A 72,089-nucleotide genomic window follows, 5' to 3' on the forward strand; every position below is an offset into this window, starting at 1 on the left:
CCTTGATGAAACTGAGCCCTTTTGTGTGTCTGTGTTACTGAGCAGGTTCAATTCTTTCTAAGCTCCGATGGGGTTGATTCCCATCGTTTTGTGTGTCAGAAGGCTGGATGGTAAGTAGGGGATACATTTCTGGCTGACCCTCGGGTGCCCTGAAACTTTATCTGGTCTCATGAGGAATTCTTTCTCTTGTAGTTCTCTTGGTGGGAAGAATGGGGGAGACGTGCAGCTTCGTCCTCTTCACCATTGCTCTGGTAATGGGCAGGGAAAGCTGGGTAAGCCTCCTGTGCAGACTACTGTTAGTGCAACCCGCTTTTTTAACTTCCAGAAAGACTATTGCTAGCTTACCACTACTAAAACTATGGCAGACGGGATGTGGGAGTTCTATGGAAACATGGGGCCCATTGTAACATTTAAACACTTTAACACTAAGAATCAGGATCCACAAAAAATCAGTGAAAGGTTTCTAGGACTGGCCCTGTTATTTGCTTTTCCCATGATATCAGTCATTCAAGACTGGTATAGTTGTTATCAGTCTTGGGCCAATATTAAACATTATTGGCATATAAGACTAAGATTATTGGGAGGTGATTTCAATGCACTTGTGTCTCCACTTAAAAGTCCCAAAAAGACAAAAAGACTACCTTCTTCAAAGTTCTTAGAAAAATAAAATTTTTATTTAATTTTTAAAATTTCATTAGAACATTTACTTCATATATACATATGTATATGTACCCACAAATACTTAATTACAACCTTAAAATGTATTCGTATACTTTTATGCAAAAAATGCTTAAAAATTTGTACATTGATCTTTGTTTTTTAAAATAAAGTCTTTCAATAAAAAAAAGAACATTTACTTCATTTTATAAATTTTTTATTTTATGCTCCCTGGTTGAAATAGCATTCCGAAATAGGAGTGGGAGACAAAATTGCATCAAGGGTCATGTAGATTATTAGCAACATTTCTCTTGCAAGAACATGATATACACATTGCCTTGCAGGCCCTCGAGAGCAAGAACTGTTTGCAGGAGCAGGTGAGGCTCAGGGCTCAGGTGCACCAGCTTGAGACCCGGGTCAAACATCAACAGGCGGTGATTACACAGCTCTTGCATGAGAAGGAGGTCCAGTTCCTGGATAAAGGCCAGGAGAACAGTTTCATTGACCTTGGAAGCAAGAGGCAGTATGCAGGTCAGAACCGTTTTTTTCTTAAATGTTTCAATTCATTCATCTGTCATGATGATACTAAACATTCAGTGACTTGGGGCTTTTTCTTTGTTTGGTGTTGTTTTGTTTTGTTTTGAACTCAGGATCTCACTATATAGCTCAGGCTGGCCTGGTACTTAAGTGTCTTCCTGCCTCAGCTTCCTCAAGTACTGGTGTGGTGGTTTGAATATGCTTGGCCCAGGGTAAGGGTCATTTTTAGGAGGTGTGGCCTTGTTAGAGGAAGTGCGCCACTGTCGAGATGGGCTTGGAGCTTGGCTAGTGCTTAAATACAGAAGAGATCCTCCTCCTGGTCGCCTACTTCTCTTCTGGCTGCCTTGGGATTAAGATGTAGAACTCTCAGCTTCTTCTTCAGCACCATGTCTTCCTGCACACTGTCATGCTTCCCACCATGATAATAACTGACTAAATTACTGGAACTGTAAGCCAACCCCAATGAAATGTTTTTCTTTATAAGAGTTGCCTTGGTCATGGAGTCTTTCCAGAGCAATGAGACCCTAAGATAGCTGGGTGACCCTCCCCCAACTTTACATCTTGCTAGAAAGCTATGCTTATTCCATTTATAAGCAATGACTCACTTCATCAATTTAAAACGTCTTCTTTTATATTTTACCCTAATCTCTCTAGTATGTGCCATAGAGTATATGATATGAATAGTTAAGTGTCTGATAATTCCTGTATCTTAATAAGAAATAAGGACAACATATTATTAAATATTTACCTATAAATGACAGATTATAATAGAGAATATATTTAAACTTTGTTTTTATTTATGTTTTTTCTCCTTACATGTATGTAATTTTCCATTCTGATTATTTTGAACTAGGTCTCTCTGTGTTGTCTAGTCTAGTCGAGTCTTGAACTTCTGAGTAAAAGCAATCCTTCTACCTCAAGTTCCTGAGCAGCTTGGAGCACAGGTGTGTGCCACCATACCTGGTTCCCCCCACTGAAAACATAGTGAAAAATAAATTAATAGAATGAAAGAATGGGAAAAGAAAAAAAAAAAAACCTCATTTTTATAGAAAATAAAAGAGTAGGTTTTAAATATGTTATTTAATGGTTTGACATTTTTCCTTTTGATTAAGCCAAAATTTATCTCCTAGAAATGAAATGATATTGAACTCCGAGCACAGTATAAACTCCACGACCCACATCACTACTCCCTAGAGACAAATGTCCCTTTGATTTCCTGTACATGTGAATGGATTCTGTAAGAGTAAACAGTAATGGTTTGAAGCAAAGAGAAGACTGTCTAGAGCTCTTTGTTCAGTACCCTCTGTGCTGAACTACAATGATGTGTTTTAATTTCTCTGCCTATAAATATCAAGTCTAACTTGATCAATTAACCAGTCGCTGTGTGGGGTTTGGAAGGATATTCAATGCATTTATTACTATCTTATGTGTATGGATGTTTTGCTTGTATGGCTATACCTGTGAACTGTTTGCATGATTGCTGCTCATTGAGGCCAGAAGAGAGTCAAATACCCTAGAACTGGAGTTACAGACAATTGTGAGCTGCCACATTGGTGCTGGGTATTGTACCCAGGTCCTTTGAAGCAGCCAGAACTCTTAACTTCTGAAGCATCTCTCTAACCCCAGTCAATCAATTTTATCAACTATCAGCGTTTTGAAACACAGTTGCCTTTCATGTTTACTGATGGAAGTAATGGGAATAGATGAGCAAATAAAAATTGAGAAATTTGCCTGATTATAATCAAAGGTAGATGTCAGAGACATGCCGATCTTACAGAAATAAAACCTTCCCATTTTGGGGAGTACTTTTCATCACTGAGGAAAATGCCTTACTAGAAACAAGTTAAGGTAGAAGGGATTTATGTTGGTCTACAGTTTGAGGGGGTACATTCCATCATGACAGGGAAGGCATGGCAGCAGGATCATGACTGGCTGGTTGGTCACACAGCATCTGTAGCAGCAAGCAGAAAGTGAGGAGAAGTGGGGTGGGGCATTAAACCTCAAAACCATTCCTAATGACTACCCATTTTCTCCAGCAGAGCTCTACCTCCTGCAAGTTCCACAGTCTCCAAACACAAGGCCAGCATCAGAGGACCAAGTGTTTAACTGCATGGGTCTATTGAGACATTTTACATTTAAACCACATGTGGGGTTTAGAGTCATGAGAACTATAGAACAGAGGCATCAGGAGAAAGCACACCATCCCTACCTTTACCCAGATTCTAATCTTTCTCTGTGGGAACTACTTACCCTTGATACCTTACCTTCTGTTGCCCAACTGACTTTAGTTGAAAAAAAAAATTTTTTTTGTTTTAAGATTTATTTACTTATTTCATGTATGTGAGTACACTATTGCTGTCTTCAGACATACCAGAAGAGGGCATCAGATCCCATTACAGATGCTTGTGAGCCACCATGTGGTTGTTGGGAACTGAACTCAGGACCACTGGAAGAGTAGTCGGTGCTCTTAACCACTGAGCCATAACCACTGAACCAGCTCTCCAGCCCCTAGTTGAAAATGATATTGCCTTGGAAAGGAAAATCAACTTAGAGAGGAAAGGGCTATTTCATTTTAATAGTTTCTACATTACAGTAGTCTGTCACTGAAAGGCATGAGGGCAGGAACTCAAGCATGGCAGGAACCTGGAGGCAGGAGCTGAGGCAGAAGCCATGGAATACTACTGCTTCCTGGCTCACCCAGCATGCTTTGCTCACCCTGATTTTTTTTTTTTTTTCATACCACCCAGGACCACTTGCCTAGAGGTAGCACCACCCACAATAGGCTGGGTCCCCCCCCCCCACACACACACACATTAATCTTGAATGAAGGAAAAGAATCACAGGCTTGCCCATTGGCCAATCTGGTTGGGAATACTTTCTCAATTGAGGTTTCTTCTTTCCAAATGAATCTTGCTTATGTCGATTTGACATAAAAATAGCTATCACAGGAGTGTGTTGATATTTAGATATGCCCTGCTCCTTGCAATGTTTTCTCAGCTCCTCTTCAGAGATCAGAGATGGTCCAAGCCATTGTCTTGCAGTAGGAGAGACGTAGCACAAGGATACCTGGGGCTCCAGAACATGTAACAGAACTGAGGATATTTCAGGCTAAAGGGGCCTGGGAAACACGAAGGAGTAGTTTGAAGAAGTTCCATAGGCAAAAACACAGAAATTGCATTCTAAGAAGAAAACAACAAAGAATATTAAGTTAAGACAATAAATGGTCAGGCAACACCTACAGGGAATCAGACTAAATATTCTTAGAGGACAGTGGTTCTCTGCCATGGCCTCTCATTCAAAGTAGCTGGTGACGTTATAAAGTGCAGGTGCTTATCAAAAACTAGGAAAGGCCTGAGAATTCACTCTGTTTGCAAACTAACAAGCCTGCCTGCATGAATCTTGAAGAGAGCTACAACTAATGGGTCAGAGGTATAAGTTCTATGTTTGCATTAAAGATCCTTTTTCTCAAATCTCAAGGACTCATGTGAGCAGTTTATGGAGCTATGTCACAACCAGACATTCTAGGATGAAGAAACTCCAGTATTCTACAGTGGATTAGAGGTGTCTAACTTTTGCCTTCCAGGTAGATGTTACCTTTATTTTAGTGTGCAGCAAAGAGAGCAATGTCTGTCCAGAAGTAGATATTATCTCAATAAAAGTATGCTTTAAACATAGTTTAGAAAATGTGTACAAACGTAAGTGACCTATAGGATATTGTCTACAAACATTGCCACCATTCTATGACAGACAAATTAATGTAGCATTGCTGCAGGTCAGAAAATAATTCATACATTTCCTGTTGGATATGGCTGAAAATGTTTAAGAATCAGGTCAGACTTGGCACCGAATTTCTTTCCATGGCTGAGATGGGATAAAGAAAACGTGGGAAACTGAGGCACATAGGATCAAAATACACTACATAGGTGTATGAAATATGACAAATGATTATTTCATATATATGTGTATTTCATATATATGCATGGGTATGTATATCTATGTGTGTGTGTGTGTATGCATGTGTGTGTATGCATGTGTGTGTGTGTGTGCGTGCTAAAAAAAATCCAGTCTCAGTCTTGAGAGTGCTGGGGAGCAGATCTGAGAAGCTGTAGGTACTAAGGAATAAAGCAAGAAATCAGTTCCTGGAAAATAAAAATTAAAATGCAGAGGTCAGAGCAAGATTGACTGCGCATACAGGAATAAGGTTGATAAATTATATATGATAGGGTGTTTGTATGTGTGTGTGTGTTATGATGATAAGATGAATAATGGTTATTCTAGATGATTGTCTGGATATAACACCTAAAATAAATCTAGAAGACAGCATATTTGCATTTAATAGTCTTCATATGTGGTCCAAGCATGAAAGAGAAGAGGAAATAAAACCTGAAATATAGCTATGGTTTGAATATACTTTGGTTTTTATCATAGTTACACTAACTATAGCATAGTAAGACTAACATACAATCAATATATAATATACATTTTAATAAAAATGTAATATAGGGGCTAGAAAGATGGCTCAAGGATTCAAAGCACTTTCTTTCACAGAGGATGTGTGTTCAGTTCCCAGTATTCACATGGTGGGTCACATCACAATTCCAATTCTAGGGTCCAGGACCCTCCATGGGCACCAGGCATGCACATGGTACCCATACATACATAATACATACATACCCATACACATAGATCAAACTTTAAAAATTAATGAATTGGAAACAAACTTGAAATGTACTATAATATAACATTCTTTGGAACATATAAAATATCTGACATTGTGGTAACAACTAAGTTTATATTCTGGTGTCCTTAAATTTTAAAAAGTCTGTTCATGTATATGATTTGCATAAATTAGTTGTCTTTGTTTTTATTTATAAGACACTATACTGTTAGTAAATTAGTTATTTTTCCGAACTATAATTCATCACATGCTAGCAAACATCTAATTACATGCAACCTAGTAATTTTGGCAAATAATATATTAATCACATATGTTCATAGCATATAATTAGACTATCTTTTTTAAATGCATGGAGGCTAATGACTTATGAATTAAAAGTTACTGTATTAAATTCACATTCAGTGGTGACAATCACAACACATCTGTTTGGATAATAACTTGGGACGCTCTAAGATGGCTTCTACAGAAGCTTCTCGTTTCCATGACAGTTCCCTGAGGCAGTATGGGTAGTGGCTAAGGTGTACTCTTAGACACCCAGTTTAATGTCACTTTGGCTATCTGTGGCCCCATGACAAATTACTTAACCACCTCTGTGTTTCATGTTTCTCCTCATAAAATGGGAACAATAACCCTTTTTATTTGTTGTGAGAATTGAGTGAATTAAGATTTCTAATATAACATTTAGCCTAAAAAATAATATCACGTATTCTCTCTCTTGCTCTTAGAGGTAACATCCCACTCACTGTGTGTCACAAGAGCATTGCAGTCTCCTGTGAACCAGTATCTTTTTTCCTTCTTACCTTTCTTCTTCTGTCATCTGGGAATGAGGATAACTATGGTAAGGCTACTTCTGTCATGTCCCAGAATGCTTTGTAAACTAGTAGGTGACCCCTGTTGCTAATATTTGGAAAATTAAGAATGCCAGGTATTCTAGGAATGATGGTACATGTCTGTAATTCCAGTGCTAAGGAAACTAATGGAGATTGGGACGTTAAAGGTAACTGGACTAAGAAAAAAGGGGGGGGGGGTTTCCTAGAATATATAGTCATGCTCTCTCTCTCTCAAAAACAAAACAAAACAAACAAAACAAACAAGCAAAAACCCCAAAACATCAGCATGGTTGGGGGTGAGTGGCATCCTTTTCAGTCTTACGTTCTCAACCTTGAGCTTCATTTTGCAGCAATAAGAAAAAAAGAACAGATACTATTGCTGAGCTGGTATATTACTTTATGAAGCTTAAACACGGTCTTTCTTAAGTAGCTTGTTTTCTGCACATCTATACACAAAAACTATACACAGTAAGTGTAATGTGGTGTTTGTCAGAGAGAAGCTTACATGGGTTTTTTTCTCATAGCATCTGAGCTTTCAAAAACCATTACTTTCCTAAAGCCCTATAAAGAGCTGGGAAGATGGCTCAGTGCTTAAGAGAACATACTGTTCTTAGGCAGGACCTAAGTTTGGTTCCCAGCACCAATGTCAGACAACTCACAACAGCCTGTAACTCCAGCTCTGGGGGATCTGATAGCTTCTTCTGGCTTATACTCATTCATTCATGTGCGGTTGATGTCTTTGTGCAGGTGAGGGCAGGGACAAGATAAGGCAAGGCCTGTGATTGGACAGAGAAAAAGTAAGGTGGGCACAGAGTTTTTGAAAGTTAGGAGAGATAGGACAGAAGAAGAGAAGATGGAGGATGAGGATAACCCAGACCTGTGTGGCTTTAATTAGCCACAGGTAGCTATGACTATTGTATAAGGGGTAGATTATTACAGGACAGTTTCTCTTATCTAGATGGGCAGTTTATATCAATATCAATTGGTTTATTGTGTGGATGTTTTGTGGAGTGAGAATTTACTGATATAAATCTGATTGATAAATGACAAGCTTCTAAAGTTTTGATTTTGTTGGTTACTAGGAATTGTGATAATAACCACAGGGGGCGGATGCTAGGAATGTGAGCAGAATTTGAAGTAGAGAGAAGCAGGAGGGAGGTCACCTCTGGAGACAGAGAGTAGCAGTGGATAGCATGGCCTGGTTCATGGAACCATTGCCTTTGTTTAATATATACTCATGTACAGACCACCACCCCCAACAGATATACACATAATTTTATTTTATTTTTTTAATTGAACAACTTTATTTTAAAAAACAAAGATAAATGTACAGATTTTAAGCATTTTTGCATAAAAGTATATGAATATATTTTTGTCAGTACTTGGTTTTTTTAAGGTTTGATAGTGTGCATTAAGATCTTACTAGTTACAATGATCATAAAGTACATGTAAAACAAGATGTAACCTGGAATTAGTCAAAGTTTTCTTGGTTACACATGATTTTATAAACAGGTAAAATATTTTATAAGTGCTATTGATTCACTGCTTCTTCGATCTGCCTTGTCCCATGTGTGCCAGTGTATTGAGTGGGTTGACATGCTTCAAATATAATATCTAGTAGGTAGGTTTTTAAGTTGGCTTTTAAATTTGTAATTTATGTATGTGCATGTATATCTGCCATGTATGTGGATACCCCAGGAGAACAGAAGAGGGCATCTTACCCCAGGGAACTGGAGTTACAGAAGGTTGTGAGTCACCATGTGGGTGTTGGGAACTGAACCTGAGAGAGTAACAAGTACTCTTAACTGCTGAGCCCCTCGAATTGATATGCTAATCTCTCAGATCTCTCCAGCCCCTCGAATTGATATGCTAATTTCTAAGATGATCAAAACTTCTGGATTCTTGCTATCACAGTTTAAGCCTTGCCTCTCTCATGAAAAGCTCCTTAAACTGTTTGCTCTTTATACACGAAGAGCTTTTTAAAAATTTTGTTTTGCTTCTTGTTTATTTTCAATGAAAACTTTTCTTCAAGATGTTTATTGTGTTTGGCATTTTCTTCCGAGGAAAAAGACATAAAAAAAAAAAAAAAAAAAAAAAGAACAACTAAAAACTGGCATAAAATAAAAACAAACGGAAAGTGTTGGCAGAAATCTCTGTATTTGTGAGGTTTTTCTAAAGCAAGTTAGAGTTAATCATTTCCATGTTTTCCTGGAAAAGAGTTTGAACTTTGTCTTTGTTGTTCGCCTCTTTTGATAGGAGATCAACTACAAACAAGGAGCTCTTTCCTAACCCAAAGAAAATATGCTTTTAATGAAAGTCTTCTATGACACACAGGACATCGGACATAAGCTTTAAAATACCATTGAGAGGATTGTACATGGGCATCTTCTCCTCGTTCAGTTACCTAACAGGATCCCTCCTGTAATCCAGTGCACATAAAGAACACCTGTGCTTTTTTGAATCTTGAAAATAAACGCATGAACAAAGCCTAAACCACTATGAAAATCAACAGCTCGCCAACGGTTGTGCGTGACTGAAGTCAGCCAGGACATCGACATGATACTTAGTCTTACTTTCCAAATCTGTTCAAATCAGCCTAGAACAGGGGTTCTCAGCCTTCCTAAAGCTGCAACCTTTCAATAGAGTTCCTCGTGTGTGGTGACCCCCAACCCTAAAATTATTTTTGTTGCTACTTCAAAACTGTAATTTTGATACGGTTATAAACTATAATAAAAATAATTTTAGAGATTTACCACAAGGGTCACAACCCACAGGTTGAGAACCACTGGCCTAGACTGAGCCCTAGTCTGTATTTGTCCTACTTTAAGTGACTTAAAAACAAAAACCAAGCCAAAACAAAAAATAGCCCAAAAGCTAATATTACTTTTTTGTCGACTCACTGGTAGCTATTTAACCTCAAAAGACAAAGAAATACCATGGCAAAGAAAACTGCAAGAATAAAAGGCAGCTTAAAAGCTTGTAGTTTTTAACAAAAAACATCCAAAAATATGTGGGCTATTTAAAAGAAATGTAGTGAAACTAAAATATTATAAAAACTTAACAGTATTAGTGTTCGGTGTTTAGTCTCAAATATTCAATAAGACTTTATTTTAAGTCATGGGCTGGAGAGATGGCTCAGTGATTAAGAGCACTGACTGTTCTTCCAGAGGTCCTGAGTTGAATTCCCAGCAACCACATGTTGGCTCACAACCATCTGTAATACGATCTGATGCCCTCTTCTGGTGTGTCTGGAGACACAGACAGTGTACCCACATATATTAAATAAATAAATAAATAAATAAATAAATAAATAAATCTTAAAAAAGACTAAGTCAAGATAATTCATATTACAATATTTGTATGTTGTCACATTTATATTTTCATTGTTCAGCTCATTGGGCGGGTACGTTTCAGTATGCTGTCTTACTTAAGTACAAAGCAATAAACTAAGTACAAATGACTTGGGTTTTTAAAAATGTGCTTATTAATTTACGTCTACAAGTGCTCTATCTGCATGTACACCTGCATGATGGAAGAGGGCATCAGACCACATAACAGATGACCACGAGCCACCATGTGGTTGCTGGGAATTGAACCCAGGACCTCTGGAAGAAGAGTCAGTGCTCTTAACCCCCAGCCATCTCTCCAGCCCCATAAGTGGTTTTTTAATCTACTTCAAAAATAATAAATGCTCCTTATTTCATTCATTTCCCTCTTATCATTCCAATCCCATGGAAGAAGTCAGTGGTAATTAAATTATAGTGAAGAAAACTCAATTTCCTGAATATCCACTAGACGATGCACAAGAAGGCATCTTAACTAATCATGCACTCTTGTTTGTTTTTAATTGTCTCCAGTGATACTGAATTTCAGGAATAAAGACATGATAAATGTTATATTATCTTGTTTTGTAAACAGATTGTTCAGAGATTTACAATGATGGATTTAAGCAGAGCGGATTTTACAAAATCAAACCTCTTCAGAGCCTGGCAGAATTCTCTGTTTATTGTGATATGTCTGACGGAGGAGGATGGACTGTAATTCAGAGACGATCTGATGGCAGTGAGAACTTTAACAGGTAATTGCCTTTTGTTTGGGGGGCTTTTGGGCGGGGGGGGGCTTGCTTTTTTGTGTTTTTTTTCTTTCTTTTTTTGCTTTTTTGTTTGTTTTTGTTTGTTTGTTTTTTGAGACAGGGTTTCTCTGTGGTCCTGGCTGTCTTGGAACTCAATCTGCAGACTGGACTAGGTTCCAGCTCAGAGATCCACCTGCCTCTGTCTCCCAGGTGCTGGGATTAAAGGCGTGCACCACCACTGCCTGACCAACAGGTAACTTAACCAGTGATTATTTTGGCATAGCATATGTGAGATTTGTGAGTTGAGCCTTCTTATGCCTTGGATTTATTAATGTGACAGAAATGCTCTCATTTTTAAACAACCGGGAGTGAGTGAATGAAGAGAATATTGGAGATGAGAGAATTAAGAAATACTTAGGCACTGCAGGTGTCTGTTTGTACTTTGCTAAAACTAACATTTGATGTAAACTTTTTTAGGGGTTGGAATGACTATGAAAATGGCTTTGGAAACTTTGTCCATAACAACGGTGAATACTGGCTGGGTAACAAAAACATTAACTTGCTGACTACGCAAGGTAAGGCTTACACTTGCATGCAGAGGACAGACATTAGTCTCAGTCCACAGCGCTATAAAACAAAACCCATGTAGTATTTTCCACTAAATCATAGGCAATAGAGAAAACTCAAGTATTTGTTATGGTTTCTTTTGGTATAATGATACTTGCTGAACCACAGTCCCATTTGTAAAATGTTGCTTAAAACAGGAGAGAGAGGAAAAGAAACTAGGTGATAGAAAATATACATGAGAAAATGAAAATAGAAAATATTTTCTATTCCTTGAAAGGAAATGTGTTCTCAAAATCACTTTTAAAGACTTGAGCGACTGACAAATATGTATAAAAATATGTATCACCACAATAATACCTTGTGATAAGCCACTACAAAGTAGCAGTAGTAGCTCAGGGCTGGAGAAATGACTCAGAACTCAAGAGTTTATGGTTCCACCCAGCACCATATCAGGTGGCCCATGACTGCCTGTAACTCCAACTCTGGGGAAACCAGTGTTCAGTTCTGGCCTCTGAAGGCACCCACACATGTGGCATTCCTTACATAGACACCTGTATATACATATAAAAATTAATCTTGAAAATGTTGTGATCTGACTTCTCTCCCCCAGCATAGCTGTAGCCATTTCGTCCCATACCTGCCAATGATTGACACAGAGAAGTAACCTGACTCAAGGACATGCTAACCTCATACTCTGTTTTGTTCTGCATGTTGTGACTGTCCTGTATGAGGTTTTCTAATATTAAGAAATTCTCCAAAGCTTTATGGAAGACCCATCAAATCAAAAGTCAATATGAACTGTTATGGTTTGGGTCAGAGCTGACCATTGGGCAGAATTTCTAGCATCTGCATATGGGCTTATTATTGTTTTTTTTTTTTTTTTTTTTTTCCTTTATAAGCCTGCTTTGGGACTCTGGGAAATGTTCAGATAATCCTAAGCTACATCCCTGGTCTGACCGGTATTAGGGTCGTGTTCAATAAGCCATCCCTGTCCAACTGAGACCAGTGTTCGTATCATTTGTGAAGCAACTCCTAGACCACAACAGGAAACATAAAATAAATAATTAAAAATAAATTATGAAGCTCTATACAATTCCCCCATACATATCCACTTGTATGGCTACAGAGTCCAATACTTGTATACACTTTTTATGTTCTATAACAATTCTTTGGCTCCCATCCATCCTCCTCCTCACTTGCTCATAGTTTGAGGCTGTAGTCAGCTCCCTGTAGGTATAGTGCTCAGTGTCCTCACACTGGCAACACATGGCTTATTGTTCCAGCCCAGTTGAGACAACTACTGGACGTCTATATTCATAGTCAGTAGGGTGCTGATTATGAGGGTCTTAGAGATGTAAGGTTGGTAGCCGGAGAGGTTGTCCAGCCCTGATATGCCACACTTTCCCTGTGATCCGTGCTCTCTAAATCTACAGAAGGCCTCCTTCCCCTCCAGCTATAAATTATCCTAGTTTTAAGACGATTATTTTGCCGAATATGTAATGTTCATCATGTAATTTTGTCCCTTTCATATATTAGTATTTTTATGGGTCATTGTGATAAATATGTATTTATGTTAATATATAATCTATAGTAAAATCATAATGATTGATTATATTAATAAATAATCAATACATTCTTAATAATACATTTAGAAATGCTCCTAATTGTAAGCTTACTCACTTATTGGCAAAGCATTTAGACAGTTATCTTTTTAAGAATGTGGAGTATTGTCTCTCCAGTAACACAAACGTTTGGGGACAAGTGACATTTCCTATCCTACTGTGCCCATCCCTGTCACTATCTTGGTCATATTAAGTAAATCCATGCTTTCAGAGAGCTCCATCTGAAGAAAACACCTTCCTCCATACTTGTCCCAGAAAGGAGAATCCAGAATTCTCAACCAAACAGCTTTGGACTTTGTTCCTAGAACCCATTCAATGTTCTTTCTCTGCCCTTCTATTGCTGAGCCCGAGGGAAGGGGAAGGAACAGCTTTTTACAGTAGATGTAGATAGGATGCATGATGAGGGGGTTTCTACAAGATCAAGGGCCCTTTACTGCCCATCACTGGGGATGGAGATAGGAGATGGGTATCAACCATAGACTGGGCTGATGAGCTCTTAACAATAATATTTCTGCATCAGAAGGAAGATCAGCCTGTCATTTACAAACAGGGACAATAGAAAATAAAAGAAAATAAGTGACTTGATATAGCAACTCCTTCACTAATTTGGTTTTATATAACTTTTTTAATCACCTAGACTCTTTAGTCATCCTAGTACCTTTTCTTATATTTAAAGGTTTGTTTTCTATAGTATCATCATTTGCAAACATAAACAAGAATGTATGCCAAATAAATTAAGTTTGTTTTAACGGTTTCCCCTTTGGATAGACACTCTTAAAAACCCTGTTGGCTCAGAGTCACTGCTATCTGTGACTTTTACACCATCAAGTGTAGTGGAGATTCTCCAGCAGGTTTCTGTGCTCTGTTTGATACCTTCTCCCAATGACATCTGTTCCACAGGCTTTGATGCTATCAGAAAAGAAGGTTTTCATAAAACAACTAGGAATCTTATTTCTTGTTCAAATAGTTGTTAGTTTGTTAGCTGATCTTTTATTTTACCAGGAAAAACAAGAAAGTTTATGCATAAGCAGGTCCGGATGACTATATTAGGAAACAGCCTGACTATGAGAGATTATAAGATGTCATTAATAGTAATTATTCTTTTTTTTTTAAAAAAAGATTTCTTTATTATATTTAAGTACACTGTAGCTGTCTTCAGACACACCAGAAGAGGGCATCAGATCTCATTACAGATGGTTGTGAGCCACCATGTGGTCACTGGGATTTGAACTCAGGACTTCTGGAAGTGTAGTCAGGCTCTTAACCATTGAGCCATCTCTCCAGCCCCCAATAAGAAATCTTCATTTTTTTTTAAAAGAAAATTTGTCTTGGGTTTTGTTTTTTTGAGACAGGGTTTCTCTGTGTATAGTCCTAGAACTTGATCTGTAGACCAGACAGGCCTTAAACTCACAGAGATCCTCTTGCCTCTGCCTCCTGAGTCTAAGATTAAAGGCATGAGCCACCACCTCCTGCTTTAAACTTACATTTCTTAAAACTACTATTTTTGTCAGATCATTCACCTCCCTTCTCTCTCTGGAGTTTTTTGAGGCAGAGATTTCCTGTGTAGCCCTGGCTGTCCTGGAACTCACTGTCTCTGCCTCCTGAGTGCTGGTATTAAGGGTGTGTACCACCAACACTAGGGTACCTTTCTTAATAAGTAAAGATGCCATCTCTGTCCTTCTTTTCAAAGTGAATCATACCATTATTTTGCTTTTATTCTTTACTTAGTAGATTTTTTTCCACTTTCCTCTCTTGCTGTCATTGTTTTCAAGTAAAATAGACAATAACCTGTTCACAGTGTATCACAGTGGGGTCACTGTTTATTCTTTGAGAATTGGTTCTTCGCAGAAGTAGAACAAACCCACCATTTATTTTGAAGACTGGTCAGTGTCGTATCATGCAGTAAAAACCAAACAAACAGAACTACTATTCACTCACTGTTTCTATTGGCTTTTTTGTTTGTTTGTTTGTTTGTTTGTTTTAGGACACTACACTTTAAAAATCGACCTGACAGATTTTGAGAAAAACAGCCGCTTCGCACAATATGAAAGTTTTAAAGTTGGTGATGAAAAGGTACTAAAAATTTTTATATAGGCAATGTCTTGAATTAATGTTGGAAATATGCAACTAAACCCCGGAATCTGTGGAGATAAAAATATGTAATATAACCTGTTTTGCTTATTAAATGTGTTTTCCAAAACGTTTCCCACTGGTAGTTAAAAAAAATGGCTTCTTTTTCTTTAGTCTTTTTATGAACTGAATATTGGAGAATATTCTGGCACAGCTGGAGACTCTCTGTCGGGAACTTTTCACCCTGAAGTTCAATGGTGGGCTAGTCACCAGAGAATGAAGTTCAGCACACCGGACAGCGATCACGACAACTACGGAGGGAGCTGTGCCCAGGAGGAGCAGTCTGGCTGGTGGTTTAACAGGTTGGACGCTTTGCCCACACAGCTATAATGGTGCTAATGATACCTCACTGGCCTTAATTATGACTTAACGTCGACCTTATCTGTGATTTTGTTAAGTCATCCTCCTTCCTAGAGTTCCTTAGCCTTTGAAGGTGCTTTTGATGACTTGCTCATTGTACATGTTAGTGATACCTGAACAAAATGGCAGAGAACCTGGGGGTATGTGGCATTCCTGGAATCCCAGCGCTTGGAGGCAGAGACAGGATCATCACCACAAATTCAAGGCCTGTCTGGTTCATATACCAACTTCAAGGCTAGCCTGAGCCAGTTCAAAAAGACCCTGCCTTGAAAACAAACAATTACATAAAAGAAAAAGAAACGGACACAATTCTCCAATTATATATCATGAAAATAAGTTAAATTTCTACTTCTTCTAAAATTTGTTTTTATTTTATGTACGTTGATGTTTGACCTTCATGTATACCCGCGTTAGGTTGTCAGAAGCTCTGAAACTAGTTACAGACAGGTGTGAGCTGCCATGCGGGTGCTGGGAATTGAACCTGGGTCTTTAGAAGAGCAGCCAGTGCTCTTAACTACTGAACCATGTCTCTAACCCTCAAGTTGTTACTTTTACAAGGATGCTTTTGCAAACTGGATTACTGTGGAGACATAACCAGAACGCCACCAACTGACAGGAGGAAGTAGAGAGCATGCATGCACGTGCACAGATTTGGGAGCCAGGTGTGATGCCTCACACCTGTGGTCCTGGCACATGGGAGGGTGAGGTTCTATCATGGGTTATGTGAGTTCTAGGACAGCAGAGACTCTCCTTAAAAAACATTTAAAGGCATTACGCACCCAAATTAACCAGACTCAAAAAGAAGTTTCTAAATTACATGGTTTTCTAGTAAAGTTAGTTTTTAAAGTAGTCTTTATAATAAAGTTTAAAATAATATTATAATAAAGTTAAATTTTAAAGAGAAAGGAAGAGAAAAGGAAGGGGGGAAGGAATTTGTGGCACTCTATTAATAGTCAGCTAGCTCTTCACTTGTGTATTACAAAATATATGTTACAAAATTACGGCTGTTACTGCTGTAATTTCAATGCTACTTTTCTTTCATATTAACTTTCATTAGTTCATTGAGTGCAAGCCTTCCCAGTCTAGGGGAGAGTGCTACAATAGTATTGAAACTAAATGCTATCCCAGCTGCTGCTTGAACACTTCCACGTTAGTTATCATCAAGTTCACTCTTTTCAGTGTGGAGGAGCTGGGGGACTGGGTTCTGAGGCTCAAATCCAGGGCCTGTGGGTCACAGGCAAGCACTCTACTACTGAGTGTACACCCTGGCCTCTAACCTGTAGCCCAGGCTGGCAGAATTACAGGCAGCAGCAGCCATGCCTGGCTGATTTTAGAGTGGTAGATTCAATGCAGATACAACGAGTTTAAGGCATTTCCATCAGTTAAGGTCAATATATACGGTCGTAAAAATAGTAGATTTTCCCCTGGGTGTTACTTTTCCAAAAGTTGAGTCTATTTCATGTTTGTCCAGTTATTAGGAAAACACACACACATGCACACACACACACACACACACACACACACATACACGCGAAAGGGCAGAGAAGGAAAATCATTTTCTCTTACTGTAAAATCTTGGAACAAAGTGATAATCTCCCCTCATGGCTTTCTTATTCTTAAAAATAAAAAAGTTTTAGATAAGCATTATTTCAGACTTACCTACAGTTAACAATGTCATCTGCGAACATCCGCTTATGTCTGGTTTGAATAGACGATAAGAAATAATTGGTAACTTTACTGAGATCTAAAACATGTACACTATCCATTTGGGTGGCTGTTCTGTGCCTGAGCGGCAGTTGCACACGCATTAAGGAAGGCAGATAAATGTTATAGATGTCTAGAAACGGGGGCTGAGGAGAACAGAACAATCCAGTGGCAGGAAGCACCCAAGAACAACCTAGAAAGAAAGCAAATTATTCCAGGAACCTTGTCTTTACTCTTGGTCTCCTGTCACATCCAATCTTCTTGACTTGTTGGCACTTATCAGAGTCTCTTGTTACTGAGGCCGGAATTGCAGCGCCCCCCACAGGTTTATGTATGTACAGCCCAGCCCTACTAGAGGTAGAAGCCTAAAAACCACCCGCCACATTCCAGCCACTGACACCTATACCCTGTGCCTTTTTCATCAGGAAAGATTCCACCCCCCCCCCCCAATCATTTGCCAACATAAGTCCTTCCTCCCTTAAGTTGTTTTTGTCAGGTATTTAGTTCTAACCAATAGAAAAATAACTAAAGCACTCACTGCCGCCTCTTCTGCCTAGTGGGCCTCCTTCTTAATGCAAGTGTAAATTCCCCACCCTCATTCTCCGCCCCTGCAAGCAGCCAAAGGCTTCTTAACCAGAGTGCCAATCTCCAATCACTAGTGTCACGTCCAGGCTAGAAACTGAAGGCTACTAAAACACCAGTCTCAGAATACCAAGGAGTGGGCCCTACAGCCCACTTCTCAGTAGGCTCCAAGTCAGACCAGATATAAAAGGTTACACAGCAGACGTCTCTATCTAAACATATGCCCAAGTATTTATTCTAGAAGTTTCTCTTTTTAAATGTTTAACTCATGGTACTTTGAAAGTGCAGTAGATACTGAATCCCTGCAGATTCAGGGAGCATGGTTCCAATTAGTCCTAACCATTCAAATTAGGATGGCTGCCAGGGCAGCTAATAAAAGTAAATCACCAGCTTATTGATGGTCCATGCCTGCCGCTTTGCATTTATGGATGAATTATAGGCCTTTCTGATTCAATGGTTTCCCTCCCAGTGGTTCCTCCCACCCAGAACTGCTTCTGAATATTTTTTTCATAACCTACAGGCTGATATCATTTCACTAGTTACAAAAATAAATAAATACATGGTGATTAATAGTAGGCACACAAACTGCAACATGAAATTGTTGTATGCCAAAGGCAGATGAGTGGACAGACTCCCAAGGAGGAAGAAGGAAGTGTTTGAGTTTTATGATAGTCTAACAGACCTATCTAGATTGGTGCAGTATATGTAAAAAATTAACTTGGCAACCTGGACAAAATATTATTTGCTGACAGCTAGGAAAGTTTTAAAAGGAGGTTTGGGTTCTGTTTGCTTACCTTGAAGATGCAAATGTTTGATATGCTAACAATTCAAAGAAGGGAGTTTGAGTTGTGAAAGCCACATCTGACCTAGCCAGCTCAGTCAGTCAACAGGGTCTCCAGGGAAGGAGAAAGGTTGGAAAAGAAAAAAACAATTAGACAATGTTATAACATGGTTCCATCCAGTGCTGAGGCTAAAGTGGATTGATTTTTTTCCAGTCTGCCTTTATATCATTTTAGGCACATACAAAGAATATGGTCAGACCTAAGGCATAAGCAAAGTAATCAAGGAACAAACAAGATAATAATCAAAGTCCCATGATCGCTGTGTCTAGGGGTTTATCAGGATGACCAAGATACAAGGAATACAGTACATTCCTTGGCTGTATCTACCTTGAGCCTACTTCCTAGTCCTAGCCCAATGTCAAGTTCCTGCCAAATTCCTAGAAGCAGTCCCCAAAGCTCTCCACACACACACACACATCTTGGCTATAGATTGGAGAGCCTAGAAGCAGTAAAGCCCCCCTGCCCCCTTCTTACTTTTCTAATCATGCCTTTCTGGCCAACCACAAGGTTAACACAGTTCAGCCAGGAGAATGTAAGTAAAGGTTAGAAAGAAGTTTTTCTTTGCTTTTTATTCCTTTTTGTTTAAAAGCTACTAGGAACTGAAATACTAAGCCAAGCAGTGGTGGTACAGGCCTTTAATCCCAGCACTTGGAAAATAGAGGCAGGAGGTTCTCTGATTTTGAGGCTAACCTGGTCTACAGATCCAGCTAGGGTTACCCAGAGAAACCCTGCTTCAAAAAACAAACAAACAAACAAACAAACAAACAAAAAGAAAAATATCGGAGATATATAATTTTCAACACATTCCAAGTGGTTTGGGATGATGTATCCTCACATTTACTCTGGGATCAAATCTTGCCTGTTTAAATAACATTTGTTTGTAGAAAAGTCTCAGGTTTGGGAATGTGATACTTTAGTGAACTCTGTGTACTTTCCTGCTGATTGCTCTGTTTTCTTCTGTTCTCCCACTAGGTGTCACTCTGCAAACCTGAATGGTGTTTACTACCAAGGTCCCTACACAGCAGAAACCGATAATGGTGTTGTCTGGTACACCTGGCGTGGGTGGTGGTATTCCTTGAAATCTGTGGTTATGAAAATTAGGCCAAATGATTTTATTCCAAATATCATTTAGATGTCCCCATTGGGATCTCCTTTCTGTAATTCATCTTGGCTTTAAATATTTGAAGAATATACAATTCTGAAAAATACACTCATGGCGATGGTACTTGTGTGTGACTTCTCTTTCTTCATACTGTACTTTAAGTTCAGCAGATACACAATATCCACCAAATGTAGATTTGTGTTAGTGTTTACTGAATCCCTACTTGCATATATATGGGTATGAGAAGAGTTCAAACTGAAATATAGAAAACACCATAGACTAATTATCACAATTAAATAATAACCCAAGCTTAAATTAGTAATAATAAATCGTGTGTTAGAGCATGCTTTCCATCCATGCCCTTGGAAGGCAGAGACAAGTGGATCTCTGAGTTCAAGGCCAGCTTGGTTTGAATTTTAGGACAGCCAGGAAAGACTACAGAGAAAAATCTTGTTTAAAAAAAAAAAACACAATAAATCATATAAAATGCAACTAATAGCTCATGAGACAAAATCTGGCAAATTCTGATTTTTGCCCAAATCAACTACATATGTAAGAATTGTGAGTTGGGCTTCGGATTAAAGTCTCTGGCTACAGAGTTAAACTACTAAGTACAATCCAGGCTCTCCAATGGTATAAACATTATTCATGTCTTCAGGATATTTCTGGGGTTTACACCTTTCTTCATAGGCTTCACTTTACACGTGATGTTAGTGAACAATGGAGAAGTAGCCAGAGGCCTCATCTTACTTCCTAGGTCAGCCCTGGAAGATGTTGCTGTTTAACCGAGCCGAGAATTTCTGCATCTGAGTTTTAGTTATAAGGTTAGTAAAACAAACAACCAAACTCAAAGTACCAAGTTGTCTGGTACTAAGCAAAATTATTTGTCATTGTCCTGTGGCAATGAATGGATCTTCTTGACTGACTCTGGATTAGTGTTTTTAAGTGAGGATAAAAGAAAGATCTTCCAAAAACTATTTGCATTGCTAACCCTGTGCCGGGCCCAGAAGATGCAGCTTGAGCTTACATAGCTAAATTAAAAGATAAAGACACACAGCAATCACATAAACACAAAATTGTAAGTTACTTTTTTTTTTTTTTAACCAGAGTCTGTCATAGGCAGGGCAGCAAGATGGCAGCCTCCAGCTGGTGCCGAGAACCACTTCTATAGTCTTACTTCATCTGAGTCAGTTAGTACTGTGAACACAACACCCATCTTCACAGCACACTCCATTCATTCTCAACATATTCAGACTGCAGTGGTGTCCTCTGCTCCCAGACTTGTCACTTCTGTCCGAAGCCCAAACACAAGCTGCAGCAGTCCGTTATACTGTGACCCCCTTGGATTTCAGCATCCTGTCAGCCAGAATTGAAAAGAAAAAGACAAGAGAAATAAAGTAAAGTAGGTCTCCCATCAGTTCTTTTTGCCTTCATGCTGGCCTTTGGCTAAGTAGAAAGGCTAGTTCTAAGAAAAATTATAGGAAAAGGCATCTGCATGAAGGGGAAGTACTTGAGAGTGAGTGTTCTGCAACAAGGCTCACAGTAAATTCAGAGGAAATGATGATGAGTTTTTTTTTGGAAGAGGAGACAACTGGTCTTCTGACGATCCTTATTACACAGACTTTGGACTAAAGGAATCTGAAGGTGTAATTGAGAACTTTACAGTTTCCAAATTGTAGACTGTGGGTATTTGTCCTTGCAAAAGTAGTATGTGTTAACCTTGGTGTAAGTCGTACCATCTGATAGGTGAACATAAAATACTGACACTGTACCTATGACGGTCTTAGAAGTTAACAGTGTAAATATCCCTAGAGTTGGTCATGGGTCTAAAAAAGAAAGTAAATTTTTCTTTGATGGGCAGGGAATTTTAGAGACAGGGTTTCTTAGTGTAGCCTTGCCTGTCCTGGAACTCTCTGTGTAGACCAAGCTGGCTTTGAACTCACAGAGATTCCCCTGACTCTGCCTCTCTAGTGCTGGGATTAAAAATGTACACCACCACAACCACCCAGTTTAAAAGTAAATATTTCAAAAGCTGGTAAGTAGAAAGGAGAGATGTGTGCTTTGATGGGAGTATGGTGTGAAGCAGGGTCCTGACCTGACCGTGGTGGGAGATGAGGTAGCAATCAGAGACGTCTTAGAAGTTTTGAGCTGAGGCTGAAACTAGGTGTATTTGGGGAAATCATAGTAGGCTGAAGGAACCCTAACACAAAACACATAAAACAAAGATCTGTATAGAAAAAAGGATTATAAAGGCAATATAGTTTTATGATTCTTAATTTCACGTTATAGCCTTCCACTCTACAGCAGTGACCTTGGACAGGCACTAGCTTCTCTGAGCCTTATTTGTCTCATCTATAAAACAGTGTGTCTCACGGGGTTCTTTATAAGGCTATACAAGGGAACACGCATCATACCAAGCACAGTGTCAGCATTCAGTAGGGGCTGGTGGTGGTAATGGTGAAGGAGACATTGAAGAACAATGCCAGATGTTTTTGAAAGATGTTAAGGTCATAATGTGTTCATTCTCTAAACTTGCCTAATGCTGAGATCCTTTAATACTGTTCCTCATATTGTGGTGACCCTCCCAACCATAAAATTATCCCCTTTTTACTTCATAACTGTAGTTTTGTTACTGTTTGTTACTGTTATGAATCATAATGTAAATATCTGATGTGCAGGATATCAGACATATATATAACCCCTCCCAAACAGGTTGCAACCCACAGGTTGAAAACTACTGCTCTGAACAGTGATTCCCAAGGGCGTCACTGCTTTTCCTTCAATGTCATTCAAACCACCAGGGCGCTTGTAGACATGTAAATTCTGATTCAAACCAGACCTTAAGATTTTGGTTTTCTAGTCCATGTTTGTATTCCCACCTGGAAGACATAAGAGAAATTCTCTCAGAAATTCTGATTTTTTTTTAAAGCTTCCAGAAGCTGTAGATGTTACTGGTCTAGGAATGAAGTTCTGAGAAGAAAGGGTATAGGGAAATAGTAGTTTCTTGGGATGTTCCTGTCTAGTAGAAAAAGCTACTGGAACAAATTTAGGAGATATAAGAAAACTCAATATATTTCTCAGATCCTTAAAGATGCCAATATACATTCTGAAGTTCTAGTTCAGAGTAATTCAGCTTCAGGATATAAGTCACCTGATTATAGATATCCAAACAAATGAAAATCTCTTCTTACTAAACAAGACCACAGATGGTAGTTGTTTGCGAGGCTGAGTTCAAAGGACTATGGGACAGAGGCTGACGTCTCTGCAATGGATCTACCCAACTTCAAAACCCAGTTTGTCCACTGTAGTTCTGCCTTTGGTGGTTAAAGAGAATTAGAAAAGGGTCAACACATTCAATTTATGTCTGCTGACAGACTTGAGCCATATTGTTGAGAATAGTCTAGGTGTGAAGCAAAGGAAAACATTACATTTTCAAAAGTAATTTTGCAAGTTGATTTCTTTCTGTTAAAAGGGGTATATCAGAACCCAGACTAGGCTAGTAAACACGCTTGCCAGAATGGCTCTGTCTTTTATTCGTAATATAGGTAGTGATAAGGTCTCATTCTATTGGTGGGAGCTCAACTTCTCAATGTGATGTGATTGGCTAATTCAAGCATAAGAAATAGGGTAAAGTTCAGAAATACAGGCCCTTAGGGTTAACTACCTTTGATAGAAACAAACAAAACAACACATTTCTCACACTATGTTCATTCCATCTCGAAGTAAGGAATTACATGGTTAGGTCAATTATGACTGTACCCCATGTTCCTAGTACCACAATTTGAGTTGATAAGGGTTCTCTAGAGGAAGAGAACCGAGTAGACATTCTTATTTTGATCGAGAAAAACAAAACAAAGCAAGCCAAGACCTTAGCAATAAACAATAACTACAAGTCAAACTCAAATCCAGCAAAGAAAGTTCCAAATCTTGCAACTCTAATGACCAGCGTTGTAAACTTGGGACGCAGTCTTCTAGACTACAAGCTTGTGGAACAGCACCCTTAGAATGTTTCATCTTCCAGCATCCCATAACTTGAATATGACAATAAAGATAACACACTTAACTTCTAATATTATGTCAATTAAGGTTACATTAAAAGAAAACCATGGATTTTTAAGTAAATGTGAATGCATGTACTTAATCCATGCACAAGCATATTCTTAGCAAACAGAACAACCCCCCCCCCATGTTCATTGCAATTCTCATTGCTGCAACTAGTTATGTGGCCTTAGCTGACATAACTAACTACCTTCCTCCTACTCACCATTTTCTTTTAATTCCTCTGATCTCAGCAATCACTTCAGTCATCTTTTCCAGGAGGAGCTGAAGGGTTTTGGTTACTTCTCATCCTGCCTAGATTGGGCTTGTTGTTTCCTGAAGACACGGGGACACCGTGCGATGCCCTAAAGGTGCCCCCACATTCTAGATCCACTCTTCTTTACCTTTGTTGTAGAGAAACAACCCAATGTCCCCCCTGGTAAACTGGATAGATCCCACCTCCTAACAGAGTTACTTTCTTTTTTAGCCAGTTAACTCAAGAGTATCAGGAGCTTCATAGAGCCAGGAGAAAAATGACTCCCCCTGCTAGAACTATAACTTTTGGGGCCTGAAGAACACAAGACCGCAGGAACAGAAAACATTTTTTTTCCTAGTGGGTCACTAGGGGTGATGGTGAGTGGTTCTAAATTTTTATTCCTTCAATTTAAAGTTTAAAAAATGTTCCATAGGATACGCTTTGGTAAGTCATAAAGAACTGAGGTTTGGCCAAATTTGAATAATGTAGCATATAGCTTGCTCCAGTAATGGCCTGAAGAATTCATCCACTTAGGAGATCAAAAAAGGGATAGCTTTTGAGAAAAAAAAGATAATTCCTCAGAGAAGACTAAAAAGAGTATTACATAAATCTCCCTAGAATAGTCTTTAGTGTAGAAGGGATGAGCAAAACAAGCATTAAGATGTCAAAAAAGACTAAGGGAAAGAGTGCCGGTGACACTCTGTGGGCCTTAGTGAGAAGTGGAATGGGAGGGACCTGGAACACATAGGACAGACTCATTATCTGGGAACGTGTATGCAAATGAAACTGGGCTGCTTTGATCCAAAGCCTGTGTACTAGGAAGACCCACACTAACACCCTTCAGCTGGGTGTGTGCAGCGAGCCTGGCTTATTTCAACACTTCAGAGACTGAAGCCTGACGGAAGAGTCAGACGCTGGTCTGGATGGCAGTTAGACTCTGTCTGCAAACCAAACAAAAATGAGAAAAAAGAAGTAAAACAGTTAAATGGTACCATGAGAGAGTCATTTACTAGACTGTACCACTTCTTGTCTGTTTGTGTGTATGTTTGTATGATGTGTGTGAGTGTGTGTATTTGTGTGAGCTCATGTTTGTACAAGTATATATGTGTGTGAGCAGTTAAAGTTGACAGTGTAGGTATTTCTTGGTTATTTTATACTATATTCATTTATACAGGGTCTCTCAATTAAATCCAGACCTCAGCGACTTCATACACACACAGTACAAGCACATGCACACATACATGTATATGTAACATACATACATACATATAACATATCCATACACATTTTTTGACACAAGGTTTCTCTGTGTAGTCCTGGCTGCTCTAGAACTCACTCACTCTCTAGACCAGGTTGGCCTCGAACTCAGAGATCCACTTGCCTCTGCCTCCCAAGTGCTGGGAGTAAAGATCTGAGCCTCCTCTGCCCAGTGATTTTTTAACATTTCTTATCAGGACTAAAGAAAATAGACAAGGCCCTTGTTTATGTTTTTAAAAGGAGCAATGTTCAGATCGATATGTGTGGAAAACTGTGTACATATTCAAGACTGTGGTTCCCTCAGGTAACTGGGCATGGAAATGGGCAGATGGACAGATTTCTCTTGGTATTGTGAGAGGCATACTTTCCTTTTTGCAGTCACATGCATGCTGTGCTTACTTATGTTTTTCTACTAGCAAAATAAGAAAAAAAGAGGCTGCCAGTCATAAGGAAATATCCACTGGTTTTAAAGACACTATGTAATGAAGCATGCATATGTATGTGTATGTATATGTGTATTTGTGTATGTATGTATATGTATATGTAAATGTATATGTATATGTATATGTATGTGTATGTATATGTGTATGTGTATGTGTATGTGTATATGTATATGTATGTATATGTGTATGTCTGTATATGTGTATATGTTTAGCAGTTTGGCTTGTGTTTGCTATGTTTCATTTTTTGAGATATGATCCGGCTAGCCTCCAGTTGCTATGTAGCCCAGTCAGCCTCAAACTCTTGACAACAATCCCCCTGCCTCATCTTCCCATTTGCTGGCATTATAGTCATAGCTGTCACACAGAGATTGGCTCATTTGAAAAAGGAAATGGAATCTAAACCTCTATTAAGCTATTCTGTTAAGGGATGCAGAGGTATATGCCTGTAGTTCCAGAACTCATACATAAGGCTTGAGGTTCAAGATTAGTCTAGGCTACATAAGGAGATATAACTTCAAAAAAGAGAAAGATAGGAAAAGAGGAGGGAAGAAGGAGTAGGGATGAAGCAGGTAAGCAGGGAGCAAGAGATGTGGGGTGATGTAGCCATTATCTGAGGTCTATTACAGACACAGTGGGAACAGTAGGGGGTTTTATATGTATACATGTTTGACTTAGAAAATCTCAGTCTATAGGGACAATGTTTAATATTTTTGCAGCACAATTAAACCTATGGGACAATCCTGAGGCTGTTGTAAACCTATTGTGTCGAAGTAAATCGGGGCTCTTGTGTCAAAGTGAGTGAGAGATAGTTCGTTCTAAGCCACCCATAAGTGACAATGGCCCTGGTGATACAGACCCATGTGCTCTTGTAGTCACAGAACAATGATGCCAACAACAACAACAACAACACAGTCAGGGATCAATGCAATTTCCAAACATGCTGGTGGGAATGTCAGGTAGGCAGGTTACTGTGAAGCCAACATCGCTGCTATAGGGTTTAGATGCTTTCTGACTACAGAGCTTGGTGATCCATTGGCTGTAAGGATAGTCTAAGATAATTTGGCTCTTGATCATCAATATTCCAACTCTTCATACTCATGAAGTTTTAATCAGTCAATTGGTTAGCTGAATCTTCAGAGGAAGGTGCTTTTTAAGGCAACTTTGGTTCACAATAACATGCTAAGAAAATTAGCCAGTTTAAAAAAAATGGTTAAATCTCTTTTCAGCTTATATGCATCTTAAAAAGAGGCATTTATTCTTTTTTTTAAAAAAAGATTTATTTATTTTATTTATATGTGAGTACACTGTAGCTGTCTTCAGACACCTCAGAAGAGAACATCCCATTACAGATGGCTGTGAGTCACCATGTGGTTGCTGGAAATTGAACTCAGAACCTCTGGAAGAGCAGGGCACTGAGCCATCTCTCCAGCCTGAGACATTTATTTTTAAATTCTACTTATTTCATGATTTTTTAATTTTTAGTTTTTTTTGAAAAGGTTCTTTTTACACAGCCCAGACTGGCCTCAAGCCCCTAATCCTCCTGATTAGGATTACACTCATAAACTGCCACACCAGGCTTCTTATTTATTTATTTATTTATTTATTTATAATAATTAACCCCATAATTCTTACATATAGAATTATTAATTTGTTTATTTTTTGTTGGCTCTGGGATTGAATCTGCCACTTCATGCATGTTAATGGGCATATTTATCGATGAGCCACAGTGCCAGGATTCACTGGATAGAAAGATTCCCCCTCCCCCGCCCTTGCTTACCCCTCCCCCAAACCTCTCTCTCCCTGCTCCCTGGCTTGGCTTCAAGACATACTACTGGCTCTGTTAAGTGAAGTGAAAACTTTCTACCTGGACATGCCTCGTCTGTATTTGTTTATTTTTATCACAGATTTAAACATGTTTGAAAGAACCTTATCCTGTGCATGGTGCCATAAGATAGTGTTATGTGCTCTGACATTACTGCACAGGACAGTCATCAAACAACATGGAAATAGCTGGTAGGACAGACATGAAAAAACAATCAGAAACATTTTTAGAAAGAGGGCTTTTTTTTCCTTCTATTTACTAAGCCATAGGATCATTATAGATCAGAACGTCTGGAATAGTTTTTATGGTTAGTTTGGGTCTCTATTATCTTTATTTCTTTATTTGCTTGGCCGTTCATTTGTTTAGAGACGGACTCTTACTCTGTGTTCCTGCTTCCACCTCATCAGTGCCAAGGCAACAGTCATGTGCCACCAGGCTTGGTGCTCTTTAACATTTTTCAATGTTATTTTGTTGGATTATTTCTTTTTGTAAAGATTTATTTATTTATGTGAGTACACTGTAGCTGGCTTTAGACACACCAGAAAAGGGCTTCAGATCCCATTACAGATGGTTGTGAGCCATGATGGTTGCTGGGAATTAAACTCAGGACCTCTGGAAGAGCAGTCAGTGCTTTTAACCACCGAGCCATCTCTCCAGCCCATTTTGTTGGATTCTTATTTTTTAAATAAGATACAGTATCCAGCTCTGTTATGATAAAATGTTCTTACCTGTGGAAAACCAGAATTAGGAGTCCCCCCCCCCCCCAGAATGAACTGAACTGGGAAGGATCACACCTCTGAACTCTAGTTTACTCTTTTTCATTTTGAATGTGTCCTTTTATTTGTAGTCATGTGTGTGTGGATGTTTCTCCAAGTGTGTATACTACCTTTGCAATCTGTGCAATCCAGAAGCAGGCCTAGAGCCCTTGGAGCTGGAGTTAAGGGTGATTTTGGAGCATGTGATACAGGAGAGAATCTGAACTCATATCCTTTAGAAGAGCAGCAACCACTTAAAACCACTGAGCCATTTCTCCAGCCCCTGAAACATTATTTATGTGTCAGGTATGGGCAGTGAGCAGTCTTGAAAGCCTTGTAAGAATTGGATACAATGCAGTAAAAAAGTGTGGGATAAGTTATGTCAAGTCTAACTTAACAAAAATAAAACCATAAGTCATAAGACATGTATTTGATGTAGTCACATACTTAACTCAGCATCTGAACTTATCATCTTCAATATTAGGACAAACCACTGTAGGACAGAGCAAGGGCCATGTACATATTATATATACTTTTGTTTGAATGCATATACTGCCCCAAATCCAGGAAAGAAGAGTTTGGTTTGGTTTGGATTTTCCAAGACAGGATTTCTCTGTGTAGCCCTGGATGTCCTAAAACTTGCTCTGTAGACAAGGCTGGCCTTGAACTCAGAAATCCACCTGCCACTGCCTCCAGAGTATTGGGATTAAAGGCGAGTGCCACCACCACCCAGCTGTAAGAAAGGTTTTACTTGTGGCTCAGCATACTTCTGTACCAACAATCAATGTCGAAAGAAGCAAGTTTGCTCTCACAGTGTCTTGATTTTTGAAGTTTGCTCAACTCAATACTTAATCTAGCTGCTTTATGGCTTTAGATGGTGGCCCTGAAATGTTTTCTTTTTAAAAATTGTTTGTTTTTATGGGGGTGGGGAGAGAAACAACAAAAACAAGTTTGCTTGAAAATTGCCATAATAAAAGTGTATTCTTTGTAAGCTCATAAAAAATAAAGCTGAAAAAAATTCCCATAAAATTGTTTATTATTTTATTTGATAAGAAAGTAATCCAGTAGTAAAAAAAAATTAATGCAGAGCTGTTTAAGGGAAATGAGGAAAGGGAAGGTTGGAGGTTAGCTCAGTGTACAGTGTTTCCTTGCTTGCAAGTAAGATCCTGCTTTGATCCTTAACATCAGAAGACAATGAAGGAGGAGGAGAGAGAATGGGAGGGAGAGTGTACACACACACACACACACACACACACAATATTATTTATAACCATATATTCCTTGGCTTTGTTTTTCTCCTGCTTTGTTACCGATGGCTTAGAAATCATGGTAGATGAGAGCTGTGCTTTCCTCCTTAGGTTAATATTGTATTCTAAGTACATCCTCGTGTGGTTAAAATGTTTTCCCACACGAAATGTTAAAAGTAGTGCAAAACCCAAGGAGTTTTGGCCCCATACATTTTAACCCAAGCTACTTTCAGAATGTTTAGGCTGCTTCCAGTCTGCTGCAGTGCACACTGCTGTTAACATTTGCACACAGAGGTTTCTTTGTTCATTTTGCTTTTGAACTATTTCCCAAGATAACTGGCCGGAGCAGAATTACCGCATTCCCTCTCCAAAGTCTTCCTTTATCACTGAAATTCCGCTTTGACCGTAGCTCCATCCTGAAGGCTAAAGGTTAGTGTTTCCCACTGCCAACTATAGAACATTTGCACCACATTAAACTTCATTTGACCTTCATTCTAATATCTTACTCTTCTGAATAAACATACGGGCAGTTGTTTCATCCTTCTGGGAAAACGTGCTGCTGCTTTGCTCACATGCTGGTCACTAAACACCTACTAAAAGAGCTCCTGCCCTCGAAGAACTGACAAACCTATATAGGGAGACAAGTAAACAAATAAGCTATTCCAAGAAATTCAGCACACAGTGTCAGGTTTATTTGCTGGCCAAGATTATAGTCAGAATGTTTGGGTTTGTCATCTGCGATATTTGGGGCGGAGGGAAGTATGCAGAGCCTCTTTACACGTCTCTGCCTTAGTGGCTTTCATTTGACAAGATAATGGGACTTGTTTTTATCCATTATGGCACTGGGAGGCTTCCATGGCATAACATGCTTGCACACTGCAGACAGTCCAGAAATACTGCTGTGGTGATGGGGACCACACTGGAGAAGATGAGGGCACAGGTTATAGTGAACTGATGTGCTGTGTGGCCCTCGACATGACTTGAAATGTCAGATGACAGGGGATGGAAGAGAGCATATAAAACAAAACTGAGTCTGGGTAAACGTCATTGACAGGAGCCCTGCAGCTTAGGTCTTTAATGCCACCGACGTTTAGAATGCTCGATGGCTTGCTGATGAAATGTGCTTGAGAGATTATCTGGTACAGTGGCCAAGGAGCCTTGGGATAAGGCCACACGCATCAGGGTCCAACTAGAGATCAGAAACCCTCCCTTTCCCTCTCATTCATCACAGCTCTGTCTTTATCTCTTTTATGTACTTTGGTTTCACGTGACCTTTTGTGTTTGTTTGAGGGAAAACACAAAAGCCTTATCTCTGAAAGAAGCCATTATGTACTTGATCTTCTGGACCAAGAATGTATCTGCACTTTTAAGATATCGGGCGTCTAGGCACGGGATTTCTTAGTCTCTTGACTCATATCAATTATACCACTGCAAGCCTAAAGCTGTAAGTACTCTGTGTTCTGATGCATGCCAGTTCTTCATTTTAAACCCTGGCTTGAAAAGTACATCCACCCAGTAAAAGCTACACTCCACCGAGGGCAAGTCCAAGACAAGCTTCAACCTTTCAAGGGAGATAAAAGAGGGAATTAAGTATTCAGTCACAACAAAAAGCTGACTGGGTCCCAGGGAGAGAAATGACACAGAGTATCGCCTTGGCACCAGTTTCTAGGTCTTTCTAATTATAGAAGTGCTCTATAACATTGTTTCCACCTGCAGCGATCGCAATAATATTCAACACTTAGCGTTATCAAAGACCTTTCCAGCTTGGACTAATGAATCCACACAGTTGCAGCCACCTGAGACGGAGAGTATTATTATCCAGGTTTACAGATTTATTTATTATTTACAGATACAGAAAACTTCAAAAGATCCCTCCGAGGTCACACAGTGACTGGACCTGGGCCAGGAGTGGATCACAGAAGGACTAGGTTTTTTTTTTGTTTTGTTTTGTTTTGTTTTGTTTGTTTGTTTGTTTGTTTGTTTTTTAATCTCATTGGAAGATGACAGCCGTTCACAGACTGTTTGGATTTAGGGGTGATTTTATTTCTTTCTCTTCAGCATGCTAAACAGATACCCTTTGTTGGGACTGGGTTTGTATGGTTGTGTTTCGGCTGGGTCTCCTCCTTCCCCAGAGGTGTAACCCTTGGGACTTGCCACCTAATGCTTTGGGATACCAGGTGACTCTGGAGCTCTTCAGTAGCTAAGGCTTGACAGCTGCTTCACCTCTCCTACTTGCCCCTTCATTGTACCCATGGCGTCTCCTTTTAGCTGAGCGAGATTTGAACACAGAGCTCTTGAATTGTAAAGTGAAATCTCAGACAGTCAGCTAGTTACAAAGTTTCCCTTTCTGATGATCTGAGAATTGAGATTCTTAGGGACCACATAAACCCTGGAGAAGGTTCTTAATAGGGAATACCAGCCTTTTTTAAAAAAATCATTTTTTACTAAAAATAAAAAATATTAATACAATTAATATAATATAAAAATATTAAAAATGGCTCTTATTGTTCTAGTTATAAGAAAGTTACATTTGAAACACTATTGAGTGGCTCACTGGTAGACAATCTTGATTCCACCTTGACTTTTGTCCTATTGTAGGGCTTGTGGTTTGAAATGCTTACATCCCGTGTTTTCGCTCATACAGAGCCAGCAAAACAAAACAAAACAACCTTTTTTTTAACATCCCTGCTGTCCAAAGCAAAAAGGCTTTTATGCAGGCACTCATGATGCAGAATTAAACAATGCCAAATTAAAACGAATTCTTAACAAGAGTTCCATGTTGACTCAGAGACCAGTAGAACCAGGCCAAAAAAAAAGATAATTTGGAAAACTCACAATAAGAAAGGAATTTGGTTGATATGATTAAGAACTTTTCAAAACATGACTCTTTTGAAATTGAGGTTCAAAAAGCACCTCTGTTCTCCGTGTATGAGTCACAGGGTGGAAGTGAGCAACTGAAGGAAGTACTCAAGGTGAGGCGTTGGGGTGGACTCTTGAGGCTAGGGTTTTTGTTTTAACATCAAGTTTAGGCCTGACTTGCTCTGATTCATGAGATAGATCTTCTGACCCCAAAGTATAAAGATCCTTGGTATCGTTTCTGCAAACACTTCTAAATCAGAGAAGTCCAGTGGGTTTTTGTTGTTATTGTTTTCTCCAGTTCAAGGACAGCCCTCGATGAACCCGACAGTGACAAATGTTCCCATGAATACCTTGGGTCTACATGAGGGAGCAATGCAGTGAGGACCTGAGCTAGCAGACAGCTATCAGGTATACACCCCAAATGCTTCGTCAGCTTTTGAGTATCAGTTACCCACGGCAAGATGCTCAGGCAGCTGGTGAGTGTGTTCCAAATCCATTCCTTCAGTAAACAGGCCTGGATCAGACTCCTTGCCAAGAGGGCGTGTGTGCCAACTGTTTCATAATTTAATAAAAAGCTAATCCTTCGAGCTCAGTGAGCACTCCAGTCTTCATAGGAAAATATTCATCAGACTCAAGTTAGGACAACACCCCATCTTTACTCCGTCCGTCTTCACCGTCATCCAAAACTTCCCGAAGGGGTCTGCTTAGAGCCTAGAACTTTTCCATGCTGGGTTCTGACCTGGCTTTTAAGAAAGAAAGAGAGAAGGAGAGAGCAAGAGAGTTTGAGAGGGAGAGGGGGAGGGGAGAGGGGAGGGAGGGGGGAGAGAGAGAGGAGGAAGCTTTTTTGTAAATTGTACATCAGTCTATTTGGCCATTTCTAATTACTGTTTTCCTAGATCCCCAAATAAAACCTGTCAAAACACTGAGTCCACAATACAAAGGTAATCAGTGTCCCACAACCTTGGTGACCCAGAGAGAATTTTAAAATATTGATATTTTCAAATAAATATTTTTCTATTTTACTGGAATTTTTTTTTTTTAGTCAGGCATGGTGGTTTATGCGTGAAGTCCCAACACTCAGGGGACTGAAGCAGGAGTGTGAGGCCACCATGGGCTACAGAGCAAGACACTTGTCTCAAAACCAAAACCAAGTGAAAGTTTCAACTTCCAAAAGTAGCTGAGAGGAGATGTCCGAAATTTTCCGCCGTGCGAGGGCTGTAGGAAATAGTTGACCCAAAACTGTTTGAGCAGGGGCAGGCAGGATGTGAAGACATTACTTGTTAACTTTTGCCAGCACTGATGTTTACGTTGGGCAAAGAGGGTGCCAAACAAGAGGCCCTCCACAGGGCGGGCTGTGAGCTCTGTGGAGTCTCTGTAGTAGGAAGACACTGAGTTCACTGTCTGCAGAGCCTTCGGTACACTTCCTTCTGCACAGCCCGGGTGTCCAGGAGTGAGACTGTCCCCCAGCAGGCAGCTGCGAGGCTCCTCCCACTCCTCCCGGGCAGGACTTGAATGTGAAGTCTTAGCCCCACCCCCACCCGCAAAGCTAGAATTGCAAGGGATATTATTTCCCCCATGGATCTAATTCAATCAAGTGTGTAGGTGCATGTGCCCTCTTCTTCCTGTAGTCCTTAATTTCAAGTAGTGCTGGCGGATGCCCTCGGGCTGCCTTGACCTTGGCGTTTGTCCTTTACACTCGCTTTCCCCTCCCCCCAACCTCCACTCCCCCACACAAGCGTCCCACTTGGTGCTCCGTGTCACACTGCTCATCTTGGGGGCTAAGGAGCCCAACTTAGCCACTTGAAGCACTTTCTCAATGAAAAGCCACGGTCAGAGATTTAACCTCAGGTGGTGAGTTATCTTCTGTATCTTTTCAGGTGCTCACAAAGCAGAGTTAGAGCCGCCACTCCTTATACACAGTAGTGAAAATGTTCTCTAATGATAAAGTATCAACTTTGTTCTTTTTGTTTGAGACAAGACCTCTTATAGCCCAGGCAAACCTCGAACTCCTGATCACCCTGTCGCTGTCTCCCCAGGGCTGGCATTACAAGTACCTGTCGCCACACCTGACTACCTTTATTCTCCCTGACTCTACTGCCCTAATCCTCAGTGAGAATTGTTGACAGAAAGGAAGAGAGCCACGAATAACCTGGTGCACACACCAATAATTCCGACACTGAGGGAGTGAGGCAGGAGGACCAGGAGGTCAAGTCTAGCAACATAGTGTGACTCAGTCTACATTAAGAAGAGGCAGGACGAGGAAGAGGAGGAGGATATGGGAGGGGGTGGGGGAAGAGGAGCTATAGTTGGATGACCTGGAAAATCACATACTGACTCGAAAAGATGTTCATGTTTCAGGTGTTCCATGTCACCTAGTACCCGGGACCTCTTTGTCAGAAGGACTTACTGTGACATTTTCTATCACTTGGAAGTATAGATATTAAGGCTGAGCTGGAAACAATATCAAAAATCCAGGTGAATGAAAACCCCCAGATACTGTTCCTTTGCACGCTCAACAGTGCAGCTGTTAGCAAAATATACGGAGTTCACCAAAGACCAATCAAGGAAGGCTCTGCACCACATCTCCAACACAAGCAACAAAAATAGGAGCATAATCTTCGAGGCCCCTGGTTTAAGGTCAGGCTTACTCCGCTCTCCTGAAAGGCATGCCTGTTCCCTAAATAAGTGTTCTTGTTCCAGGCTCCTGGATGGTGTGCTATTGCCAGGGCGGCAGAATTCCCTGACCGTTTCCAGTGTCAGGTTTCCTTTGGAACAGGCTTCTGTGTGGCCACCGTCTTCTGAAGCTTTCTGCTTTGCTGTGGTCGTGCTGACTTCGCGTGGTAACCTATCCCTGCTCTTGCACAACGTTTCCAGAGGTTTGACTGGAGGTGAATGGAGCTAACACGCTTACCGAGCTCTTGGGTTTAGTGATCCCTTCTGATGGTTGTTAGATTCCACTCCTCCAGCTGGATGGTTTAAATAGAAGCAGATGCTAGAGAAGGAGATGGGATTATTAACCTCTGTGGACTTGGTGTGTGTGTGTGGGGGTTTGTTTGTGTTCATATGGGTGTGTGGATGTGTAGGGGACAGAGACCAACATTGCATGTCTTCTTTGGTCAACTTAAGTCTTATAGTTTGAGACAGAATCTGTATTAAAGTTTTCTAAAAGGACAGAACTGATAGAAATATATATATGTGTGCTATGAGAATGGCTTATTGGCTGGAGTCCAAATTGTCTAAACATGGCTGTCTTCTGATGGAAAGGCCAAAGACTCAGTAGTTGTTCAGTCCACAAGACTAGATGTCTAAACTGTCCCAGTTTAGTGCTGGAGTCCCAGTGAAGTCCTAAAGAGCTGCCAGGCTTCAGTCTTCAGCGCCCTGATGAAGTACTTCCCAATTCTAGTGAAGCAATAGCTCAGGAATGGACAGGTGAGCTTGCCAGGAGAGTGAGGGTCAACAGGCAAAAAGCAAAAGTTTCCCTTTTCACTGTCCTTTTATGTAGGCTGCCACTAGAAGGCATGGTCCAGATCTAAGGGGAGGGGAGTCTCACCACCTCAAAAATTTAATCAACAAATATCCCACACAGCTCTACCCAGCTGCTTAGTTTTTAGTTTATTCTAGGCATCATAGCATGGCTCTCATCAAACCTGGAATTCATGTACTTAGCTAGATTCACTTGTCAGCGAGCTTCCAGGAGGCACTTGTCTCCCCTCATTAATGTCGGGGTTGTAGACTATACTCCTACACCCAACTGTTACATGGGTGCTGGAGATACGAACTCAGGTCCTCATGATTTCACGGTAGGCTCTACTGACTGAAACATCTCTCCAGCCCCTATGTAGGATTTTTGATATCGGTATTTTTGTCTTGTATACTATAGTGGTATTTGCTAGCTAGTAACAACTTTAAAACAGTCAATGAATTAATTCTATGTTTATTCAACAAAACCCTTTAAACTTCATTAATTAATATGGTGTGTGTGTATGAGTATATTGTCCAGGCACACACACAATAATGCATAGACAACAGTCAAAGGACAACTTTGCTGTTGGTTTTCTCCTTTTATCTTTATGTGGGTTCCCTGAATCCAACTCATATCACCAGACAAACATCTTTAACCACTGGAAGATCCTGCCAGCACACAACAAACGTGTTTTAAGGAAGAGGTGAGTTATTAATCATTACAAAGAAAACCCAGCAATATTCATAGTCAAATGCAAGGACAGATAACTTCTGACATTAAGTTAGAAGTCAACTGGATAGAATATTATAAAAAATATTCAAAGCTGATGCAGTTTTCCAAGAAAAGGCTAATCTAGTCTCAGTACACTCACAAGTGCACTGTCTAGGAGCTGGAATTGAATGGAGGCAGTCATACTCTGAACTTATTCAGCTTTATGTAGAGCAATGGTTTCAATTCAAAACCAACATTAGAAGCTTATTAATAAACTCTGAGCTCATTCTGGAAACCATACACTGAAGACCAACCTCTTTGGAGAAGTTAAGAAGTATTTAGCTCAGCTAGAATACCCATAGAAAATTCTAGGAAAAATATGTTAGCAAATATGTCAGCAAATATCTGAAGGGTTTTGCTGGGAGGTGTGTTTGATTTAGTTCTTAGATCCCATGATTCAAATAAATAAGTTGGACAAATAAATAAATAAATAACATAATGAGTGGCAACTCTACGTATGATAATTTTTACTTTAAAAAAAGCCTCCCAAAAATCATGGCTTTGGAGAAGAATAAGATTGCCCTCCCTCACCCCTCCCCATAGAGTCCTAGAACTCAATTTGTAGATGACCAGGCTGGCCTCAACCCACAGAGATATGCCTACCTCTGCCTCTCCAGTACTTGGATTAAAGGAATTCACTGCCATGCCTGGTTTAAACTGCTTCTTAAAGTGTTAAGATTATCATGGCAGAATTTGCTAAAATGAGCCTGTTTTTTTTGTTTGTTTGTTTGTTTTTTGTTTTTCCTTTGAGACTGGATCTCCTGTATACCAGGTGGGCCTCAAATTCACTGTGTAGTGGAGAACGATCTTCAACTTCTGATCCTCTTGCTCCCACTGCCAAAGTTCTGGACTTGCAAGTGACTGCCACCATGCCCTGTTTATTCGGGGTTGGGGCCTAGCCTGTGCTTACAGCACACTAGGCACACACTTTAGCAGCTGAGCTCCAGCACCAGCTCAGGGCTATAACTTGTGCAGAGTTCTACAGATGCTCCTAAAAAGCACTCAGTGGTTAGAATATTTGCTCATTTGATTCCAACATTAGTTTTTTTTTAATTTGGGTGGTTGATTTTAATATTTTATATTATTTTCAAAACAGCAATTAAAAGAAATGTTCTGCCCTGATCATTAATGGAACTCAAAGAACTTCAGAGAATGAGAGAGAGGGAGGGAGAGAGAGAGAGAGAGAGAGAGAGAGAGAGAGAGAGAGAGAGAGAGGGAGGGAGGGAGGGAGGGAGGGAGGGAGGAAGGGAGAGAAAGAGAGAGAGAGAGAAAGAGAGAGAGAGAGAGAGAGAGAGAGAGAGAGAGAGGGAGGGAGGGAGGGAGGGAGGGAGAGAGAGAGAAGGAGGGAGAGAGAGAAAGAGAGAGAGAGAGAGAGACAGAGAGAGAGAGAGAGAGAGCTTTCTGAAGCTGCTGAAAAGATCCTAGGGCAGCCTGTCCAGTGTTGTCAGGGCTGCAGCTGCTAATGGCTGCCACCTCATGACATCATGGAGAACATCCACCGTGGTTCAGAGGAATTCCCAGCTAATTAAGAACAAACATTTCAGTAAGGGATCATCAAACAACCAAAAATAATTGCGAATAAGTAGATGAGAGTCCTTTTCATCTTTTCCTTTTAATCGTCTTATGATCTGGAAGGAGCACAAAGTGGCCATCTTAGTCCTTTGCTTCTTTTAAACATTAATTTGTTTGAATGAGCATAAAAAATGAAGATTCCATTGTGACATTTTACACATACACAATCTCTGTCTATCTGTCTATCTATCTGTCTACCTATCTGTCTATCTGTCTGTCTATCTACCTATCTATCATCTCTACATATACATACATATACACACAAACACATATATACATGTATGTATTTGTGGCAGGGAGGGAGAGGCATTGAGACAGGGACTCCCTATGCAGCCTCGACAGGCCTAGAACTCACTGCACACACCTACCTGACTGGTCTCGGATTCTTAAAAATCCTCTTACACTTTCATCCCCAGTGATGAGATTAACAAACACCATCACACTTGGCCCTCCCTTTATTCCTTATTTGTTTGTCTCCAACTCTCCACCCTGATACATCATTTCTTTCAGAATGTGTGTATGTGTTTGTGTGGTGGATATATATGTGTGTGGGCACATGGGCATGTTGGTGTGCCTGTGTGGATGCATGCATGCTGGGAGTTAACATTAAATATTTTCTTTCTTTGGTCCCTTGATCTCCATTTTTTTTGGGGGGGGGGTCAGGTTATTTTGCTAACTCTGGAGCTCATAGACTGGCTGGCTAGATTCTCCTGTTTTGTCTTTCCAGTCCTGGATTACAAACATGACACCTCTCTCTCTCTCTATCTATCTATATCTCTTAATGTGGTGTGATGGTTTGTATATGCTCAGCTCAGGCAGTGGCACTATAAGAGGGTGTGGCCTGTTGGAGTAGGTGTAGCCTTATTGGAGTAGGTATGTCACTGTGGGTGTGGGGCTTTGTCCTAGCTGCCTGGAAGTCAGTATTCTGATAGCAGCCTCCAGATGAAGATGTAGAAAACTCTCAGCTCCTCCTGCACCATGTCTACCTGATGCTGCCGTGCTCCTGCCTTGATGATAATGGACCGAATCTCTGAACCTGGAAGCCAGCCCCAGTTAATGTTGGCTTTATAAGAGATGCCTTGGTCATGGTGTCTGTTCACAGCAGTAAAACCCTAACTAAGTCATGGGGATGCTAAAAATCTAGACTCACCTTCAGCTCCTATTTTTCATCAAGTTCAAGTGCCTCATGCTTGCTCTAAAATCTCCCCAGCCACTCCCTACTCTACTGGTCCCTTCATCCTATGTATGGTACCCTTTTTGCTTCCATGCCTCATATTTTCATCGTTTTCTCTTGTTTCCCTCTCTACTCTTCGGATCTCTTCCTTCCATCTCTACTTTCATGCCATATGCATGTGCACATGTGAACATACCCGCAGATGTGCATATAAAAGTAGTAGATTCTGCCATTCCCCCCTGGAATGACAGTCTAACACACTGAAATATCTTCATAGTTTCATAATGAGTATCAATAATAGTGTCTTCATTTTCCACCTTGTGGAGAATTTGGTAATTTGACCTTTATGGTAATTCATAAAATAAATAAATACCAAAACACAATCAAATCAAGCACGTTAATGTAATACAAAATCTAGACTTTACATAAAGTTGAAAGAGAAACTGCATGAAATAGAAGCCATTATGGGGGCAAAACATACTAGGAATTGCCTCAATGACATCATACTCCTGATGCTTAAGGTGTGTGTGGTAGATTGAATAGGTATGACCCCAAAGACTTGTGTTTGAACGCTTTGCCCATAGGGAGTGGTAGGAGGCTTGGCCTTGTTGGAGTAGGTATGGTCTTGTTGAAGGAATTAGGTCACTATTGGGGCAGGCTTTAAGGTTCCCTATGTTCAAGTTCCACCCAGTGTGGTACACAGTATCTCCTTGCTGTCTGTAGGTCAAGTTATAGAACTCTCAGCTCCATCTCCTGTACCATGTCTGCCTGCATGCTGCCATGTTTCTCTCTACGATGATAATGAACTAAACCTCTGAAACTGTGAGCCACCCTCAATTAAAACCCAAACTAAGACAGTGTGTAGTGATGGACCTATTCTGTGAGCTGTGTCTCTGCTTAGCTATTCTCTCTCAACAGACTTGTGATCTATATTTTGTAATAATCATTCCCTGTGATGAATGAAGAAATGTTAGCACAGGAAACTAAAGTAAATGCTCAGGATCAAAGAGCCAGTAGATGAGACTCAAACTTACATAGCTAAGGGTGACCTTGAACTTCTGACAAGAGTAGACATGTTTCCAGGTGGTGAGGGAATGAAGAAAGGACAGACATGTGGAAACATGTACGATAAGGCAGGGATGAAATGGAAATCTGTTACTGCTACCTCTGAAACCTGGAACTTGGAAGTGCTTTTTAGGTACAGCAGCAGGTTGTGGAGGAGATACAGAGGAGTAATGGTTTGAAGAGGAATGGCCCCCATACATTCATGTGTTTGAGCTTGGCCATAGGGAGTGGTACTTTTAGGAGGTGTAGCCATGGCCTTGTTGGAAAAAGTGCGTGGAGATGGGCTTTGAAGTCTCTTATGCTCAAGCTACACCCAGTGTGGCTTAGTCTTCCTCTGCTGCCTGTTCATGACATAGAACTCTCAGCTCCTTCTCCAGCACCATGTCTGCCTGCATGCCATCATATTTTCTGCCATGACCCTCTGAAAGTATAAGCTATCCCCAATGAAATGATTTCTTTTATACAACTTTGCATGGTCATGGAATCTCTTTGCACCAATAAAAAAACCCTTACTAAGACAAAGGGTTGACTAATCTTGGTAGGAGCAGGTCTTTGCAGGCGAACACTCTCAGGCTGTAAACATGCAGGAATAAGAAGCCATGGTTACTAGTCTTTGCACACACTGCTCCGCTGTCTAAAACCACAAACACTGTCACTACCTGGAAAAGCTTTGCCATTCTTCTTGAACCTACCTGGTCTATATGGGTGGTAGCTTAGCCATAGGTCAGTTGGCCTAAGATATGGTTCTGCTCATATCAAAATACATTAGGACTTCATTTACTCAGGGATTCCTCTGCTCACTACCGGATCCTCCTGGGATTACAGTCATGCACCATCTGGACAGTTTTTGTGGTACTAGGGACTGAACTCAGGGCTCTGTGCATACACGGCAAGCACTGTTCTAACTGCGACATTCCTGAACTCAAAGTCCAGTGTAAAGAGAAAGGTGAATAAGTACTGTACTTTGAAATTGTATGTGAAACCAGTAAAACATAGCAAGGAAGATTTTAAGCACAAAGCCCATTCTCTGTTAAAAATCATTTTAACAAATTCATGTGTGAATGTTCCTAGGCATTTGTGCCTCATGGGCCTGACCTAACTGTGTAATGATCAAATTAAACCCTTTGCAGTAACTTTCAGGAACAAATTAAGGAAAAGCCTCTTTTCATCATTGCTTCTGGACCAAAGTCCACACTCAGGCACAGGTGGATGAAACCTCAAATGTCTACAGACTCAAAGCAATTAGAAAATATGAGTCAGGCTTTGATATCAGTACTCAGAAGGCAGAGGCAGACAGATCTCTGGGTTCTGAGTCTGAGGCCAGTCTGGTCTATAGAATGAGTTCCAGGACACACAAGACTACACAGAAAAACCTTGTCTCAAAAAACCCAAAATAAAATAAAAATAAAAAGAAGAAATAGAAAACATCCCTCGTGTGGCTGGTGGTGAGCTATGAAGAAGTATTTGCAATCTCAAAAGCAATGTCTTCTCTAGTAACTGCCAATCTGCATTAGTTGATATAAGTCACAATAGTCTAAGGCTCAGTCCTTTCCCAGGTCCCTAAATATTCCTGTCTCTCTAATATGATACAGTCAGATTGAGTGATGGAGGAACTCATAACTATGCTTTCTGGGGACTTTGTCACCAGCTGGCCTTACAGAAACCTTGCACAGAGCCTCTCTGCAGACGTTTTTACTGTTCCCTCTGCCCACGCAGCAGGAAAAATCCTTTAACCTGAGGGTATGAGGTAACTGAATGCCACAGTTGGATATGTTCTAGTTTAGTTTGACAGAATGCAGCATGAGGTACGCTAGTTAATAGTTAACAAATATGGAGATATCAATGCATACAAAGAACTCTTTTTCTGTTTCTAAGTGTGCTGGTGTGTGGCAGGTCACATTGCAGACTCCTGCTACCACAGACGTGGACAAAGATATTGTGCCTCCCTTGCCAAGAAACTGTGAGCCAAAATAAAGCTCCCTCCCTTAAAATTTTCCTAGTTTATTGTGGCTTTATTTAGAATATCAAAGAATTGGAACCAATCTAATTTTTCACCAATAGATAAATAATTATAATATATATATGAATTATATATATTTTATATCCATTATATATATAATTTTTATATATTATATTATATATGTATATAATGGATATATATATAATGGATAAATAATTATATATATGAATATTACTCAGTTTATAAAAATATGAAGTTAAAGTTTGCAGGAAATGGTAGACTTGAAATATTTTTTCCCACATGCAAAATCTAACCATAGTACATGTGTATATGTAAACAGATGTACACAGGGGCACAATGTATTTTGAAGAAAAGAAAACAAGAAAGGTTAAAAAAAGAAGGTCCAAGCAAGGGCTGGTTGCAGGTAAGAGATGCAAGCTATGAAAGGGATATAAAGTCAATTGATTTTCTAGTCCTCACTGCGTAATGGATCTTTGTTTTGTTTTGGTGGTTCATAAGTCACAAAATATATTTGGCATTGAGAATGTAAAATGTAACTCGAAGCTCTTCGGCTTCCATTCCAAATGCCTATTCTAACTCTATAGAAGTTTACCAGTGCTGGGCTGTGGTGGTGCATGTCTTTAATACCGGCACTTTGGAGGCAGAGGCAGGTGGATCTCCGTGAGTTCAAAGCTAACTTGGTCAACAGAGTGAATTCCAGGACAGCTAGAGATACACAGATAAACCCTGTCTCTAAAAACCAAAACAACAACAACAAAAAGAGTTCATTCACTTGTAGAGACTTTGGGTCTACTGGATTTGGGTGTGTGATATTTTTATTTGCATGGCTTAATTTTAATTTACTTGCATTTAATACAGTCTGTAAAATAATTTTCTCTTTAAAGATGATATTTTTATTTAAAGATGTATCTAATATTTTTATTCTTTAAATTTTTATATATGAATATAATGTATATTAATTGTATCTCTCTTTTAACTGCCCTTGGGTCTCCCCAACATATTTATTTCAAATTCAATGAAATTTCAGTTTCTAAAAGTTTATTAATTGTAGTCCTGTGGGATGTACCATAACCAGACCCCCACCTAGAAACACTGCAACCACAGACAAATTCAAGTTGAAAGTAAACATTCCAACTGCTCGCCTATTAATTCAAGTCCAAATGCCTAATCTGTGTCACATAATGGACAGGGGAGGGCTGAGCTTCAGGAAGGCACAGAACTGGCCCCTCAGGGAAATCTGAGAAACATCTGAAGTCATCTGAGGGTCTGAAGTATGTCATCTATTTATACAACTTGTATTTCACAACTTGGAAAAACATAAAATCTGACAGAAACCCCTCCAGGCATCAAAGGGTTTGTGGTCAGTAAGGGTAGGAGTGTGGGGGATGGTTCCACGCCCTCTTCCCTTAGGTTCTGACTCACAAATTTAGAGCCACCGGAAGCAAGTATTTTTTTTTTAAGAGCCACAGTACCCAGTGTATACACTTATTAATTATTCTCCCAAATGTTCCACTGGAGCATCTGTGGCACATATGCTCTGAATAAAGTGTAATTTTACTATATCAGTCCCTCATTCGGCAAAGTCGGCAGGCTGCCTCTCGCTAGACTGACCTCAGCCCTCCCTTATTTGTCTTTAACCTGACTGAACTTGGAATCATTTACCATAGATATATAGATTTCACAGTATTAATCAGTAAGGTTGACTTTGCTCTTTATTTTTATTGATGCAAACACACTCACACTCACACACACACACACACACACACACACACACACACACGAAGTACATACATCACAACAATATACCTGAATGTGTTTTTATGTGTACCTACTTGTGTAACTCCCTAAAACAAGACGTAGAACATCCCAGCACCCCGGAGACTGTCAGCCCTTTCCCATAGGGCTATTGCTCTGGGTAACTTTGGAGGGATTTCTATTCTTCCATTCACCAAGGTTGCGTTTGTTCTTATAAAGGGCAGAACAAAAGATGATGGGTGGTGGGGTGGTAGATAGGTCAATGCAAAGATGCTAGATAAAGGCAGCCCTTTTGCTCCTGATATAACTAGATACAGACCTATGAATTCAACCAAGTATTGGAATTATTTTTTAAAAGTGTGTAGTACTAAAACACACAGACCACTTTACCAGTGTCTCCAGACAATATGGAATACCAACCATTTTACGTGGCACCAACGCTGTGTGCTGCATAGAGATGGCAGAAGTCACAGCAGGATGCGGAGTTAGGGATCTGCTTGAGTTCTCCTGCTAAAGTCTGTCAGTGAGACCCATGTACTTTACTACGTGCAGCCTGGTGCACGTCCGTTCCACATTGCTGAATATACCCCGACCCATTTAACTATTTCACCTTATGTTCTATATCCCTAAGATTGAAACTCAAGGCCCCACCACCTACTTGGCAAGTTCAATTAGTACTGAGGAGCATCCTCAGCTAATAGACTACTTTGATATACACTTGGGTTGTTTTCAGGTTTGTTTTTTCATGCATATGGCTGGTTTGAAGATTTTTGGAACATTCTTCTGCATGCTTTTTAATGGATAAAGCCATTATTCTTGTAATACGGGCTCTAGGATAGATATATCTATGACTTTAATAAACCCTGCCAAATAGGTTCTCAGGGTGTTTAGACTAATTTACACCCCCATTAGAAATGTATGAGAGCAACAGTCACAGCGCACCAGTGCCAACAGCTTCTGTTTCACTTGGATTCTTTGGTTTTCCTGATTTTGTTTTGTCTTTGGAGAGAAGGTATATTTAGCCCTTAGCTGTGGTGAATCTCAGATTGGCCTAGAACTCTCGGAGATCACCCGGCACCTGTCTTCCAAGTGCTGGAATTAAAGGCACACACCATCATACCCAGATCTTTCATCTGATTTCAACTTGTGCTCATGGTAAGTATATACTGGTATTCGGCGTGGTTTCATGCTCCCTTCTCTGATGACTAAGCATCTGTAATGTACTTGTACCACTGTGGCCATTAGGTGGTTGCTTTAGGAAATATCACCCCTCACCTCTCTCTGCTGCTACCTCTCTCACATTCTTTCTTTTCTTTTTCTTAATTATTTTATGCATATGGGAGTTTTACCTACATCTATGAATGCACTATCTTTAAAGGCTTCAGGATCCCTGGAACTGGACTTACACACACTTGTGTGAACTGCCATGTGGGTGCTGGGAATTGAACCTGGGTTCATTTCGAGAGCAGCCAAGTGCTCTTAATTACTGAGCCGCATCTCCAGCCCAACTTGCTCACTCTCGGATGTGGAGTCTTTCTTTATAAATTCTCCATGTATTCTTTGCAGGTGTGCGGGGTGTGTATGTGCATGTTTAAATGCGTGCTCATGTATGTGGAAAGCAGAGGTCAGAATGGAATGGAGTGTCTTTCTCAGACACAATCTCCCTTATTATGTTTGGAGTTGGTGTCTCTCATGGACCTGAAGCTAGACTGGAATTCCTTTAGTTAAATTCTTAGACATTTGTCTCACATTTCAAATAGTCATTTTCATGTCTACTAGACAAACAACTATAACCATGCCATATTATTCAGGAGAAGCTGCTTTCTTTATTATACATCATTTTTATAACAAACAGTAAAATGGGGTAAGGAGGAGGAATGGGTGAAGACAGTCCAGAAGTCGTTTAGGACAAGGAAATCGTTCTATCTACTACAAGGCTACATGCCATTTCATTGTTTGTCAAAACCTAGTGTCCAAAATAAGCAGTGACTCCTATACTAGGGGCATTGGGTGATGATGATGTTTCAGTGTAGGGTCAGTACATCACTGACTATAACAGACACACACGATCACTTACTAGGTGATTACAGGGAAGGGAACATGTGGCAGCTCTACTTTCTGGTTCATTTTGCTGTGAACCTGAAAGTTCTCTGGAAAACCAAAATCTCCTCTTTAAAAATGGCAGCAAGGGCAGGTAGTGGTGGCATGTACCTTTAATCCCAGCACTCAGTAGGCAGAGACAGGCAGATCTTTGTAAATCTGAAGCAGTCTGGTCTATCTAGCAAGTTCCGGGACAGCCAGGACTACTTAGACCCTGTCTTTAAAAAATAAAAAAGTCAGTATTAGGAAAGAGCAAAAGATGTCTAATATATACCTACCATTTACCTAGATTGTGACAGTCTTCTATATTATGGTCCTTTGTAAAGCCTGGCACTATGCATGTTGTATACAGCCAGATACCTTGTTTCTCTAGATGAATCAGTTATGTGGTATTTGGTTGATATCCCTAGGAAGTCTGCTCCTTTTTGGAAGGGAGATGGGGAAAGAGTGATCTAGGGGGGAAGGGAGGTACGGGGAGGACTGAGCAGAGCGAAGGGAAGGCAAACAGGGTTCGAGGTGTATGTACGAGAAAAGAGTAAAAGAAAAAAAAAGTTGTATCAGATACCAGCTTGCAAGCCCACAGGGTTATTTTATGCATCTAGCAGCAAATTCCGGGCTTCTTTCATTGCCTTCTTTTTATACAAATTTCACTGTCGTAGGCCCTTCTAAAATGTAGCCATCTTTAGTTAGGTTGGGATGCATATGCCTGCAAATTTTACTTTTATGGTTTTTTCCATGTTTTGCAAAGGAGTATGTTTTCTAGAAACTTCTTAGAGATCTGTTTTTTCATTTAAGCTCTTTGATTGGACAGATGTTAGTACTGTGTATCATTGATGCATTTTCTTCTTCAGTTGAGTTTCACATTTCATTGAGTAGTCAAATACATAGAGCTATCATCACGAGGCATTACAGCCCCTATGTGAGCAAGGTCAAACTTCCGCAGATACCACACTTCCTTCATATCAAACTGATTTAGTTTCCTCATATTTGAGTCATGTGGTAGTAACTCAATAAGGGTGAGATTTGCCCAAAATTATGCTTTAGCCACTTGCTTCCAGCCTTCCATATAGACTTGTGGTGAAACTCCTTTTGGAATTTGCTTGTTCTTTCCCAAATCTGGCATAGTGCCAACTCATTTTTTCACTAAAACTGTACAATCATATTTTTCTTCTTTCTTCTGTTAGCCACGGTGCCACTCTGACACTTGATCTCTGCAAGCAATTATCTTGTTTCTCCAGATCGCCCTTTAACATCCTTTAAAGGAGCTAAAGCTTTCAAATCACCCTTTAGTCTGTAGCAAAGCGTTCCCAGCTGTCTCAAAATATAAACCAAGTTATTCTAGGGGACTTATCTTTTTAAAGTAAACCCACAGAAGTGATTCTAGCTCTCCCAACTTAGAAAGAGCTCCAGGTCCATGGAAAAACCTTGGGAAAAAACCTCCTTTAGTTGGACTTTCTGCTTCAGAAAATGACTTGTTTTAGTTTACTGTATCATTATGACATTATACACACACACACACACACACACACACACACACACATATATATATATTCCTATGACTTCAAGATAACCAATCCTAACGCTCATCTAACAGTTTATTTCCTACATGTGTCCTGAAGTTCTCAAATATGGTTAAAACTCCTCTGATCACTTAATAAAAGTTAGAATATATAGAACTGTCATTTTTATGCGGGCACACTTTATCTTAGAGTGTTATAAATACTGTGAGAAGAAAGTGTGAGTATTGTGGTTGGGGGGCCAGGGAGCCCCATCATTCTGAGTTCTCTCAAGCTGCTCACTCAGCCCATTCTATCTCCTAACGCTGTCTTTTCATTTGTCACTTGTGCCAACCCATCCATCTTACTTGGTTTTCTTGTTGCTATGACAACCTATCTGCAGCAACTGGCTTACAGTTTGAGAAGGACAGTCTCCCTCGGGATGGGGAAGGCATGGTGGCAGGGGCGGTAGGCTGCTTCCTCTGGGTGGACCAGGGAGCAGCCAGGGATGAATGCTGGTGCTTTCTCTAGCCCCTTTTCATCCAAACTCTAGCCCGTGGGATGGGTACCACTTGCATTCAGGATGTCATCCTTCCTCAGTTAAATTTCTTTGGAAATACCTGTGCAGGCACATCCAGGAGTGTTTCTCCCAGGTGATTTTGCATCCTGTCAATTGGCAGTGAAGATTAACCTCCCTTCCTCTCTTCTCCCTTCCTTCATTTGTTCCTGTGCTGAGAATCAAAACCTGGGCTTTTCACTCACCAGGCAAGTGCTCTAGCATAGAGCTATACACCTCCACCCCACGAGACAATTTTCTTAGAGGCAGACAACTTACCCCAGTGTTCCTTGTATTGTAAACATGACTTAAATATTAACTGACTCGTAAAATGAAAGCACCGTAATACATTGAGCTAAAAGGGAGACTGGATTATTCAATGAATCCTTGTTATTCTCAAACAGGTTTGAAGGTTGGGTAGTCTAGAGATTGTAGGTACAATGCTGTTCATTTTTTTTATTGAAATGAGATTAAAAATTACTCTAGTATTACATAAATACTAAGTATGCAATATTGAATAAAAAATACAATGGCATGGAGTGCAAACTTTATGCTTTATGTATATGTTTCTGAAGGTACATATATGTGGCATTGGATCTTCTGGCCCTGAAGTGAGGTAGTTTTCAGGTAGTTGTGAGCCGCCATGTGGGTGACGGGTGCTAGGAACCGAACCCAGGTCCTTTGGAAGGACAGTAAGTACTCTTAACTGCTGCAATAGCTCTCCAGCTTAAACTTTATGCTTTAAAGATGAACCACATTGCAGGAGCGGACAAGCTTGAGCAAACCGGCCCACATCCCACGCTAGTTCAATCTCTGTTGACACACACCTGGTATTAGCTGTGCAAACACTGGGGTCACAGTGATCAGCCAAACCGACAAAGTCATTGACCTTGGTGAGCAGTCTGTAAGTAACAGAGAGCAGAGTCATTGAAGGAATATGCGTTATACAGACATGCGATAAGCCAGCTGCTCTCTTGGTTAGCCAGGAAAAAAAAATCTAAGGAACAGACCCGCAAATGGTTTTTGCAGCTTTCTAGTAAACATGCCTGAGAGTCTGTTCTGATGGTGCCAGCAAAGAGTTCTAACATATTTTCCTCTCCATTTTACATTTCAGGGCTTCGCTGAGACACCATTGACTGCTAACTGCTTTCCCTAAAGTTCTGACAGGCTTGTGGCCTGAGGTGCTCTGAGCTTTTAATCTCTTGCTCATTTTTTTCTGAGCTTTTACCTAATTTTATTTACTTTAAATTCTTCAATTGGATTTCTTTCTACTTTTGCTTTAAAAAAAAAAAAAAAAAAAAAAAAAAAAAAAAAAAAAACAAACAAACAAAAAAAAAAAAAAAAACCAAGCATTCCCACCCTTACCCCATTCACAGCTGCAAACATCTCCTTTGGAGCTGTTTTTATTAATTTTAATATATTATGTTTTAAGATTTATTTATTTATTATATATAAGTACACTGTAGCTGTCTTCAGACACACCAGAAGAGGGTATCAGATCTTATTACAGATGGTTGTGAGCCACCAAGTAGTTGCTGGGATTTGAACTCAGGACCTCTGGAAGAGCTGTCAGTGCCCTTAACCACTGAGCCATCTCTCCAGTCCCATATTATATTATATAATGTATCCACTTTAACATGATGGCCTTCCTAGGGCTGGTAGCACTGGGAAGTTTATCCCTTGTACTGCACAGAGATAGGAAAACTAATGGAGTAACAACAATGGATTAGAAACAATAACTAAACTAATGATAACAATAGAAAAGGAGGGATTTGCAACCTCATAAGAACAACAATACCAACCAACCAGAGCTCCCAGAAATGAAACCACCATCTAAAGAGCACACATGGATGAACCCATGGCTCCAGCTGCACAGGTAGCAGAGGATGGCCTTGTTAGGCATCAGTGGGAGGAGACACCTTTGGTCCTACCAAGGCTCAATTCCCCATTGCAGGGAAATGTCAGGGCAGGGAGGCAGGAGGGGGTGGGTGGGAGGTCACCCTCAAAGAAGCAGGGGGAGGGGGAATGGAATAGGAAGTGTATGGAGGGGAAACCGGGAAAAAGGATAACATTTGAAATGTAAATAAAATATATCAAATAAAGAAAAAACAATAGAAAAGGAATGGGTAAAATTCATGGAGATAAACTAAAATGTTAAATATCAGTAAAGGTAAAATTAATAAATATAAGATACTAGTAAAGGAGGCATAAGAAGGAAATATGAAAAAGGTAAAAATGAAATAAGTGAACAAAAAAAAAGATAAAGGAGAAATGAATGAAGAAGGAAGCAATTGAGAACTGGGAAAAGAGAAGAGATAAAAATGTAATTAAACAATAAAAATAAGTAAGTACCAGTATGTAAGACAAACTGGAGTAAGGATCCCTCCTAGCTGCGGTAGTGAATAAAGAAAGGAGCTTTTTATCCAGTCATCTGACACCAGATTCTGCCAAATGTATCGGGAGGAAGTGGGTCAAAGCTGAAACCTGTTGCAATTTTTCTCTTGGCTCCCAGCAGACAGGTTGGTGCTTTATGAGTCTAGCCCTTGTTCACCTGGCAGACCAGGTGGGTTAAGGGTATATTGTCTGGGGCAAGGCTTTATTGACTCCAGAAATGTTTACATTAGCTGCAGAACAGAAAAGTTGGGTGAGATGTGGGAGGTCCTCTCTCCTTTTGTCTGGAAGTTTGTGTGAAATTTGCAGTCACCATGAGGCCAGGTGAGTTTTGGCTCATAAGCAGACTGGGCAAGACTCCAGGGGCCCTTGTAACCAGAATCCATGGTGAGACAAATACCCTAGCCAGAGAGTGAAGGGGACCAAACAAACAGATCGCTGAATCCTGTCCTGTGGAGCAGGAGTCCTGCTCAAAGAGCAATCCACAGGCCTTAGTCACCTCTGGTGACTAGGCCACTGGCCACCACACCTTTCTTGGCTCATGTGCCTTCTTGCTTTATTTCTAAATGAGTTTGTAATAGACCCTCTTTCTCTCTAGGACTTTCAGGGTGCAGCGCCCCCCCCCCATCACTGTAGTGGGATGTCCTACAGTGTGATTGATCTACATTTCCTAATCCCCAAAGTAGTGCTGGAAACAGCACCCTGACAAATCTTGAGTAATGTACTGGACTTGTTCCCTAAGGCTTGTATTTTGTCAAAGAGCCAAAGACCAGAGTTAGGACCAAAAGGACCGTAGGCCTGGAAGTCTTGCACATTTACTGTCAAATTTGTTCCTAAGTATTTTATTTTTGATTCTGGGTCTCACCATGATCTGTTGTATTCAAATTATCTTCCTGCCTTATGAGAGGTTGGAACTGTAGGCAAGCTTCTTTAAAATCATAATACTATTATTAATTTCTTCTTAATATACTACTGTACATTTATTTATATTAATTAATTAAAATCTAGGACTCAGGTAGATCAGGCTGGCATTAAACTTGAGATTATATATATATAGGCAAAGATGACCTTGAATTTCTCATCTTCCTGTCTCTACCCCTCAAGCACTGAGATTACAGCCATGTAGCTCCACGCCTGGTAAGAATTATTTGATTTGAAAAATCACCACCATCTTTAAGCTCTGAAATCTTGCTGTTTAGGTTTTGTTTTGTTTTGATTTTCAACACAAGCTACGGTCATCTGGGAAGAAGGAATCTCAATTGAAAAAATGCCTCCATCAGATTGACCTGTAGACAAGCCTTTGGGGACATTTTCTTGATTACTGATTGATATGGGAGGTCCCAACCCACTGTGGGTGATGCCACCCCTGGGCAGGTGATGCTGGGTGGCATAAGGAAGCATCCATGAACAATTCAGTAAACAGCATTCCTCAATGGACTTCATGAGTTCCTGCTTCCAGGTTCCTGTCTTGAGCTCCTGCCCTGATTTCCCTTCCATATGGGCTATGATCTGGGATATGTAAACCAAATGAACTCTTTCCTCCTGAACTTGCTTTTTGTCATGATAGCCTATGGATATGTCTTTGTTCTCTTCATGTGCTAAGTCATTCAAACTGGTTTTCAGTCTAGCACAAGTGCCTTCTTAGGAAGAGTCCTATTTACCATGGTGAACTAATGTGTTGCTGAGTCAGTTGATGAGTATGAAGCTCAGAAAACAACACTCAAATATCCAAAGCGTACCAGCCTTTTCTTCCCTTCATTCTTAGTTTTAATTTAGGTTAAAAGCACTGACTGCTCTTCCAGATGTCCACATGGTGGCTCACGATCATCCATGATGGGATCTGATGCCCTTTTCTGGTGTGTCTGAAGACAGTGATAGTGTACTCATACACATATAATAATACATTTTAAAAAGAGTTAATTTCTCATAGTTTTTCATCCTGTGTTTGCAGTTGTTTCTTTTTTTCCTGTCTATATTCACGATACCATCTTTTCAATTCTTAAATATGTTTATAGAGCATCTACTTTCAGATCGTTTTCTTCTAGTTCCAACACCTGGCGCTTATCTGGGCTAGCTTCTATAAGTGAATCTGGTCAAGAGATGTGCAGTTTCTTTGTCTGAATGCATTATAATTCCTGATTACATACTGTGATAATACTCATAAAGTACTGGATACTTTATACTTTTCTGCCTAGTTTTGTTTTTTTTTTTTTTTTTTTTTTTTTTTTTTTTTGTCCTAGTAGACAGTCTGGCTACATTCAAACTATAAACTGTCTAGCCATTGTCTGAAATTTCTATTCAGTTTTTTTCAGCCTTCACCACACCCAACACACACACACACACACACACACACACACACACACACACACAGAGTTCATAAGTCTAGGGAAATAAGTAGAATTTACACTTATAGGTCTGCAGACTCCCATCCTGTGACTACCTATCTTTTTTCCTGGAATTTCTCCTCTTTAAATCCAGCCATTTTAGCAATCTAAAACTGCATTTTTTACTCCAATTAGGATTGTGTTTTCCTGCCAGAGTGTGAGTTTCTTGTCCACAGGGCTGGGCGGTCTGCTCAATTGAGAAACCATAGGTTCTTCTTTCAAGTGCTGACTCCCTTCCAATTCTGGCCTGCTTTTGGTCACTCTCCAGGGCCTTCAAATAGACATTGTTTGTATTCTCCTCATTGTGAATAATTATTTTCGGCAGGAGCTTTAATCTAATACCAATTACTCTGCACTAACAAAAGCAAAACTTGGGGCTGGAGAGATGGTTTAGTGGTTCGGAGTTGTTCTTGTACAGAATGGGTACAACTCCCAGCACCCACACGGTGGCTCACAACTGTTCATCACTCCAGGTCCAGAGCATCTTCTCATCTCCATGGACACCAGACACGTACAAGGTACACAGACATACATGCAGCCAAGACATTCATACAAACAAAAAAAAAATCTTAACACATTAAAAAAACAGTGAAACCCCAGACGACCACACTGCAAAGTCCTCTTTTGTATTGATGCAACTGATAAAGTACTGAAAATGTGGTTTGTTTCATTGGTGAATAACAATCTAATTTTCTAATTAATGTCTCTTATTTGAAGGGAGTGAGAAGGCTTGCCTAGAATTTTGTGTGACCACATAGAAATAATTTAAATTATTATGCCATTCATTTTGTTTGTTTGGGTTGTTTGTTTGTTTTGAGACAGGGTTTCTCTTTGTAGCCCTGACTCTCTAGGTAGACCAGGCTGACCTTGAACTCACTGATCTCCTCACCCTCCTGAGTGCTGGAATTAAAGGTGTGTGCTACCAGGCCTGGTTTGACCTCGACAGTCTTGAGTAGTTAACCAGGAGAACATGTATACAAGTCAGTGTTTTTAATTCAAATAATATGTTGGAGTTCTTAAAGAAAATGTAACAATTAAGGAAAAATGAAGACTGTTAATTGCTAGTTTTGATTATAATTCTGGTAAGAAAATGCTTATGGCTTCTAAATATCATAACAAATTGAAAATAAAGTCGAACCATGTGTACAAGATCTTAGTATTTAGCCTCCAGTTCACAATCCTCATGTCTTAGCCTCCCAGAAAAACATATTTCTTTCTTCTTCTTCTTTTTTTTAATTGTGTCAGTGCTTGGCTTTTTTTTTTTTTTTCTTTTTTTAAGGTTTGATATTCTGCATTAAGGTCTTACTAGTTACAATGAGCAAAAAGTACATGTAAAACAGGATGTAACCCGGAATTAGTCAACGTTTTCTTGGTGTGTAAGGATTGAGCATGATGGGTTTTTTTTTTTTTTTTTTTTTTTTTTTTTTTTTTTTGTTTTGTTTTTTGTTTTTTGTTTTGGTTTTTTTGTTTTCTTTTTTTCTTGAACTTCACACAGTCTGTGAGTTGTTTCTGGGGCAGTCTGAGCCTCTGGGGTTAGCATCCCACTATCAGTGGCTGCATAGTATGTCTGTTCTTAACATATTTCTGATAATGATTAAACGTTTATCTCTTAGCACTTTGAGGATAGAAATTGTATTTTGCTCATTACATAGTAAATTTCTTAAAGTGTCTCTATATGTTGAAGAAGCATATAGGGAGAGATAAGATTAGCCTAGTAAATATCTTACTGGTTATAATAAGTAAGTAGATATCACGTGTCACAATATATTCCACACATCAAATATATAACTAATATAGGTGATATTTCAGGGTACAAGATTTTATTTAAATGTGTTTAAGGAAAGGTAAGACATATCAGATACGTACCAAAGGCAGCTCTCACAGGCTGGAAAGGGCTCAGTGGATAAGTGTACCACGGATTGCTCTTTCAGAGGACTGGGTTAGGTTCCCAGCAATGAATGGTGGTTCACAACAGTGTCTAACTCTGGTTCCAGCCGTTCTAGATCATTGGATGCCCTCTCCTGGCCTCTGGTATCAGGAGCACATGTGGTGCTGAAAAAAATATGTATATGCATAAGACTTTCTTGGGGGCTGGAGAGATGGCTCAGTGGTTAAGGGCACTGACTGCTCTTCCAGAGGTCCTGAGTTCAAATCCCAGCAACCACATGGTGGCTCACAACCATCTGTAATGGGATCAGATGTCCTCTTCTGGTGCTGTCTGAAGACAGCTACAGTGCACTTATATATAATAAATTAATTAATTAAAAAAAGCCAACAAAGAAGAAAAAAGGAAAGAAAGAAAGAAACAAAGGAGCACATTTTAAACGCAGTCAACACTGTGAGGTGACAGACACCAAAGTTTCTTAGAGAGTCTGTCACTCACAGCCTCAAGCTTAAAACACTCGTAGTAAATCTTGTCAAAGAAAATTTTTTAAAGAAATTATCATTATAATTAAATAAAATGATTCAGTTACTTCTCATAAGACATAAGTGTGCCTGGCACCTTTAGCTTCAGGCTTCTCTAACAATGCCGTTCATTAGCTGAAGTCTAGGCCTTCCTTTCAAGGCAATTAAAATCATGTCTGGTAACAACAGTGGAGGTTTCCATGTTTTCTGTCTTAATATTCCTCTAAACTGAGAACAAGTGTAACTGGAGGCCTTTCCTGAGAATGATAGCACCGAGCTGGCTTAAAGAAACCCATCAGATGTATGTTCTATTATCCTAGGACAAAAATGTTAGTCGCTAGTCATGCAATAAGCCTGAGTTATTGAGAGCATGCTTCCTAAAAGCTTTTTTGAAGGACAGCCCAGGAATCAATACAAAACAGTAAAGTGGCTGCTCTGTGTTTCAAACAGCATTGTAAGCAATCAATATTTAATGGCAGACACACCCATATGCTGAACTTAAGGAATAATGACCTGGGGAAGTAGCTCGGTGGATTCTGTTACGTTGGAGGATCAAGTGAATTACAATTAGTCTAATGATGAAAGCTTCTAAGTCTTTGCTCCTAGGCTCTTGTCCTGGGCTTGTAATTAATTCCATGTTCGCTGGCTCATAGGACTGTCACAAATGCTGAATCACATACCCATCATTGTCACGCTGGACCCCAGAGCCCAAGGTGAGATTTAACTGGATTTTCCTTGGCTTGCCATTTTTATCTGGACACAGAAGGCATGCTGGTAGTCCTCTGGGTTTTACTTGGTTTCTTAGTCACTGAGTTCTTGGAATGGGAGTTCAGAACAATCGGGCCAGGCATCAACAAAGGAACCTGACCGGTCACGGTAACTTGGAACAGCTGACCTAAAGAAGGATTGGAGTTATTCCAGCTGGAAACATTTTCTCCTTTACCATCAATAGATTAGTCAGTCATTTTTTGAAGTGAAACTTATGTTTTTCCCCCAATTCCTTAAGAATTCTCCCCCTAAGAATCCTTACCAAAAATAAAAACAAAAACACTCCCCCTTAATTTTTATGTATTTTACTGGATGCACCATGCACACCATGTGTGGTCAGAGGACCACTTGTGGGGATTTGTTCTTGCTTTCTGGAACCTGCCCTTTGGTTGCCTGTCAGGCTTGGCTGCAAGCACCTATACTGGCTAGCCATCTCAGAGGCCCAAGAGTGCTAGCCCTTTTATGAAAGGAAACAGCTTAATTTGTCTGTGTGTGTGTATGTGTGTGTGTGTGTGTGTGTGTGTGTGTGTGCATGTGTGTGTGCACATGCGTACTTGGGAGTGTATGTGTGTGTGATGCTGAGTACCTGCTCACTCATAAGCTAGTATGATTGCCGAGGCATGTACACGTGGAGGTCAGAAGTTGACATGGAAATGTCTTTTCCACCTTGCCTCGTTCTTTTAACTGGGCCTTTCACTGAACGTAGGGCTAGCCGATTGGCTAAGCTGGTTGGCTGGCTGGCCAGTGAGCTTCAGGAATCTGACTCCATGCCCCAGTGCTGGGATTACAGGCAAATATCCCAAGTCTAGCTTGGGTGCTGGGGACCCAAACTCAGGTTCTCACAATAAATTGCACATGAATCTCTCTGACAAGGGAGTCACCTCCCCTGCCTCCTAAAGAGCATACTTCTTTGGTTAACAGCAACACCAAGAGGAAGGTGTAGTGATTTTCCATGTATCACCCATTCCAACAAACACGGCCTCCCCTGGTCACTGCCTGTCACTTTTGTATTTCTCTCCCCAAATAAACATGTTTTACATAGTGCTATTTTCTTTCAAAATTTCATTGCAATAATTCATTGTTTCCATTTCTGGGGATCCTGTTTAGCTCTCCCATCCCCCATCTCTCAGGGGAGAGAAATGTAGCCAAAAGACTTAAGATGAAGAATCTAGGGGTCAAAGAAAACAATTACCTAGTGGAAGTCATTTAAATTTAAATTAAATAAATTATTATTACTATTTGTGGTTATGTGTGTATGTAGGTCAGAATAAGGTATCAGAGCCTTTGGAGTTACAGACTCAGCTTTGAGTCCGCTGATGGCGAATGCTGGGAGTTGAACTCAGGTCCTATGGAGAAGTCGTGTGAGCCCCTAACTACCCAGCCACCCCTCTCTTCTACACTATTCTTGAGAAAGATGCTGCATCTTAGGAAAGAACCATCTCTCCAGACCCTCACCCCACACCCCGCAAGCTTGCATGTCTATTGTTAATATAAAATGTATTTTTCTCTCTCCAAAATTTGTCAAGATTGGCCTTTACAACTTTTGAAAAAGAATTTTTATATTACATACCTACATGGGAAGCTTCACATTTGTGAATTTACCTAGGTTTTAATTTTCAATAAAATTAAGACCTTTAATAACACAGTGATTTAATGCAAACTTTCTTATTCGTAAGCCTTTGCCTACTTATCAGATAGATGGTAACTACTGCTTAGCAACTGTTTATTTTCTTGTGTTCCTAGGAGAACTTTTTTATCAGATTATACTTGTAATAAAGCTAGTGTATATCCAAAATAAAGTTTTCTGTACAATTTTTTTATTTTGCTGTATGGTAGTTAAAATGTAGATATATTTAATCTCTCTTCATGTGATTAAAAACCTCCATCTACTTTACTGATTAGAAGTGCATGTTCCCTCCATATCTAGAATAAATATATATTTTTTTCTCTGTTTAAAAGGTGGTTTTAGGGGCTGGAGAGATGGCTCAGCAGTTAAGGACATTGGCTGTTCTTCCAGAGGTCTTGAGTTCAATTCCCAGCAACCGCACGGTGTCTCACAACCATCTGTAATGGGAGCTGATGCCCTCTTCTAGTGTGTCTGGAGAGAGCTACAGTGTACTCAAATACACAAAATAAATAAGTAAATCTAAAAAAAAGTGATGTTAGTTTTTGCCACAGCTGGAATTCATTACACTGTTTGATCACTTACATCTGTGCCTCGAAGTTGGTGTTTTGGCAGACAACTTAAGTGGCTGTCTCTTATCCTGTGTTTATCTTCTGTGTTGTAGTTGGTTTGAACTATGATAAGATAATATGCTATATGGTCTCAGTCAGTGTTGCAGTATATGTTTATTTTTCACATATGCTAAATCCATATTCATCATCCAAGAAAATGCATCTGTTTGTTTTCCGTTACCAGTTCTGACAGAGATTTTCTTGTTACAGAGGTAAATTTCTTCCTGGCCCCGCATTGTACTGCACCAGTGGGGACAGGTGCTGAGGTCATCAGGCAAACATTGGAGAGAGCACTTGCACAATGTTATATATCAGTCCTGCATCTTACATGCAGCGTTTTGGAATCATGGTGTAATTGTATCTACTGGGCTATACTGCCCTTTGTCTTTAGTCTTTCTAAAACAAAGAGCATAATGCTGTGCTTCTATAGTGTTTAATTTAAGCGTTAGAATTTTGTCATAAAAAACTGGGTTTCAAGTTAAGTTTATCCTCTGGTATTTAATGCTTGGGTTTCAATCCCCAGTCTGTTGTTGGATATGTGACTTGGACAAGTACTTAGCTATTTTTGAAAGAAAGTCGGTATAGCTAAGGTTGGTCTTGAACTTACCATTCCTACCTTAGGTTCTCAAATGATAGGATTACAAATGTGTGTCACCCAGCAGATGTTGGAGAGGATGTGGAGAAGGAGGAACACTCCTCCACTGTTGGTGGGACTGTGAACTGGTACAACCACTCTGGAAATCAGTCTGGTGGTTCCTCAGAAAATTGGACATAGTATTTACCTGAGGACCCAGCTATACCACTCCTGGGCATATATCCTAAAGAAGCTCCAGCATCTAACAAGGACACACACCAAACCATGTTCATAACAACCTTATTTATAGTATCCAGAAGCTGGGAAGAACCCAGATGTCCTTCAACAGAGGAATGGATACATATATTATGGTACATTTACACAATGGAGTACTACTTAGCTATCAAAAAGAATGACTTCATGAAATTCCTAGGCAAATGGATGGAACTTGAAGCTATCATCCTGAGTGAGGTAACCCAGTCACAAAAGAACACTCATGGTATGCACTCACTTATAAGTGAATACTAGCCCAAAAAGCTTGGAATATCCATGAAACCACAGAAGTTATAAAGCTTACAGAGAAGAAAGGACAAAAAGTGGATACCTCAGTCTTTCTTAGAAGGAAAAACAAAATGGTTGTGGGAGGAAATAAAGGGACAAATAGAGGAGCAGGGATTGGAGAAAAAAATCATCCAGAGACTGCCTCATCTCCAGTTACACCCCATATGCATCCAATAAACCCAAGCACTATTGCTAATGCCAAGTAGTGCTTGCTGGCAAGAGCCTGATATGGATGCCTCCTCAGAGGCTCCGCCAGAGCCATACTGATACAGAGGAGGATGCTTGCAGCTAACCATCAGACTGAACACGAGGATCCCAATGAAGTAGCTAGAGAAAGAACTGAAGGAGCTGAAGGGGTCTGCAACCTAATGGGAAGAACAAAATAATCAACTAACCAAACCCACTACAGCTCCCAGGGACTAAAACACTAACCAATAAGTTCATATGGAAAGACCCACTACATATGCAGCAGAGGATAGCATTGTCTGACATCAATGGGATGTGAAGGCTCGTTTTTCCCAGTGTAGGGGAACGCCAAGGTGCTGAGGTGAGAGAGGATGGATGGGAGAGGGAGCACCTTCATGGAGGTAATGGGAGGGAGAGGGAGGATGGGATTGTGGGAAAGGGATAACATCTGAAATGTAAATGTATGCAGAGAATTTCAAATTAAAAAATTTGGGATAAAACCCAAAGCAAACAAACAAACAAAAAATAAATAAACAAAAAAACCCAAATGTGTGTTACCATAGCCTTTGTGAAGTTACAGCTAGAGTGGCTTTCAATTTTATAGTTTATTAAGTGACTCTAACATTACCTAATCAGGTTGCTTTGAATACTTGGACATTTAACATTTTAAAGTATAAAATGCTTCAAAGTGCATGGTGCTCAACCATGATTTGATATTATCTTTGTTAGCATAATTAACCTTTATATCTAAAACTGTAACCAAGAAACTTCTGATTCCATGATACTTGCCAAAATACTATTTACTGTTGTCTAACCAGTTACTGTTCAAAATTCCAATTTAATACATGTATTTTTCTATGCCTTTATTTTTGACCCATGTTTCTTTCCCATTTTCCATGATTTTCACAAGCTTTAAAGTTCAAACCAAACAACACTTAGAAAGAAAGAAAGAAAGAAAGAAAGAAAGAAAGAAAGAAGGAAAGAAAGAAAGAAAGAAAGAAAGAACGAACGAACAAGCAAGCACTTCCCGGTCTTGTGCTGAAGTAACTAGCTCTACTCTGTTGCACTTTAACAGAGTCCTGTGCTTTTTATAGAGAGCAAACTCCAAGCCAGGTAAGCACAGGTATTTAGAAAACCCAGGTTTAACTTCTAATCAGGAAGCTTAAGTCAAACCAAAAAACATGTGTGGAAACTATCAGTAAAGTATGTGTGTGCTGTGGTAGACCTTGAATAAAAGCTGGAAGCCTTTTGCTCTCTGCTTTTCTGACTTTGTGGCTCCTGTCTCTTTGTAGCATCCACACAGTTTCTGATAACCATTTGAACTCTATTTTATGTGCTCATCATACAGGGGTTTGAGGATAAGGGTCTTTATTTGCTAATCATCTGTGCCTAGGGATTGTTGTTTCTGAGCCTCCAAGTTATCCCATAACACAGAGCACCAAAGATAGAAAGCCAGTACACAACATCTATAACATAATTAGATGATGCAGTGCCTGAATTAACCTCAAAATACAAATAATGGGAAGACAGCCATAGGAAGGTCCAAGAGCTCTGGATACTAGTAGAAAGCACAAGAATGCAAGGGGCTCTTATAGAGCCCAGAATCTCAAAACAGCCAGTAGATGCTCACCAGCCTGAGGAGAGCTGCTCAAAATGAAAGAAGGCTTGCACACTCCAGCATATGTGAAGTGTGTGCAGGGTACACTGGCTGTTCAAAACTATCCTGCCAAAGTTCCACTCTCAGACAAGCACCGCACCAAGAAGAAACTTCTAGAAGAACGTTCATAAACAAAACAGAAACAATGAGACAAAAGGGAAGAGAACGTCCTGATAAAAGTAACAAGGACAAGCAGAAGCAGAAACTCCCAGGAGTGAAGCAATGTTTTCAGTTTGCACACATAAAACAAAAAGGAGAAAAGAAAAGCTATGCCAGATTTGATCTCCTTTCAAAAATCTAGGAAAATTGTTTCACATTCAAAAATGTCTAAGTGTTGGGTGTAGTGACTCAAGCCTGCAATCCCCGAAGGTGGGTGTCTGAGGCAGGAGGATTTTTATGAATTCAAGAGCAGTCTAGGCTATATAATGAGCTTCAGTCTATCTAGCTTGGGCTGGATTGTGATACCTCATTAAACACACACACACACACACACACACACACACACACACACACACACAGAGACACGAAGGAAATAAGTAAATAAACAAGACACTAAATGTTATCCCTACAGACAAGAGGGGAAATACCCAAGGACATTTATAGAATAGATAAAAGTAGTTACTTCTTATCTCACTTTCTCATATCTATTAGGCTATAAATTTGCTTCACGAAGTTTTCCATATAAATGTTGTATTTCACAATTACCAAGCATGAAAGCAATCACGCCATCTCTCTGGAAGGGCTGCTCTAAGGCACCTGCATTTTAGTGGAAGCCTATCGAGAAGTAACCTGGAATACCAAAGATCGATAACTCTGGGTATTTATGCTAAAAGTCATTTTTTCCTCAACAGAAAATTCTTTTCTACTAAAGATTGTTAAGAGAGAGATGGAATTGTTTCTTGCTTCTGGAAGGCAGCTGCTGAGTTATGAGAAGAAAATACAAGATCTGTTTATTTGAAAAATAAATTCTTTTCTATTTTGGTTCACTTACATAGTGCATAAAATTTCAGTGCCACAACATGTTTTACCAGCGAATTTTTTTTTTTTTTTTACAGATAAGAAGTATAAGAGAAGGGACTTGAGGCCTCCTATTTGCTCAGTTGAACCAGAACATGAACTGGTCATATGAGGGAAGGCACGTTGGCACTTTAGACCAACGACTGAAAGTGAATGAATTCAAAACATGACCTAATGTACAAACAATATAAAAATGAACATTAATAATACCTGTATTGCTGTGTTTCACCCTCATGGTGATCCCATGAGAGCTAAAGGATATACAAAAGAAATTAGGATCTAAGCCAGTAAGTCAGTTGCCATATATGCAGGTAGCAAAAGGAAAATTTTGATTTCCAGTGTGGGTCCTTAAGAATTATAACATTTTTCTATTTGATTCACCTGTGTAAGATTTGTGGGTAGTTGTTTGTAAATGAATATGGATTAGTCATAATTTCATAGCTATTTAAAAAGATATCCACAAGTATATGTTTCCAAAAGAGATAAATGTTTGGTGGGGTTCAGTTTCTGTACTAGAATAACAACCAGCCTTACCAGTGTTCTATAATCTCAAAGCTAAGATCCACTTACTTTTTGCTAACTCGTTTGGTACTAATTTACAAAGTAGGCTCACTGCATTTTAATTTATGCAAACATAGTCTATATTGATGTACAGAGAAAATGATGATGTGGAGGTTTGAATGAGAATGACCCCAAAAAGCTCATGTTTTTGAATGATTGGTCTCTAGTTAGTGGAATTGTTTAGGAAGGACTAGGAGGTGTGGCCTTGCTGCATTATAAGGGGTCTTTGAGGTTTCAAAAGCTTTCACACATGGCTCAGTCTAGTTCTCTCTACCTTCTTCCTAGGATCAAATGTAAGCTCTCTGCTACTGCTCCAGCACTATGGCTGTCTGCCTGCTGCCTTATTCCCTGTCATGATGATCATGGACTGCCCTCTTTAACTGTAAATAACTAAAAAATGCTTCTTTATATGTTGCCTTGGTCATGGTATTTTGTCATGACAATAGGAGGAAGCAAAGACAGATGTTTTCAGTGGCTCTGTTAGAAACTGCCTGCCCAAGTTTAGGAGTGATTAAATTTTGAGGAATGCTAGGTAACAGCACGGGGGCTAGTTGCTGTTCATGGCTGTTTCTAGCTTTTTCTATATGATTTACAGGGATACAGAACATTTGTTCCACCTGACTGAATATCATTGCATAGGGAGAGGATTTGAGAGTCAATAATGTATCAAGAGCCATGACTCCTAGGGGCCATCATTGACAGGGGATGAGCCTGCACTCACCTGGCCACAGAGAAGTGAGATTGAACCAGATTGAACCCACTGGGCTTCCTGGTTGCTTATACTATTTTCAGGTGATCACTGATTCAGCAATAGGCCTTAGGGTAGGGGTTGAGAACCTTCTTAGAGTTTGAATGACCTTTTAATAGGGGCCACTTAAGACCATCAGAAAACATAGAAATTTATATCATAATTCATAACAGTATAAAATTACAGGTATAAAGTAGCAACAAAATAATTTTATAGTAGGGGTCACCACAACATGAGAAATTGTATCAAAGGGTTCCATCATTAGGAAGGCTGAGAACCATTTGCTTAAGGGTTTATTGGCAGGTTGAAAGAGCGATCCTCAGCTCTCTGAGGACTTATGTCTGGGTAAAGGGAATGAGGGAAGTTTGCATGTTAATTAAGCAAATTCAGAACATTAGGTGGACAGGAATAATCTCTAAGGTATGAGACTTCAATAGCATCGATTTCCTACTAGTATTTGTCATAAAGCAGAAAGAACAGAGAAACTGAAAATAAAGCCTTTTTCTAAGGGAACAGTCCACTCAGTTGTAGGGAAGCTTGAACAAGCTCCCATGTGACAGAGTTATGACTCATCGTCAAGAGTGGGTTATACAGAGCCTTGTTTTCTTAGTCATGACAATTTTAAGCACTCAAAGTAAACATTTTCAAAGTGTTTGTGGAACAAACTGGTAGCCCTATATTTTTCTTAATTTCTTCCTAATATGATGAGACCCACATCAGAACTACAGAACAACTTGTTTGTGTGTGAACTACAACAATTTTGGCATCATGTTAGAGGAACATTTCCTTCTACAGGGTCTATGTAAGGCAACCCATGGTTGGGGGACATGAAAGGGATTTTGAGATGGTCTCAGATCATTTGGATAAAAGAAAACATGTTCCCTCAGTGTTGCTGTTGAGCCTTCAAGACCCTTCCCTTGAGATGTTTCATTTACAAACTGGCAGACTTTTGTAAGAGAATCCTGACTCTGACCGGCCCCCATTCTAGAACATGCAGAAGAGAATCCAGCCGAATCTGCAAGTCCAAATAAGAATACATAAGCAGGAATCTAAGAATTGTTAGTAAATCAAGACATTTCTTAGACTGGTCAGTTTAACATCTCAAGACACAGAAATTAGGCAACCAACACTAGAATAGAATTCAAACTTTTTTTTTTTTTTTGCTATTTCTGCAGTGAACATTTCTTCAGCTCCTATGGAGCGGCTGACTGGCAAGTTTGTGGAGTGTTGTAGAAAGCCACTGTTTGGGGCTGGAGAGATGGCTCAGTGGTTAGAGCACTGACTGCTCTTCCAGAGGTCCTGAGTCCAATTCCTAGCAACCACATGGTGACTCTCAACCATTTGTAATGGGATCCTTTGCCCTCTCTGGTGTGCCTGAAGAACTACAGTGTACTCTACAGTGTACTCACATATAATAAATCAACAATTCTTAAAAAAAAAAAAACTTACACTTCATTAAAAAAAAAAAGAAATCTACTGTTTACTTTTGAGGCAAGAGCATTTGGGGGATGTGATAACTTTACTCTGAGCTTGTCGGAACTTCTGAAGTCTATGTGAAAGAGCTGCTGTCCCTATTCATATCTATTTATAGCCAAACTCTTGATCTTCTAATGCTGCTCTTAGGCTGGGATGAAATTAGCCTGGTTCCTGACTGGGAAGCTGTCTTTGTCTATGTGTTCATGTTCTGGGATAGAACTCAGAACCCAGGGCCTCATACTCTATAGGTAAGTGCTCTATCACCGGACCACAATCTGCTGTCTTTTCCTTTATTTCTTTTTAAAAGATTTCCCCTGCCATGCCCCATTCATTAATCTTTATAAGAAAAAATGAAAGACTAATTTTTTTCCTTGGCTTTCAGAGCTGGACAGAGTTTTCTTTCCTTTATGTAACTCCATTTGAAATGGAAATTATAAACTGGTTGGGATATTTGAATACCTTAATTTGTTGCCCAACATTCTATTTACTGTTTTTCCTGCTTTGTTTAAACATATGCATCCTTCTCAATGGGTGGTTTTGAGAATATGCTTTCTTTGCCTTTTAGAGATGTTCAAATCTCTGCTCAATGAGAGAAGGTAAAGAAGAGAAGTAAGTTTAACAAACAAACAAAGGAATTTACAGTCTCATCAATGTCAACAGGATCACAGCACATTTGCTAGACTTTGAGAGTGGATGTCAGCCCAGAAAGTAGCACTATTAGAAGATGTGGCCCTGTTGGAGTGGGTGTGTCACTGTGGGCATGGGCTTTAAGACCCTCACCTTAGCTTCCTGGAAGTCAGTATTCTGTTAGCAGCCTTCAGATGAAGATGTAGAACTCTCAGCTCCTCCTGCACCATGCCTGCCTAGATGCTGCCATGCTCCCACCTTGATAACAGACTGAACCTCTGAACCTGTAAGCCAGCCCCAATTAAATGCTGTCCTTATAAGAATTGCCTTGGTCATGGTGTCTGTTCACAGCAGTGAAACCCTGACTAAGTCGAAGTCTTTTTATTTAAATGAACTAGAAAGGAAGCAAAGTTAAAAGCAACAATTGAACATTTTTTGCTTCCCCTTATTAGAGTACTAAAAATGTGGTCCTTTTATAGAAAAACATAGTCATTCTTTACAGCAGATCTCAAGTGGGGGAAACATCCTTAAATGTTTGCTAATATTAACATGGATCAAAATGCAAAACATGTGAAATTATGTTAAGTAGAAATTTCTCTTCAAAATTGACCCTTCAGTGTCTGGATTCCTCTTTCAAGAAACAACCAGCTATATCATTTTCTGAAAGTTTATTTGGGGAGTTTGTTTTGGAAGTATATCTTTACATATTGTTTTGTTTACATGAATAAAACATGTATATAATCTAACTATATGGATTTTTCTGCTTAATAGAAGTGGCAGCATGCTAGTAGATAATTGTTTTGCATTTAAAAATATGCACAGAATGTATCTTAGATTATTTAATAATAGTAAAAGATCCGTTTCATTCTTTTTCAAGTGTTCATGGGACTTGTTTTATGGTTAACTCCTTATTGGTGAGTTCATTCATCGGTTTGTTTTTTTCAGCACGTCATTATTAGAGACAAGCCTGAAATAAAAAAGGCTTTATACACATGTAAACTCTCCTCTGTGAGATTTTTAGTGAGAATAAGCTGTGCATCTGTAATTCTGTTGGGGTTTTGAATTTCCCTCTATCGAGGTCACTATAAGTTACATTTACATCTGTGCTCTGTGTCTCTTCCCATACACCAACACTTGGTGGCTATCGAATGTTTTAATCGTTGACACTTTGCCAAGTAAAACAGCGATTTTTTAAAAAAAAATATAGCCTTTAACTTTCATTTTCCTCCCAGAGGAAAAACTGCTAACTTTTCTTTAGAACACAAGAACACAAAGTTATGCAGAGTTGTCTTCTCATCCTTAATCCTGGACTGTGGAGCAGGTCAGCATTAAAGTTCAAAGGTCAGGAACATGGCTACATGCCCAGAACCAAGAGGGATAGAGAAGCCAATAAGCCTTATTTCATGACTATTTGCCTGGACAGAGTCTCTGATGATGTCCCTAGATCACTTCTGATTACGGGAATGCAATTAGAAGCAAAGGCTCTGATTCGCACACCCACAAAAATGTAACATTCACATCTACCCTACGACTGCCTCCAAACTGCAGTCTCTCCAATTGCTTCACAGTGAGTGTTACTTTAATTTTGTTTTCTTTTCTCGGTTTATCATATAGAACTAAAAAGTAGAACTGATTCCATATTCATAGATAGAACTAAGTCACAGAGTGGAATGGAGTGGTGGCGGGGACTTGGGTGCGTGTGGATTATATTGGGCCAAATCATCTGAGGCCCACGTGGCCTATAAAGGCTTAAATAATATGTTTAACACAAGAAGGATTCTCCTTAGGGAGGAGGCATGTTGCTAATTAGCATAATTATCTCATGACTTGCCAGAAAAAACATCCCAGGCATTTTTTTTTTTTTTTTTTTTTTTTTTTTTTTTTTGGTTTGTTTTGTTGGCTGCCTTTTGCACAAGGGAGAATTGACCAATGATTTTTAATGCGGTATCACTTTAAAATTAGTCACATGATCTTTCCTAAGGTCAAGCAGACAATGATCAAATTACTGCAGGGATTTCAAAGATAAGCAAGAGGTGTTATCTACTGGATTATGGGTGGATGGGGGGAGCTGGGCCTGCTCTGCTGAGTTTGCCCCTGCCTTCCCCTCCCTCACAGCGTGACCAAGTGCAAGTCACTTGGCTTTTCTGAGCTTCAGTTTCCTCACTTGAATAATAGAGATAACAATCTAACCTATTTACTGCAGGGTCTACTTGTGAGCAAAGAATGGATCATTGTCCACGTGAAAGCACTTAAATCTATAAACAGCAAAGCTATTAGTTCATCCACATCATGGTAGAGGCAACCTCTGAAATGCTTCTGGCCCCCCAACTCCACCCCGCGCCCCAAGAAATGTACTTTTTCAGCAACCCCAGGCCACGTAGTTTTATATATGTATACAAACATGCATACATGAAACTTAGAGCTCTGGTTGTCTGATATGCAAGTAGTTCAGGAATGTCCTTATCTGTCACAGGCAGACTATCAATCTTTAGAAAAACCTTATAGTAAAACAGGTTTAGTTGAGACTGAATCCTCAGTTCGATTCAAGAACAAGGACTTTCAGACGCAGCTTCTCTTTCTAGCCTTTCCTACTACTCCCCCAACACACACATCCGAACTTCTAACAGCTAACAGTCGGAGTGCAGGTTTCTTTAATCTTTAATAGCTGCTCGCTAATAATCTGCTCGGAAGTCTGAAGACAATGTAGAGAGCAGGTGGGACTTGCAGAGAGCAATCAGTGCTGCTTCCTTACAAACAAACAAACCCTTGTGCTGATAAGTATGCCACTTTCCCACCTCCCTACCCCAAAGCATTCTGTCTGCCCTTCGCAGGGAAACCAGAGCACAGGGAACTCAGGCTGGGAGGGGACCTCGGAGGAGCCATCCTCCCTCAGCCTAGCCTGTCCGACGGTCCCCAAAGTGGGGCTCGGCAGAGTTTAGCTTTCTCATCCGGACCTGGGGGTTTGGGGTCGCGCCGGCCAGCCAGCCAGGTGCGCCGTCAGCACTCGTGGCTTCGCGACACACGTGGCAACAGGTGCAGCGCGATCCGGGACTTACGCCCGAGGCTGGTGGCGTGTTGACGTCTCTCCAGGGAGCCGGACCGAGCGGGCGATCTTAGTGAAGCTCCGCGGGAGTCGTTGTGCCTCAAGGAACCCGACACACCTCTCAGGTTAGTTTTTAGGGGCGCTACCCCTCCTGCCCCTACCTAGCCTTTGTCTGGGCTCTAGGAGCCGCCGCGGGCCAGGGGTGAGGCCGCCCGGCCCAGGGATTCTCCGCCTTCGCTCCTCCCCCTGGCGGCCCGGGGCGGGGAGGCTGGGACGCCCGGACTCCCGGTTCCCGGTTCCCGCCTGGCCTCCCGGGTGCTGGTGCTGGTGCGGGTTGGGGGCGAGCTTCGAACCCCAGGTACAGACGCTTCACTGGCGGGACCCGCCGTGGCTCCCTCAGGGCTGGCTCTCCGCCTCTGCGGGCAAGTGCCGAGTGGATCCCATTCTGTCGCCCATCCCGGCCGCGGTGGGGACCTCCGGAGAACGAGGGGCTAGGACGCGGCGGCTGCAACGCACTCACGGTGACCGGACTGGCTTTCCGCGGAGGACGTGGGTGTCCTAGGGGGTTCAAAGTTGGAGGAGTGGGGAGGCTGAGCTCACGTGGGGCCCGCGGGGCTCCTGCAGGACCGCGGGCTGCGGTTGCTTGTCACCTTGAAAGTGACCGAGGCGGTGGGTTTACAGTAGATTGGGGAGAACTGTCAAGTTTGCAACTTCGGTGGAAAGCCGCCCACCAGTCGCTGGACCCTGCGTCTGGACCTGGCAGCCCCAGGCTTCCGGCTGGGCGACTTACCACTTGCCGGGGCCCATTCCCAGCTTAAGCAGTAAGGGCAGAAAATATGGGAGAAAGGGAATTACTGCAGTTCCCTAGGTCCTCATGCGGGTTTTACTCCCTGCAGCCCGCGGGTCCTTACAGACTCTATGGGAAAGCCCACGTTTATGGTCGCCTTGTTGGTCACTCAATAGTGGATTTAGGTAGAATTTGTGCCAAATCTTTGCCCCCCTCAAGTTTAAGTTATCTGTTCACTTTTCACTTGTAAAAGTGACAAATTTAATTGCTTTAAACATAGCTTGCCTACTGGCACCCGCTCTACAAAATGCTGCTTTTTAAATGGACAGTGTTCCACAAAAGGAAATCCAGTGTATTTTGTTTGTCTAAAACCGGAGTCTTAGGCAAAACAGGAGGAAAGAGACAGCTTTCATGTTTTGCCAGGTGACTGGAGTTCAATCTTGATATCAAATCACAGCGCTGTGGGGGTGGGGTGGGGGTGGGAGTGGATTCCGGGGATCCTGAGACAACCTGTCGGAGGACAAAAAAAGACGAGCTCCCCTGAACCTATGACCTCCATATAAGGAATGTTTTACAAATAGCTTATCAGTTTAAATAGTTGATCTCCCATTCTCTCCAGTGATTCCTTTAGGGCAATCTGTACTCAGTTGTGTTGGTGTGTTTAAACTCATTGTTTACAGATTCATTACTCAAGAACTTTATCCATAAGCAAAGTTATGCAAGAAAACCTGCTCCTAACCCTGTTTAAAAAGAATAGGCATAGAATTTAGTTTAAAATTTTTTTAAATGTATCGATCTTAACCTGTACCCCTGCCCCCCCAAACCTTCCCAAACCCCCCTCATACATACATACACACACTCATCCCTTGAGCTATGGATGGAGCCAAGAGTTTTATATAGGCCAAACACCCGGATTCTCACTGGCTGCCCTAACCCCTCACCTGTGTTTGGGAGAGGTCTGTACCTTTTAATTAACCATTAGGAGTTCAAGGATGATTTTTATATTGTTTAACCAGGATAGTGAAATTCCCAATAACTTTTATGTAGAATATTTGGAAACTAAACTTGAGTTACAAGAACTAAGCTTTTAAAGAAGCAAGTCGCTTAGTAACCCCAAGAGCTCCAACTCCAACAGGAAGGAAGAATTGATGTGTAGAGTTTGGTATATTCACAAAAGTAAGAGTCAATCCCACCATCTACTTTTCTTTTCTTTGTAAAGTATTTTGAAAATTCCTTCATTGGGTAAAGCCTTGAAGATCTGAATTTAGTGTTACACATTATATCCCATCAGTGTGGTGAGCTACTTCCCTTGTTTCACAAGCTGAACTTTTTCATTTGCAGTCATTGTAATCGGAAATGCTATTTGCAACACGTATCTCTCCTGAAATTTTGACTGCAAGGTATGTCTCCTTAGGATAAAGTTCTTGGAAACCGAACTTAGTGATGCAAAAGTTTCTTTTAAAGATACTCAACTTTGGTTTCCAAAACTATTTAGTCGAAGTAAGCGGAGCAGAACTGGGCTCTTGTGTTCTTGTCTTTCTAACGGAGGTAAGCGCCCACCCTTTAAAGGAAGTGTGACAGCTTCACGGGTGAACAGAGCCATGTCGGGATCCAACGAAGTTTCCATTTCTGTGATTGCAAGTGCTATCAGTTACCCCATCCTTGTTTCCAGTTTCTTTTCATTTTCGACAGGGGTTCTCTGTGTAGCCTTGGCTCTCTTCAAACTTCTGTAAACCATGCTGGCCTTGAACTCAGAGATCTGCCTGCCTCTGCCTCAAGTGCTGGAATTAAAGGCATGTGCTACTATGTCAGGATAACTTTTTTTCTTTTTCTTTCGGCGTAGCAACACATCTGCCTCTTGGAATACAGGCATTTTTTTTTTCTGCGTAAAAACCTCCTTCAGGCCGTTGGCATATATCTGTTCATATTGCAAATATTTTCCTCAATTTGTGTTTGCCCTATAAACACATTTGTAGATGTGTTGACTTCCAGAAGTGTAGTGTTGTCAAACATGTTGGTTTCTCTCAAAATGGATTTTTAGTAGTTCTGAATCCTACTTGAAGAACCGAATTTGGCTGCCACTTCTGGAATCTGGGTTAGATCCTTTTCATCTATGACTACAACTTCTGTGTTCTGTCCTAGCTACTCTTGGGCAATTTTTTTTTTTGCACGTGTTAATGACGAATTGTCAAGAGTGGTATATGTCATTAGGATGTTCTTAGGGCTGGAGAAATAGCACAGTCTGCTTCTTCCACAAGGTCTGGATTTAATTTCCAGCACCCACATCAGGAAGCTCACTGTAACTCCAGCTCCCTAGGGAACTAATGTCCTCTTTGGGCCCTAAGTAAGCACCTGCACTCGATCAGATCACAGCA

At 40.3% G+C, this 72,089-nt stretch overlaps 2 protein-coding genes across 2 annotated transcripts in view; both read left to right on the forward strand.

The window, feature by feature from the left end:
* Positions 1-209: 209 nt before the first annotated feature.
* Positions 210-19,713, forward strand: FGL1 (fibrinogen like 1; the record flags this gene model as incomplete). The annotated part of the gene is made up of 7 exons (XM_080928805.1): positions 210-272; positions 1,002-1,188; positions 10,621-10,780; positions 11,252-11,349; positions 14,948-15,036; positions 15,208-15,395; positions 19,554-19,713. 7 exons carry the CDS (start codon positions 210-212, stop codon positions 19,711-19,713), a joined length of 945 nt encoding a protein of 314 aa, XP_080784931.1.
* A 49,521-nt stretch (positions 19,714-69,234) lies between these two features.
* The window catches only part of MTUS1 (microtubule associated scaffold protein 1), a gene marked incomplete at both ends in the record, with an annotated part of 130,581 nt that continues 127,726 nt past the window's right edge, over positions 69,235-72,089 (forward strand). Inside the window, one exon of the mRNA XM_080928694.1 lies at positions 69,235-69,476. The remainder of the gene's footprint in view (positions 69,477-72,089) is intronic.

The sequence above is a fragment of the Micromys minutus genome (genome assembly GCF_963924665.1).
Source record: "Micromys minutus genome assembly, chromosome: 14".
NCBI classification, from domain to species: domain Eukaryota; kingdom Metazoa; phylum Chordata; class Mammalia; order Rodentia; family Muridae; genus Micromys; species Micromys minutus.